Source organism: Periplaneta americana, chromosome 6 (genome assembly GCF_040183065.1).
Source record: "Periplaneta americana isolate PAMFEO1 chromosome 6, P.americana_PAMFEO1_priV1, whole genome shotgun sequence".
In the NCBI taxonomy this organism is placed as follows: domain Eukaryota; kingdom Metazoa; phylum Arthropoda; class Insecta; order Blattodea; family Blattidae; genus Periplaneta; species Periplaneta americana.
The window spans coordinates 101,310,582-101,382,670 of NC_091122.1; the positions used below are offsets into that span (position 1 = coordinate 101,310,582).

General features: G+C 36.3%; 1 protein-coding gene across 1 annotated transcript; it reads right to left on the reverse strand.

The window, feature by feature from the left end:
• Positions 1 to 8,418: 8,418 nt before the first annotated feature.
• On the reverse strand, positions 8,419 to 56,209 carry LOC138701560 (uncharacterized). The gene is made up of 11 exons (XM_069828579.1): positions 56,015 to 56,209; positions 48,171 to 48,273; positions 47,984 to 48,089; positions 42,502 to 42,683; positions 34,460 to 34,701; positions 28,520 to 28,661; positions 18,430 to 18,633; positions 11,713 to 11,924; positions 9,713 to 9,924; positions 9,237 to 9,375; positions 8,419 to 9,018 (listed from the first exon to the last, which is right to left on the reverse strand). The coding sequence occupies exons 1-11, from the start codon at positions 56,098 to 56,100 to the stop codon at positions 8,898 to 8,900; spliced, it is 1,749 nt and encodes a 582-aa protein (XP_069684680.1). The 5' UTR covers positions 56,101 to 56,209; the 3' UTR covers positions 8,419 to 8,897.
• Positions 56,210 to 72,089: the final 15,880 nt, after the last annotated feature.

Here is a 72,089-nt window from a genome sequence, read left to right on the forward strand (position 1 = left end):
GAGCACATTCACAAGTTCACACACAGAATCTTGCAGACCGACAGCCATTCACATAACTAACATTAGTACAGGGAAATCCATCAGCTTCCGATTCACACCAAACAAATGACAACAATGCTTCATAAAATACTTATCTTCAGAATCGAGTGCATAGTCCCGTAGATACATACAAAGAAGGCCAAGATTTAAGTGATGATTTTGATACAGCGGTAGAAAACTTTGCAAAGTTTTTATCTGAATCTATCTACCTCCTACCTGGTCCGAAGCACTCCACAATCAAGTATTTTGAAGCTAGGAAAGCTAAAAGAAATGCTAAGATACAGAGATCTTACCAGGAACATTCTAATCCCCAGCAAGCATCTAAAAGGGGCAAGAAAAACGAAAAAATAAGTATAAGTACGAAGAAACTGAGTTCCTATACTACAATCAACAAAGGAAGGCTATTCATAAAGTCTTAAATGATGACTTGATAGCTTTTAAATGCTACATAGAGCACGTTGATGCACATTTCAGATCTGTCTTTTCAACTCCAAACGATTACACACATGAAACATATGAGTGTAAACTTACAGATGCCCAGCAATTAGAACTAAATGAAACATTCGAGGACCGTATAACTAAACAGGAAATCATAGATGCTGTGAAGAAAATGGACGTCAATACAGCCCCTGGTCTTGATAAAATCCTTATGAGAGCTGTTAAAGACGATTTGGCTTGACACATAATCTCTAATATTGCAACAAGAGTGCTTCGAACATCCTTAGTACCTAGTTTAGTTAAAAGGGCTCGAACAATAATTCTATATAAGAACGATGATAAAACAGACCTGTCTAATTGGCATCCCATAACGATCTGCTCCGTTTTAAGGCATGTTATTGAACGAGCACTAGACTTTAAATTGAGATCCTACATATCCTTTTCAGAGCATCAAAGAGGTTTTACCAGATCACCAGTATGTTTAATAAGTACTTCTCTTCTTAGTTCCATATTACAGACAGCCACAGTAAAAAAATAAAATGCCACAATAGTGTTCTTTGATATAAAAAAAGGCTTTCGATAACATCGGTCACGCACATTTGCGAAAATCTTTATCATCCACTGCAGCCCCAGAAAAACTAAAAGAGTTAATACTCTCCTTACAGGAAGACAACACAACTCAGATAAACTTAAACCACTCAAAAACCAGACCAATAAAAATTTCTAAAGATGTGTTACAGAGTTCATCATTATCACCAACGCTATACAATGTATCAACTGACCGTGTTCTACAAGAACTAAGTGAAACAGAGATATCAAATGCATATGGGTATAACTTTGTTAACAGATTAACTCCATTAACAGTCCTAGGGTTTGCAGATGACACCGTTATAATCGGGAAAGACTGAGATTCGGCTATCGAATTGATAAAAATGGCTCTTCAAAGATTTGAAGAAATAGGATTGGATATTAACTCAGGAAAATCCGTAGCCATTACTATTGAACATGGTAAATTGTCCGGATTTAACCTGGAAATTCTAAAAGACCTCCAAATTAAATGCATTTCAGAACAAGAACATATCAAGTACTTGGGTCTCAACTTTGCCAATATAATGATATTTGACTCTCGAAAAATGATTTAAAAATTAAAGAATAAATTGAATCTGCTTTCTTATTCACCTTGGTTACATCCAGATCAGAAATTTAAAATCCTCAACTCTTCAATCTGTCCGATATTAATGTATCACTTTTTCTCAACTCCTCTCGAAAAAATTCAAATTAGTTTCCTACAAGACGCAGATAAAATGATTAAAACAACACTGAAAGAAATACTATGTTTACCTACAGATACTCCAGATTCAATGATTTATTCTGACAGTAAATATAAAGGCCTTGGTCTATTTCGAGCTACATGGGAGACAGTCCTTCAACAAATTAACAGTTGTCAACTTTTGATGAGATCAGGTAATCAGTATATTGCCAACACAAGAGATTTAGACAGCGAACTGAAAACTAACCTCGGAAAGTTATCTCTGGATAACAGTTTGATCTCCCCAGACACAATTAAGAACAAAAGAGATCTAATTGACTCAAAGAATTTAATAAATGGTGTCAACTGCCACAAAAAGGTAAAGGGGTCAGCTTATGTAAAGACCATTCCCGTAAACAGCTGGGTCAGACATCATACATGCCTTTTTAGCTCCGAGTGGAAAGATGCGCTAAAGATGACCAGTAATATACATATATTCATATATGAGGTCTTGCCATCCTCATTGAATAATCACGACTACTATTTTATGTTAGTAATTAACATGTAGATACCTATTAATTTTGAGAAAAATTCGTTCTGGCACTGGGAATCGAACCTGGGACCTCTCAGCTCTGCGTGCTGCTCTTTCCAACTGAGCTATGCCAGGACACGATCCATGGTGCCAGCTGAACTCTCCTCACTGTATCGTCAATGGCCTACTACCTGCATTTTAGACATATAAGTCATAGAGGTATGCAGGAGCGCATATTTAAATGACTTTATGGCCATATTTAACAACAGTTTTATTGAATACTGTTAACATTGAGATATACATATATTCATATATGAGGTCTCGCCATCCTCATTGAATAATCACGACTACTATTTTATGTTAGTAGTCAACAAGTAGAATAGAATAGACTACAGTGGACTTTATGTTGTCAGCAAACAGCTGGATACATTAAGAAGATTGATCAACAAGTAGATAATTTCAAGGAAAAATTGTTCCGGGGCCGGGTATCGATCCCGGGACCCTTCGCTTAGCGCGTGAACGCTCTTCCGACTGAGCTACCCCAGGAACTATACACGACACTCACAATTTTTCCTTTGTATCCACACGACTCAAATGACCTGACAAGACGCCAGAGCTCATTTGAGTCGTGTGGATACAAAGGAAAAATTGTGACAGTGTCGTGTATAGTTCCTGGGGTAGCTCAGTCGGAAGAGCGTTCGTGCGCTAAGCGAAGGGTCCCGGGATCGATACCCGGCCCCAGAACAATTTTTCCTTGAAATTATTCAAACCTGCTTTACAGGGAGCTACTACCTGAAAGCCAGATTTGTATAATACATTCGTTACTGGAGGTACGTTAACAGAAAGCCACAATTTAAGTCACACAAGTATTTGTGTGCACTCATAGTTGAGTTCTGGCGTCTTGTCAGCTCATTTGAGTCGTGTGGATACAAAGGAAAAATTGTGAGTGTCGTGTATAGTTCCTGGGGTAGCTCAGTCGGAAGAGCGTTCGTGCGCTAAGCGAAGGGTCCCGGGATCGATACCCGGCCCCAGAACAATTTTTCCTTGAAATTATTCAAACCTGCTTTACAGGGAGCTACTACCTGAAAGCCAGATTTGTATAATACATTCGTTACTGGAGGTACGTTAACAGAAAGCCACAATTTAAGTCACACAAGTATTTGTGTGCACTCATAGTTGAGTTCTGGTGTCTTGTCAGCTCATTTGAGTCGTGTGGATACAAAGGAAAAATTGTGACGGTGTCGTGTATAGTTCCTGGGGTAGCTCAGTCGGAAGAGCGTTCACGTGCTAAGCGAAGGGTCCCGGGATCGATACCCGGCCCTGGAACAATTTTTCCTTGAAATTATTCAAACCTGCTTTACAGGGAGCTACAACCTGAAAGCCAGATTTGTATAACAAGTAGATATCTATTAATTTTGAGAAAAATTCGTTCCGGCACCGGGAATCGAACCTGGGATCTCTCAGCTCTGTGTGCTGAGTGCTCTTTCCATCTGAGCTATGCCGGTACACGATCCACGGTGCCAGCCGAACTCTCCTGAGTGTATGATCCTCTGGTCTAATAGAGGTTGAAGCACTCTTTCTATCTAAAGTGTCTGACTTTTTTTTACCTGTAATACATAAGTTCAGAAACCCAAACAAGGCGGAAAGGTTCATTTTATTATTTATTTATCAACTGATTTAAGATGTTCTTACACTCTTTAGCCTACCTGAAAGTGATTCAAAATGTCTTCTGGGGACTATCAAAAGAAACTGCCTGCCAGAACAAAATGTGCATATCCAAATGTCTCTAATAATATCTCAGATTTTCCAAAGTAGGCTAGAAATGCAAATATCTATGCTTGGAAAATTGCTGTGTATGACCATCCTCCCCCCCCCCAAAATATATTTTTACAATTGGGTCTTAGTCCATTTCAGAGGCGGCTATTTAGGTACTATAGGTGCAATATTTTTTTAAATAAACAACTACAGGAAGAAGATAATCCGAAGATATTTCATACAATTATAAAAGCTTATATATTGAGAACCCTCTGTTTGAGGTCCTGGCTGATATGTGCATCTATTATCAGGCAGTACATCTCACTTGACGATATGTGTCAGAGAAAGAACAATTATTTGTATGAATCTGAAGTCTGATTAGAGTAATATGTAGCTAGACAGTGATGTATGCAATGGAGGGGAAAAGAAACTAGCCAACCTACCCCATTATCTCCTGGCCTAGTTGCCTCACGAATGATGCCTTGTTGATGTCACTTGCGGGATCCAGACCACAAATGAATAAATCTCACCCTCGTCTCTCTTCACTGTGCATGCACCGTCTTTTACAAGGTATGTGACAAGGTTAGTGGGTTAGTTGAGGGGATATCTAAGTGACGTGAGGCCGAAGATCTTAAATCATTGAAATCTTTTCACATATTCCTCGACCTCACGTCACTTAGATATTCCCTCAACTAACCCACAAACCTTATCACATATCTTGTAAGAGACCGCACATGCGCAGTGAAAAGAGCCAAGGGTGAGATTTATCCACTCGTGTCCAGACCTGTCTTCGGACAGTTGACTAAACAACAATATATTGAGATACTTATCAATATTCTAATGAAATGAGTAAGCGATTTCAAGACTGTTACTAATTGCAATTCCTCTGCCTCATGAACTCTTCAACATTTTAAAACCACTTCACCCATTTCCCTTCCAATCCTCTACAACAGTTAAAACACTGTTATAATCAAAATATTTAGTAAGCCATAGCACCTTAAAATGAACTGTGCCTCCTCTATGCAAATGACATAAATGACAAAGATTTTACATAGGAAGAAGATCTGTATTCTTTCTAAGAAAACCTATGTGACCACACTAACAAAAATTGCGGAAAGTATGCGAACTAACACAGGCAACGAGAGGGAGGGTAAGAGGGCACTCCGCTTATGTTCAGTTGATGCTCTCTTGATCCCAGATAAGCTAGTAGGTAAACATACAGTCTGTGCAGTGAGTGTAGTGTGCTATTTACAGCTCATGCATTTTTTCAGACTCTTGCGATGTGCAGTACGGGAACAACGTTTCTGTGTAGGGGATAGGAGTAGAAGGGAAAGTCGGGCATGTGTATAACCCATTCCCCTATAATTCGTAAGTAGACTCATCCGATCTCGTGCGCAGCTTTATAGGAAGAGTGGGGGAATGTCTTGACAAAATGCATGAGCTGTACGTGATTGTGTAAGCTATAACTATTGTGCAATGTCTTCGAAAGTGAAACTGACTATTCACAGAGAGAGCCGTGAGATCATTAGAAAAGTGATAGAGTAGTGCAGAAAAGTCTTCCAGAACACTTAAAATTCCCATCGAAAATGCGACTAAACATGCTGCTGCTCTTACTGGGAAATCCGAATCCACAATATGTAAAATCAGAAAAGAATCGAAATTAGCAGATATTGCTGGTCACAAACTACAATCTCCAGGTAAGAAACGAAAATGCAGTTCCAAGAAAATAGACCTCGATGACTTCGATTTATGTGGACTTTGAGAAACAATTCACAATTATTATGCGATAAAGGAGGAGGAGGTTCCAACTTTAAAAAATGTGTTACCCATTCTAAAAAGTGAACGTAACTTCCTTGTAGGACGAGAATTCTTGCGCAAATTGCTTCGAGATATTCGATTTAAATTTAAGAAATGCAAGAATAGAACATTATTTCTAATGGAGGGGATTGATACTGTTGAATGCAAAGCAAAATATCTTAGAAGAATAAAGAACAATGACAATGTGGGTGAGAACAAGAAAACAGTGATATTTCTGGATGAGACGTGGATTCACCCTACTTACACTGTGAGCAAATATTGGCAAGACAATACAACAGCTGGTGTGTTAAAGAATGACAGTGTCGGACAATGTTGGATAATTGTTCATGCTGGCAGTGAAGAAGGGTTTGTTCCTGGAGCATTTTTAATCTTCAAATAGAAGACGAGTGGCGATTACCATGACGAAATGAATTTTGAAGATTTTTCGAAATGGATCCGAGAAGTGCTCATTCCCAATCTCACGTGAAACTGTCTCATTGTTTTGGATAATGCTCCATATCACTCTGTGCAGTACGACAAACCTCCAACAATGGCGTCGAGAAAAGTAGAAATTCAAGCTTGGCTGACAGACATAATGTTGCTTACGAAGCCGACATGACGAAGGTAGAATTAGTGGACCTTGTGCGGGTTCGATATCCACCACCGAAGTACAGTGTAGACTCTCTTTTCGAAATGTATGGACATGTTGAAATAAGAAATCGCACAATACAAGCCGTGTCAAGTGTAACAGTAGACAAGTGGAAAAATGCTGTAACTCATGTAAAATGACTCGAAAGTGCTTATTGGGAACGTGAACACTTGATGGATGCGAAATTGAGCAACTTGTCATTAATCTCAGTGGGCTGGATTCTGAGAGTGATTCCGATTCTGATAGCGAATCATCTGCTTCCAGCATAAATGTACATTAGGCTTAAAAAGGTATGGAATTATTATTATTATTATTATTATTATTATTATTATTATTACTATTATTGACATTATTCATCGCTCATCAGCAGCAGATGTAGTTAGTAACTTGAAGATAACTGTTCAGTTTAGTAAATGAGTCGCGCTATTCTACAGTACTGTAAACTTGACTTTACGGTCTCCTCTCCTTCATTCCTTGCCAACTCAGGTGGCCTCCGACCACTCTGCTCATGGAGCTTTTACCTCCCCTCCCACGATTGAATGTTAACGTGGTCGCACTGAAGATGTATTCAAGAAAACTTAGAAACTATTTCTCCCTAAACTAAAGCCAGCTTAAGGTTGATCCTGATGTAAACAAAAGAAACTGTAGAATAACTTCATTCCCTGAAGAAGATGGCAGAGCTAGCCGTCGAAAGCTTGGAAGTTAATCTCCAACTCACCTGGCTGGGAACCAGAGAAGAGTTATTCTACATCAAACGCCGAGAAAGCCTCAAGTCATACAAAAGAAACTGTGTTCATATGCAGACGAAGAAGGTGATTTGTGCTTATTCGGCACTACTTGCAGCAAGTTGTCATTGAGAACTAACTCAATCACAGGATGTGTATTGTGTTGTGCAACAGACATTCCTTTGAGGTGACGTTCACTGATGATCATAACTAAATTAATTATATCTACAATACTTTCGAGGTTTTCCAATAACTATTTGCATTCAACTTCTCGTCGTATATCACTTACATATAAACAAAAATGAAATATACACTTAAAAGATTGTTTCTATTTCGAGACTATAATCCAAAGCGCATTGCTACAGAGTTGTTTCGAGGAATCAGTCTGTCAGTGATAAGCCAGTAATAACACGTGCATATGTTTACATGAGGATCAAGCTAAGGCTGGCAATAGCATAGTTGTCATGATTCTCTCTACAAGTCGATTGGTGGAAAGGAGTTTTCTTGCTTGAAGAGAATAAAAATATGAAAGGAATACATCACAGTATCGACTTGCATCTTTGACAAACATTTGCATTCTGGCTGAGCTTATTGAAAATATCTCCTCTTTTACGACAATATTATAGACAGGTTTTCTGCCTTGAAAGATAGGATGATCGATTTCATTTACAAAAAAAAAAAAAAATGAGGCAGTCATGCATGATTGATTTCAAATTTTGTAACTGTTTCTTTAAAAAAGAAAACGAATCATACCATTTTGAAATATGTGGCAAAATAATGGATACAATCTATATTTTAAATAAATATGCGATAGTAAATGGAACACCATTTAGACATTTCCAGAGCCACCAATGGAACCCACAAAGAACTTCCATAAATATGTGTTAAAAACTATTTGAAGTTTTTAAAAATTGGATTCATGTTTAATGTTCAGTTTAACAGATATAACCTCTTGAAACTCCATCATGGCTTTTCGGATACAGTATACTATAGGAGGACTTACTGTCCTTAGAGTACCTAATTTAAAATAGCGATAATACAATCTGTGGAATGCTACTTTTGGTACCTATTCTCATTATTTTGGGATCCTTCTTTGCCTCCATAGTATACTGCTATCAACTATCAAAATGAGAGAAATCTCCCATCACAATGCCTGTCCTAAAACAGGTGCAAAGGAATATTTGATTAATTGATTCTGAATATGTACAAAATCCCTCTAAAAGTTTATAAAAATTGCTGTATATGAACAAACACGTAGCAAGCCAAGAATAACTTTTTGGTATAAGTGATATTGAAAACGTACATTTCTGCGAGAATCTTAAGATCTGTTCACTTTATTGGGGGAAGGGGGCCAGCATTACAATTCTTTTCCTTTGAATTTACCATATCATAATAACAAACTAAAAAAAATCAGATGAAGTTTCTTTGACTTCTTTGAAAGTAACAATAGCCCATGACTGCACTGCACAGCATCAGCATGGAATTTAGATTGCCAATCTCAAATATAATGCTCACTATGTTCAACAAGTGAAGAAGTGGTCCAAAAATACCTCACTAAGTTTTTATTACTATATATTTATCAACAAATCATTTGTGAGAAATAATAATTACAAGACATGATTGGCCTCATTGTTAATTGTCTGATATGGCATAACAATACAATTTAAACAGTACAGAATTAAGAAAGGTACAATTGAGCGAAGTCTAGAATTGCTAGTCCTCCAGTTCGTCTATGGCTGTGAGTGCAGCATCAAACTCCTGCTTCCACTGCTGGAAGTTCTTCCCATTGTGTTGCAGGCTGCTGGGCACTGCACATTGTAATGGATGTTCAATCCTACAGAATGGAAACATTATTATATAGAAAACTGTAGACCAACTATGGACTTCAAATTAATGGCTGACCCTCTGAATCGAGAAAGAAAAGATGATGGGTGGGGAGGCAACAGAAAGACAGGCAGGTATAGATAAATAACCAGTAAAAGAGAAAAAATGAACCTTACAAGGACTCTTTGCTGCCTGTGCAATGGATATATTCTTATGATAACTGCATACCATGTTATGAGATTGTCCTTTGCTTTCTGTGCTATTATTCTGCAGCTTTCAAGGGACTTCTCCATCATTCTCATTGTCTCTGTCACTGACGTCACAAGTGGATTCTCAGTGTTCCTCACAGAAGAGATGTCAAAAGGCACTGAAATGAAACTCAATATCTCATCAGATCAGACTATCACACAAACGACATATTATAGAGATAATGTCTCTAGCATACCTTGAAACAGCACTATCTACAGTTCAAGATCTTTTTTTTTATTTATGTACCACATGGCAACCTATTTCCACAAATTGCATACCCTTGATATTAACAAAATGTTTGTAATTATAATAGCTGCTGTTGTTTTAAATTTATATGTTGTAATTGTAAGTAAATAGCTCAATACTGGAGTTAAAATTAATGAAATAACATCCTAGTGTGTACTCTGGGGAGTAAGCATACATCAGATTGTGAACCACTCGTCTAAGACACTCACCAAGAGTCGAATCCCAGTTGGTATCCAACTGCATATTTTCCAGGAAGACCAGAAAGAGATGTTTCTCTAGAAGCCGCAGTATGATGCTCTGAGGACACGTGCATGTCCCAGCTCCCAGCACAGACAACATATCTGTTAACTTATGGGTGTCACTTCCATGCCCAATGTGGTGGTGGTACTGCAGCAGTTGCTGATTGCTAGGTGAAACACGACTGCCAAGCAGAAACAAGACACTCAGCAATGACACCTTACATAATGACTTCAATCATTTATACATAAAAAATTAATAAATAATAATAATAATAATAATAATAACAGTAATAATAATAACAATAATAATAATAATAATAATAATAATAATAATAATAATAATAATAGCTTACCAATAACTTCTATTACAGTACTAATAACATCAATATTAAAAGCAATTAAGCTAGAATGGCGTGAAAGAAGTTCAGAATGTTATTAATTCAATTATCAAACACTTTTAAGAAGAAAATATTCAATGGTAGCTCATTCATACATTCACAGAAGTTTCCATTTGGTTTTTTAAAAGTCTCCCTTTGAAGAATATCTTTATCTGCAATTCCCCTCCAAGATTTCAGTTTAATTGATTTTTAAGGTGAATAAAAATTCTAAGCATAAAATGAGGGATTTACCTGTCACAGATTAAAGCACAGAAAAGATCCAAAATAGGAAGAAGACAGCTTCAGACATTTTTAATTTCTCATTATACAAAGTACATCGAGAAAGTATTGTGAAATGTAAAATATTATACAGAGTGTATACAAATGATTCATCAGGTTTTGACATCGTATAGCTTAAAATTTATAATGTCCACCCATTTGTACTCATAGCCAATAGAAAGAGCATATTCTTAAATTTGGTATCTCTCACTTCAGATTTCATTCTGGCTCTTCAGTGACTCACTTGTGGGGGTTGGTAAAATGGTGACTGATCAACAGAAAGCATTTTGTGTTTTGGAATATCAGAGTACTCAATCCATCATCACTGTGCAGCGTGAGTTCCGGAGACACTACAGAGGAGACCCACTAACCCACCAAAGCATTCTGTGTGGTATCGACAGTTGAAAAAGGGTGCTTGTGTAAAGGAAAAAGCTCAGGACGACCAGGTGTTTCAGCTGAAAAGGTGGAGAGAATCCGAGAGGCATTCGCTCGTAGCCCACAAAATCAACAGTCGAGCAAGTCGCGAACTGGACATTCCTCACGCAACTGTGTGGAAGATTCTGCGAAAGCGATTATGCCAGAAAGCGTATCACACTGGTGATCATCACGATTGCATTACACACAATAAACTGATAAATGAAATGAAGTTCGGTTGTACAGAGTGCGGCAGAAACAATGACCCATTTTAAATTGCGCACCATTGTTAGACACGGTTTCCTAGAGAGTTGATGTTGGTATCAGTGTGTAGTGCAGTTCAAAGCATTGCAAGTCAGTATAGAGCATTGGTCAAATGACCCGTATTAACGTGCAGGCTACGTGCAATGGAAATGAGAGATTCACAAGTGTTAACGTCAGGTGGCCTGGTTCTGTGTACGATTCCCATATATGGAGAAATTCTGGGAAGCTGTCTGTGCAATTAAGGAAAAAGTAGACAATTGAATATGAAATAGCGGTAGGAAGTGCGGAAGGATGTAAATAAAGCAAAAACGAAAGATGAACCAATACAGAGCAAATGCTCATGTCGCTGATCTTTTGCTCTGCGATTTGAGGATGTTTTTATTAATATCAAACTAGCGACACTATGCTCATGCTCATCAGATCTTACTCACTAGGAGTTTCTCAGTTTTATTAATATCAGCCAATATCAAGTATCCATTACTAGAAGAGAAGGGAGAATGGAAAATGAAATCTCAGACTTATCGGCAATCGATCACCAACAATAACATATTGTAAGCCAGTAAAGCAATGCATTCATGTCAAAGCATGCTATTAGGAAATAATGATATATTGGTAACACTGTTGGATAGCACTTACCAGGGCAGCACTGCTCTGTACAGCATATGCAGGGAAAGCTCCAAGAAGACCTTCAACTCTTGCTCAAATGAGTCCTTCATCACACTCAAAGGTGTAATATGCATCCCACTGATGGAAATCTCCTTTTTAAGGTTCTCGTGGATTCTAACTGTATTTGTATATGAAACCATTAGCCATCTGAAGTTGGCTTGGATGTACTCTTGTAACATTTTCTGTAAAAGAGATCACAATAAATTTAGTGCTGCTTAAAGTAATGCAGACAAGAAACACTTTCTAAGGGAAGGTACAATGAAGTTACTACACAGCAATGACCTCACTGAGAGAGCTCAAAGTAAAGTAAATGGACAATTGTTCCTTAACCTATCAAGTTCCCTGTTTTGCGAAAAAATGTCTCTGCAGACTAACAATATCTCTGTAAAACATCATGTAAGACTGTAAAAGTTTCAAACACATCATATAAGACTGCAGATCTCTGTAGAACATCATGTAAGACTGTAAATGTTTCAAACACATCATATAAGACTGCAGAAGTTTCAAACGAAAAAAGGTGGAAACTGAGTACAGAAGTGAAGCCTTCAGTGTTTAGCAAGAGTAATTACATCTTTTTTTTCTAAGGAGGGCCCGCAGGCAAGCACCACAGCCTTAGGCTTACTGTGCAACTTCCTTATTTTAGAATGAATGTTGAAGTCTATTTAGGATTACTCTTCAAGTGCATGATTCACTGCATGGTGTCATCATATTGATTCAGCCACAGCATTCAGTTCTGACTGGAGACCATTTCTCCGCCTGCTTGTGATGTTATTCTGCAGCCTTCTCAGATTGATGGCATCTGTTCGCAATTCATGTTCCTGAATTTGCTGCATCCTCAACCAGAAGTCCATGCCGCCGTCGATTCCACGACTCACCAAGATGCCATCTGTCCGAGAGAGCTACACTCCCCCAGTCACCCATACTCCACTTATTAAAGCCCCTGCAGCTTCTCTGGATATGCGCAGCTCCCGCAGACAGATGTCATCTGTAGGCAGATCCTGGAACCATGTCCGCCATGCCCTCCTTGTCAACCTGTAACTATTAAGATGATTAATGAAATGATAGTAATGAAGGTGAAATGAGTCCGAGGTCCAATGCCGAGTTACCCAGCAATTCTGCTTCGAGTGGTTGAGGAAAAACCTCGGAAAAAACCCGAACCAGGTAATTTGTCCCGACCAGGATTTGAACCTGGGCCCAATCATTTCACGGTCAGGAAGGCTAACCATTACTCCACAGCGGTGCACTTTTACATCTTAATCAGACCTATGTCATAGGTCCTGAATCTACAGAGTGAGTGAAACCTAAGTTACCAGCATTCTTACTGAGTCACGAGGTTGCTTTTGACTGCTGGAACATTCCGGATTTTCCTGAACAGTTGTTTGTCCTAAGTCCGACCCAAGACACAATGCCTGGGTTCTCTTCGTCAGTTTGCATTAAACCTTCAACACTGGAATAAAAGAAAATATTGAATACGTTTTCATCATAAGAATTAAGTTTCTACCTGTCTCCCAATAATATTTACAAAATATTTCGTTCGTATATTATGCTGTTTGGTCACTAGGGGTTGTGATCATATGATCATTCTAGGCATTAATGTTAACAAGTTTGTTACATCTGTCATGGTATTCACATGCAGCAAATATATTGTGAGCAACATTTATAAATATAAGTATTCGTAACTGTCAACGATTTCAGTCCACAAAAGACTTTATAAAGACATTCCTGTCGAAAAAATATATATACTACATTATTAGTTCTGTAATTTCGAGTTTCTTTGATCACTTCTCAAAAAATAAAATAACACGGTTTTGTCATAATTTATATTACACACAGTATGCTTCTAGTTTTGCTACAGAACAAATACTGTAATATTAATAAGAAGAATACTTATTTAGCCTACTAACATATCAATAAAAATGTAACATATACAGAATCAATTATTCCCTGAGCAGCTTTCATTTAGTGTGAAATGAAACAAAGCATAGAATGCAGAGTACATTCAATATGAGATTCTATGAGATTCCTCACTAATATTAACAGCATCAAAATGACAATAGAAGAAAAAGTACTGATCCAATATGAAAAACTTATCAGATTACCAGGAAACAATTGGCATTCATAGAGTCCTCTCTGTAGATTAAAAACTCAAAACAGTTTCATATCCATGGTTCAAGAATTAAAACAGAAAATCAACATCCTGAATTTAAAAGAAAACTTACAAATTAAATCAAACCCTTTAACTCTATTAAATATAGAGTATAATCTAAATTTAACAGAAGAAATACTGAAATCAGAAGTAAACACTGAAATAATGAAACAATTGTCTTTAGAGATAATTAATATTAGGTACCCTCCACAAAACTGGCTTCATTAATACACCGACGGATCCTTGATCTCCAGAGAACAAGGTGCAGGTGTTACGTGCTGTCTCTTCTCACTTTATAGATCTCTTGGATATGGAACAACAAGTTTTGACGGAGAAATCATTGCAATAAGTGAAAGTCTCAGGAATCTTCTATGCCACATCAATAAATTTAAAAATGCAGTTACATTGTCAGATTCCAAAGCAACTATTCTATCAATAGTCTCTAGACACACCCCTTCATCTCAAATAGCAGAAATAACTAAATTGCTTTCTAAATTAATAACACTCAATAAAATAATTGTATTCCAATGGATACCATCCCATTGTGGAATCCTGGGAAACGAGAATGCGAATGCTTTAGCAAAGAAGAGCAGCACTGCTACTTACAGATCTGTTACTAAATCTACGTATTACTCTGTGAAAAGATTTATTAAATCTACATATTTAGACTCCAAATAGAAATGATCGGGACGAAATTGAAATACAAACTGCTGAGCCATTCATACCGGAACCCACACTTTCTGAAGTCGAAATTGCGATAGAAAATCTGAAAAAGTACAAGTCTCCAGGTATTGATCAAATTCCAACAGAATTAATACAAAAGGGTGGAAGGACATTATCTAGCGAAATTTATAAACTTGTAATTGCAATTTGGGAAAAGGAAATTGTCCCAGAACAATGGAAGGAGTCCATAATCGTACCTATTTTTAAGAAGGGGGACAAGACTAACTAGTAACTTTCGAGGAATATCACTTTTGTTGAATATCTTTTTGAGAAGATTAACTCTATATGTTTAAATACTTGAAAGGTCAAAATACAACAGTGTTCATAAGTGAAGATTAAAAATAATGGAGATAATTATTTTTAATTTTAACTCTATATGTATTGTAGATGAAATTATTGGGGATCATCAGTGTGGTTTTAGGCGTAATAGATCGACTATTGATCAGGTTTTTTGTATTTGACAGATATTGGAGAAAAAATGGGAGTATAAGGGTACCGTACATCAGTTATTCATAGATTTCAAAAGGGCGTATGACTCAGTTAAGAGAGAACTTTTATATAATATTCTTATTGAATTTGGTATTCCCAAGAAACTAGTTCGATTAATTAAAATGTGTCTTAGTGAAACTTACAGCAGAGTCCGTATACGCCAGTTTCTATCTGCTGCTTTTCCAATTCACTGCGGGCTAAAGCAGGGAGATGCACTATCACCTTTACTTTTTAACTTCGCTCTAGAATATGCCATTCGGAAAGTTCAGGATAACACAGAGGGTTTGGAATTGAACGGGTTACATCAGCTTCTTGTCTATGCAGATGACGTGAATATGTTAGGAGAAAATCCACAAACGATTACGGAAAATGCGGAAATTCTAGTTGAATCAAATAAAGCGATAGGGTTGGAAGTAAATCCCGAAAAGACAAAGTATATGATTATGTCTCGTGACCAGAATATTGTACGAAATGGAACTATAAAAATTGGAGATTTATCCTTCGAAGAGGTGGAGAAATTCAAATATCTTGGAGCAACAGTAACAAATATAAATGACACTCAGGAGGAAATTAAACACAGAATAAATATGGGAAATGCCTGTTATTATTCGGTTGAGAAGCTTTTGTCATCTAGTCTTCTGTCAAAAAATCTGAAAGTTAGAATTTATAAAACAGTTATATTACCGGTTCTTCTGTATGGCTGTGAAACTTGGACTCTCACTTTGAGAGAGGAACAGAGATTAAGGGTGTTTGAGAATAAGCTTCTTAGGAAAATATTTGGGGCTAAGAGGAATGAAGTTACAGGAGAATGGAGAAAGTTACACAACGCAGAGCTGCACGCATTGTATACTTCACCTGACATAATTAGGAACATAAAATCCAGATGTTTGAGATGGGCAGGGCATGTAGCACATATGGGCGAATCCAGAAATGCATATAGTGTTTTAGTTGGGAGGCCGGAGGGAAAAAGATCTTTGGGGAGGCCTAGACGTAGATGGGAAGATAATATTAAAATGGATTTGAGGGAGGTGGGATATGATGGTAGAGACTGGATTAATCTTGCTCGGGATAGGGACCAATGGTGGGCTTATGTGAGGGCGGCAATGAACCTCCGGGTTCCTTAAAAGCTAGTAAGTAAGTAAGTACATATTTTGACTTCAAGAAACAAAATCTGATAACACAATCTCAAGGGGAAAGATGTAACTCTCTACATCATAATCCACAGTTAATTCCCGATTTACCACGCAAATCGTCTGTAGCTGCATTTAGATTGGCAATAGGCCATGACTGTTTGGCCAAACACCTGCATAGAATTGGAATATATCAATCCCCTAACTGCCCATTGTTCAATTCAAATCAAGAAATGGATTCGGAACACTGTAAAATCTGTGCTTCAGTGGCTGACCATGACAATGTCTTTGGAAAATATTGGAGTGCAAGAGGTCAAATGACTTTATTGTCAAACGCCTGGCATTAGAAATCTCAAAATAATCTGTGAGTGGTTTATTAATACATATTTAAATTTCTAAATCAACAAAGATGCAGCTGTCCTGTGCCTAATGGAACAAGGTATGTAGTGACCTCATCAACGCCTAGCATGTTCATATGATGATCACAACACATTTATCATTTAAAATCAATATACATGCATCTTAAAGAAAGACTAAATATCCTTAGCAATACAGCAGAACCTATGACTATTCTAGAGTACAGCAAACACAAAATATATTCTAATAAATATCTTCAAACAATGCAATAAAAGCAATATGTACACGAAGACTGTCATCGTATTACAGGCAATAAAGGTGTAACAATCCAAACAGCTCCTAACTGTGTTCCGTCAATGATCTTAATGCAATCACAGTGTTGCTATCTATGGAACCAATATGCACTTCCAAAATTCAAATCTATAGCGCAGTATTATATTTTCAACAGTTTAAATAAATACATGCGAGCTGTGATACTATGATTATGCACGGAGTAATGGGTTAAGCCAGCGATACAATTCTGCTGGCACTTTACACTGTCAAGCTCAATTAGTGAGTTACCTGAGCTGTTTTAGGAAAGACGTACTGTAGTTAGAAACACAGCACAACAACACACTTTCTTTGTTGAAACATATCTATTGAAGAAGTTGTAAGGGTTGTGTTTACATAAGTTTCAGTGGTATTTTCAAAAAGTCCACACAACCATCAGAATAGTACTGTTGTTAAATTATTTAACAACAGGTGCCATAAGAAGAAATGGTGTCTGGTGTCTCTAATAGAACGAATACTCGAGGATAAGCATGTGAGGATGGAGTTGAGCCCAAGAAAAAGTATCCATAACCTATCAAAATCAGGCAGCATTCTCTTCATTTCCTTAAATAAATAATTCACTAGTTAAACAAGTGATTACTTCCCAGAATTTAGTGCTGTGAAACCTACTTCACAGTAAAGACAACTCATTACCGGAGATTGACAATGTGAAGTGCCAACAGAATTGAGTTCTCGACCTAGTGCAAACTAACAAGGAACACCCAAGTGCCACCAACAAAAGTAACTTCATGCTTGGTAAGAATGCCAGTAACTAAGATTTGACTCACTCTATCTTTATAAAGTACCGTAAACTGGGGTAAAGAGGATCACATGTGGTAAAGTGGATCATATGTGTATTGCCTAGATAAGGCAGCACCACATGGATCACACATGAAAAAAAAACCTTTCTTCTATAAGTGCCACTAAAAATAGTTTTCTTTGCATGTGTGAACCATGTGGCGCTGACTTATCTAACAATACACATATGACCCACTTTACCACATGTGATCCTCTTTACCCCAGTTTACGGTACTTTCCACATATTGCAGGACCTAAAAGGGATACAACCGCTATGGATTTTGACAAAAACTGGAATTATATTGCTTGATTCCTGCTAGCAGATAAAACTAAACACAAAATGAGTCATGCTTACTGTGTGGCTTAAATTTTATGTGATGCTCGTCTCCAGATGGTATCTACACTTTCTCCCTGTGTTTAAATCACAATTTGAAAGCAATATGTAACTCAAGGAAAATGTGTGACAACAACAAAACTATCACACCAGATATTATTGACAATGATGACAATGGCACTGCCACCAATATGATAATAATAATAATAATAATAATAATAATAATAATAATAATAATAATAATAATTATTATTATTATTATTATCATTATTATTATTATTATTATTCAAACAGTAAAACTTTTGACCCCACCGTTCTTGCTGCTGCTTAAACAATTTACCGGTACTAATATCACCATGATAACATTGATAACTGTCAGTGTAACACCACCAAATACTTACAATCTGTTTTCCACGTTTCTCAGTTTCTTTGTTCCACAAACTAGGAATATCGAACTGCGGTGATTTCACAGTTGAGTTTTTAAGTTCCAATTCCAAGGCTCCTTTGAAAGCATTCAATTCTGCACATTTCATTTGCAGTTCTAACCACTGTCTTATTTCTTCACGCTCCAATGATGTATCAATAGTGCTTTTACTAACCAGCTCCTGAAAAATTATAAAACGAATATTTCGTCAGCTTACAAGCAAAACACATTAACGATGAAAGAGTAATGGAACGGAGAAAAATTCTCTCCGGCGCCGGGATTTCAACCCGGGTTTTCAGCTCTACGTGCTGATGCTTTATCCACTAAGCCACACCGGATACCCACCCTGGCATCGGATAGAATCGTCTCAGATTAAGTTCCAACTCTTGGGTTCCCTCTAGTGGCCGCCCTCTCCACTACGTCATAGATGTCTATGAACGTAGGACTGAAGTCCACACATTTGCTGAGGTGCACTCGTTATGGGTGACTAGTTGGCCGAGATCCGACGGAATAAGAGCCGTCTTAAATCACAGAGTGATTTACGCATATCATATATATTATTTTAATGTACCGAAGTACGTATGATATTTCCATGCAGATATTCTGCATCATCATACGATGAAGGAGTAATGGAATGGAGAAAAATTCTCTCCGGTGCCGGGATTTGAACCCGGGTTTTCACCTCTACGTGCTGATGCTTTATCCACTAAGCCACACCGGATACGTTCATAGACATCTATGACGTAGTGCAGAGGGTGGCCACTAGAGGGAAACCAAGAGTTGGAACTTAATCTGAGACGATTCTGTCTGACGCCGGGGTGGGTATCCGGTGTGGCTTAGTGGATAAAGCATCAGCACATAGACTGAAAACCTGGGTTCAAATCCCAGCGCCGGAGAGAATTTTTTTCCGTTCCATTACTCTTTCATCGTATGATGATGCAGAATATCTGCATGGAAATATCATATGTACTTTGGTACATTAAAATAATATATATGATATGCGTAAATCACTTCGTGATTTCAGACGGCGCTTATTCCGTCGGATCCCAGCCAACTAGTCACTCATAACGAGTGCACCTCAGCTCATGTGTGGACTTCAGTCCTACGTTCATAGACATCTATGACGTAGTGCAGAGGGTGGCCACTAGAGGGAACCCAAGAGTTGGAACTTAATCTGAGACGATTCTGTCCGATGCTGGGGTGGGTATCCGGTTTGTGTCTTAGTGGATAAAGCATCAGCATGTAGAGCTGAAAACCCGGGTTCAAATCCTGGCACCGGAGAGAATTTTTCTCCATTCCATTACTCTTTCATCGTATGATGATGCAGAATATCTGCATGGAAATATCATATGTACTTCGGTACATTAAAATAATATATATAAAACACATTAAGTCAAAAATATCATCTATGAAAAAAGGCGTTTTGAAAGCTCTTAACAAAACTGAATTTTCAAAATATTATTTTTAGTAAGTTGTTTCTCTTTATGTGTATTTAATTTTCCAATTCTAAGTTTATACACATACATTATGTACATTATATACGTCTTTTTCTCAGAAGTAATACTTTTTATTTAATGTGTTTTGCTTGTAAACCGATGATTTAACTTCTCCATGATCCCATATAAAACCTAAAAGCTAGACACAGGGTTTATGTGCAAAATTAATGTTATATCTAACATTCTGGAAGGAAACATTTCATTAAAAATTTTACAGCTACAGATCTGAAATTACTATACTGGGATGCAAGAAGGCAAATGGAAGACCGAGCGACCGACCAACTTCTGGAAGGATGATATAATTGACAAAAATCATCTGGGTTATCACTGAAGACTAATTCATCAATAAAGACAACCTAGAAATATGTCAGCTCACAAGAAATCAAATGGCATCTTTGACAACAACTGAGCATTAGCAGTGGTGGTAACAAAGACTATGACAACTTCATTTGGTTTGAGCTTTCAAGGACTGAACCCAGAATGAATCAATACACTTAGGCTTGTTTTGACGCACTGTACCTTATAATATGCCTATGTGATGATTGTCCAAATGCGATAGATGGCCCAGGTGGCATTTGTGAATCTGATGCTGTCAGGTAGGCCATCCTGTCTCACACCTGACAGAGCCAGGTCCCATTCCCAGGCAAATACCTGAGTACCCCGAGAAAAAAAAAACCCTCTACAAGTGTGCTTTTTTCACCACAAATTTCATCATGACATGGTTGAGAATCAAACCCGACCCACCTTGATGGAAAACTAGTATGCTAGCGCTTACTCACAGATGCAGCTGATACAACAATGATGACAATGACAACGGTGATGATATGTAATAGAAGAAAAATTGATATTTTTTTTTAATTATGTCTCAGTTTAAAATCTTATGTTAGTTTGATTATGCATATACGATTTTATAAACATATTTTGAATTCATGTTTTCCCATGTATTATAAGAAAATACATACTTTTACTTATATTTGCGCACTTGGAAGTTCAGAACTATTATTTGACATTTTGTTTTACAATAATTGCTACCTGGAAGAAAGGACGTAATCATTTTACTACTCGATGCTTCATAAATTTGGTAATCTTCTTTTCTATTTCTGCAATTATGTGTAGTGGTAATACCTTCAATTTCCGTGTGTGATATTTTTCAGTGACATATTAGTTTCACCAAAAAGATCTCAGCACGATTTCATTACATACTGCAGTAGCAGAGAACACGTAAATTCATTGTTATGATTTATATTAATTGTTATTGTATTTGTACAATGTTTAATTTAGTAATCTTTTTTTTTTTTTTTTTTTTTTGCATTTTTCTACAGTATATTTTTTTTGTATACATATTGTGACTCCTCTGATAAAGTCTTCATGTAAATATTACATACACAAATTACCTAGAACATGTGCGTACATGCATCTCTGACTGTCCAACAAAATTCTACACTCTATATATCATTATTGGTAAGCTATATGCATACTAATTTTATTTGTATATTACAGCATCTAACACTGCACAGTGGTAAAGTACATTTTACTTGCTTCCAAAGTTACTGAATGTCCATTTAATCTTGAAAAAGTACTTCATTATTCAGTCTGCCTTAATGAAAGATTTTAAATAATCTATCTCTATAAAAATTATTGATTATTCAATCTATCTTAAATAAGATGCACTTGGATGCAATTAAAACTATAGTGCTTTCAGAATAAGTAGGTATATGGCCTACGCCAATCGAGTATTAGCAACAGTACGACTTTGTCACACGGTGTACAGTGCACGAGACGTGGAAGACAGAGATAACAGATAAGGACAGAAACTATCAGTCGCTCCTGGCTGCAGCGAGCGGCGGGTCGAGACCAGTTCCTTCTTTGTGTGTAATGTTTAAATATAATTACTCTTACTGAAGTAATTTTCATTCCAATCTTTATTACTTCTTCGCTTCACAGATCAGTAGATTTTGGAGTCACTAACTTTCGAAATAAAGTGACAGATATGTAGAAATTTACTATGCTAATGTCAGACAGAGAATGTCTTAATTTTAAAAAAAGAATGCTGCATATTGTATTGCACTATCTGAATGTGGAAATACCTTCCTGAAAAAATTGAGGGTGACAAAATTTATCCAAATGTTCAGACTTCCTTGTACAGCAATGTTGAATTTATTATTGTTTATTTCTCCAGAGGAAAGATGAGATAAAGTTTGTTTGTAGGGGCAGCCTACGAATCTAGCGATAGATACGTAATTTAGTATTGAGATTGAAGTTGAGAAGTATTCTATTTTTCTTCTGCTGAATGAAGCCTATAAAATTTAATTTAATTCTCAAGCTTATACCTACCTAGGGGTCCAGGGTTCTATATTCTTGTTACGAATCTGGTTATAATGCAACGTAAGCATAATATGTGATCATACATAATTCAGTATTCATATTGAAACTGTAGATTATTTTATTTTTCTCTGTTAAACTAAGTCTATCTAATTTAATTTTATTCTCTAACTTTTACGTATCTAGAGGTCCAGGATTCTATAGTCTGGCTAAGAATCCGGCTATAAGAATATAAGCATATCTGTAGGCCTAATTCAGTACTCATATTGAAATTGAAGATTACTTTCTTTTACTTTGTTAAATCAAGCCTATCTAATTTCATTTAATCCTCAAGCTTATACCTACCTAGAGGTCCAGGATTCTATGTTCTATCACTCTGGCCTGGGTAGTATAAGCCTACGAGTGAAAGTAGTTATATATAAGTGAATATGAAAACCGTAACCCAATAATATAGTTAATATATTGAAGGTAAATTTGTATATTAGAAAAAGGTATATAAAGTAACATATTATATATAACCGCAGAACTTGTCTACAAAAAAGAAGATCCCCCTACTTTCATACATTATTCTCATTCTGGTACAAATCCAGACTTATTACTAGTAACATCAGATACCCATTACGAAACCAAGAAAAAAATAATTGAAGACCCTGGACCTGGCCATAGAGTCATCATTGCTTCTATCCATCTCCACCAAAACCGAAGAAAAGAACCCTACAATAATAAAACAACATTGAACTTTAAGAAAGCGGATTGAAAACTATTTACTACAGAACTAGATGAACACCTCAAGCTCAACACACTACTAATGGAAAATACAAACTCAGATAGATTGAACAAATATTTCTGTGAATCTACTCTTAAAATTGCAAAAAAAGCACATTCCACGAGGCAAACCAAAAAAATACACCCCATTCTGGACAGAAAACCTGAATTTATTGAAACAAGATAGAGATAAAGCAAGAACCAAAGCAGAACATAGCAAAACACCAGAAGATACTCAAGATTGGAGGAAGAAGACTGCCATTCTTAAAAAAGCAATCATAACAGCAAAGAAGAACAGTTTTAATAAATTTATTGAAAATATTAATTACAGAACCAATAGCGCTGAAACATATACATTTCTGAAGAATATTTCCAATACACAGGAAAATACTAGCCAACCTATTATTCATAATAACAAAACACTAACAGATAGTAGAGATATAGCAAACACATTTAATAAACACTACTCAAACTCTCACAGATTACATCCCAATATCAAAAAAACTGACAAATTTATCAAAAGAGAATTACATAAAAATAATAAAAACAATATTACTAGCAATATCACAAAACCTGAAATATTTCATCAAAATTTTACTCCCAAAGAATTAACTACAGCTATACAAAATTTAAAAACCAAGAAATCTCCTGGCCCCGACAATATTCATTCCGAATTTTTTAAACATCTGGGGGGAAAAGCCAAGTCTGTACTTTTATCTATTTTCAATTTATCATGGAACACCTCAATTCCTGCTGCCTGGAAAAAAGCAATCATTGTACCAATTCACAAAAAAGGGAAACCTGCTCATGATGTTAATAGTTATCGACCAATAGCACTATTAAGCATGATAGCAAAAACCATAGAGTCCATGATCTCCAACAGATTAACGTGGTATTTAGAATCCCAAAATCTTTTATCACCAAGACAAGCCGGCTTTCAACAACTACACTCTACCAATGAACAAGTCATACGCCTCGGCCAAGAAATAAAAGATAGTTTTAACAAGAAAGAAGATACCTTGGCAATATTTATTGACTTTCAGTTAGCATATGACTCTGTTTGAAGAAATAAATTATTACTAAAACTCCAGAAATTAGGTATCTCCAGCAATATGTTTAAATGAATATCAGAATTCCTTAGTCAAAGATTCATTGCCACTAAATTCAATAACTCACTTTCTAGTTACAGACAAACATATTGAGGTCTACCTCAGGGCGCTGTCCTCAGCACAACTTTATTCAATATTTATATACATGACTTACCCTACCTATTAGAGGAATCAAACATGAAAACAGCACTATTTACAGATGATATAGTTTTGTGGACTTCCGGATCTTACAGACATAGAGACAAAATTCAAAATTCTGCTCTTAAAGCTCTAACTCAACTACATGAATGGAATACATCAAATTTGATGACACTCAATTTAAGCAAAAGTAACTACCAAATATTTTCACTTGGTAAAAAAGAAAGAGAATTCAATATCCAATACACTGGCCAACACCTTCCTAGGACTTATGAATCCAAATATCTTGGAGTTATTTTCGATATTAAGTTAACATGGAACAACCATTTGAAATACATTTCTGAAAAAGCTCGTAAAAGATTCTCCCTTCTAAAAAGACTACCAGGAAAGAAATGGGGATGCTCTAGGAAAACTTTGAACACTACATACAAAATGTTTATACAGCCAGTGCTGACATACTGCGGAGAAATTTTAATTACTTCACCTTTCATAAACGAAACAGAATATGTTCAAAACCAAGCTCTCAGGCTCATTACTGGTGGAATCAAAACAACTCCAATAGATTCTATGAGATTCCTCACTAATACTAACAGCATCAAAATGACAATAGAAGAAAAAGCACTGATTCAATAAGAAAAACTTATCAGATTACCAGGAAACAATTGGCATTCATACAGTCCTCTCTATAGATTGAAAACTCAAAAAAGTTTCATATCCATTGTTCAAGAATTAAAACAGAAAATCAATATCCCGAATTTAAAAGAAAACTTACAAGTTAAACCAAACCCTTTAACTCTATTAAATATAGAATATAATCTAAATTTAACAGAAGAAATACTGAAATCAGAAGTAAGCATTGAAATAATGAAATAATTGTCTTTAGAGACAATTAATAGGTACCCTCCACAAAACTGGCTTCATTTATACACAGACGGATCCTTGATCTCCAGCTGGTGCAGGTGTTATGTGCTGTCTCTTCTCACTTTATAGATCTCTTGGATATGGAACAACAAGTTTTGATGGAGAAATCGTTGCAATAAGTGAAAGTCTCAGGAATCTTCTATTTCACATCAATAAATTTAAGAATGCAGTTATATTGTCAGACTCCAAAACAGCTATTCTATCAATAGTCTCTAAACACACACCTTCATCTCAAACAGCAGAAATAACTAAAATGCTCTCTCAATTAATATCACTCAATAAAAGAATTGTATTCCAATGGATACCATCCCATTGTGGAATCCTGGGAAACGAGAATGTGGATGCACTAGCAAAGAAGGGCAGCACTGCTACTTACAGACCTGTTACTAAATCTACATATTACTCTGTGAAAAAATTTATTAAAATTAGGCTTCAAGAAACAAAATTTGATAACACAATCTCAAGGGAAAAAATGGAACTCTCTGCATCATAATCCACAGTTAATTCCCAATTTACCACGCAAATCGTCTGTAGCTGCATTTAGATTGGCAACAGGCCATGATTGTTTGGCCATACACCTGCATAGAATTGGAATATATCAGTCCCCTAACTGCAACTGAAACCAAGAAATGGATTCGGAACACCTCAAACTCTGTGCTTCAGTGGCTGACCATGATAATATCTTTGAAAAATATTGGAGTGCAAGAGGTCAAATGTCTTTATTGTCAAACGCCTGGCATTAGAAAACAACAACATATATAATGCAAGGTTTTTAAAATAGAAACTGAGTTTTGGAATTATAAAATCTCCTCGTTTCTAGCATTCCTATATTTATTTATATTTTTAGTAGGTTATTTTACGATGCTTTATCAACATCTTAGGTTATTTAGCATCTGAATGAGATGAAGGTGATAATGTTGGTGAAATGAGTCCGGGATTCAGCACCGAAAGTTACCCAGCATTTGCTCATATTGGGTTGAGCAAACCCCGGAAAAACCTCAACCAGGTAACTTGCCCTGACCAGAAATCGAACCCGCCTAGTTTCGCGGCCAGACACGCTAACCGTTACTCCACAGGTGTGGACCATATTTATTTTAAAAGTGAAATTTAATTAAATTGCTTCATCTTATAAAGTTTTTAATGCTCTTAAGGAAGAATGTTGTTAATACTCTTCGTATAATTCATCGAAAACGAGGCAGGAGTGTTTATGTTTACAATATCAACCAAATATCTCAAACGTTTCAGTAGTATTTCGTCTTATACCATGTATAATATTCCAATGAAAAGTGAAAATAGTATCCGTGGTTATTCTCAGCTTTCTTCTTGCTTTCCATGTTCTATAATGTCACTGCTAACACATACTACTAATATAGTCTATTTAAAATATTGTACGATGAAGTAATACACGATTCCAAAAATTGTCAAATAATTAACAAGTTTTGCGCCATTTTCCAGGAGAGGTAAATACAGGTACAGTATACCACCTATTTGAATTATCTCTTTGCCATGTCCAAGAATACGAGATAACGTATGTACTTCTAAACCACACGCCTCTGCAGTCAGATTCTTTGTTTCTAAAAAACTGACACGCACTGCATCATAAGCTAGTCCTTCAGAAAAATTATAATACAGAAAATATAATACTCCTCGCCTGTGAGTGTAGAACTATCCTTTTGCATATAACAGATGAAATACCAGAGCCATTTGCAATCCCTTCAAGAGACATTGTTACGATAAGTTACACATCACACAAGAGAAAACAGTCCACGTCTGAATTTGAAAATAAACAGAATCTATCTTCGTTTACAGAAAGGGACTTCAGAGCAAAATATATTGTATGCTGTAAGTTTGATATCTCTGTTTAGTCTTAAAGCGATAACACACGAGCCAGTTGACATATAATTGCCATTCTTGTACAGTTGGATTCAGAATTCGGAGCTCTATCGAATGGCACAGCTTAAAATTCATTACTAGCCATAAATATTGTGCGTGCAAGAAAGAAACTAATACGCGACGCTTCAGCGAGACTTTGCGACGATTGAACTAGGCAACACCGCTTCACTGTTACTGGCTAGTCAAGCTAGACCGCCCTGAACTAGCTCCGCCTTATATGCCGTCTTATTCTGAAAGCACTTTAGCTGTTGTGAATCATCTCTAAGCATCATGCTTGGTATGCTTTAAACTTTACACTTTTGTACATTCGTTGGCTCTCAATCTTTCTTTCTCATTCTTATTGTCAGCAACCTGATTGACATTGTATCAGTTCCCCACGTGGAAGAAATCATCCTCAACGACACTTCCAGTTTTTTCTAGAATAATTCTCTCTCTCTCTCTCTCTCTTCCCCCACCCTCCCTCCCCCATCATTCCCCTCTCCCTAGTCTTTTAAGTCGGATGGCGTTTCGCCTCTCAAAGGAGAACATCTCTGCATATGACCAAGCTTCTGATCAGTTGTCACTCTTACTTCCAGGAGAAGACCAGTTCGTACATCCTTTCAAACCTAAGTAACCCTACTTCTAACTTCTCAGGTATTCGTTCGAAACCCCATACTATGCATATCAATTCCTCAGAAATACATCTCTGCCTCTCCTCCTCACTTTCTTAGACTAACCTAGTTTGTCTGAATCCTTGCATCGACTCTCATGTTACTCCTTCTGTGGTAAGCCATTGCAAGTTGTCAAACTCTGACTTGGGGTTAACAGCAGACTTCTACTCCATCCTTTGGTCGGCCATTACAAATTATTCAGTTCCAACTGAGGTCTATATCAGTTCTGTCTTCTTCTGTTTGGCCAGTCATGGCGAATTATTATTATATTCTGACTGAGAGTCGATAGTAGAAACATCCCTTTTTGTGGTAGCCATTGAAAATTATTAAATTCCGACTGAGGATAGATAGCAGAAGTGCCCCTGCACTTTTCATCCATCTTTTGATAGCTCTCCTGTCCTCCACCATATGAAATCATCAAGGCAAACTTCTAAGCATATCCACACTTGCACACAAACACTTCTGTTTCTTCTATCACAGAAACCAATGATCATACTCTTCCAATAAATCATGTTAAATTAACACACTTATTTTTAATTCCCACCTCATCATTAAGCCCATCCATCTTATTCAAGCTATGATAATTCCAGTTTTCCCTCACCTCCTCTAATACTCCACAAGTACTGGTATGTGTGGCACAGTGACGAAAAATTAAACATAATGAATCAAACAAAAAAATTAATAACTCGACTTTAAATCTACACCTGAATTAATAAAATAAATGAATTGATTTAACTTTTTAAAGAAATAAAACAGATGAATCCTATATGTACCTGCAGTTTTTCTATTTCCTGTGAGAGAATGACGTCATCATGTTTCTTCTTTTGTTGAAGTCCATGATTAGAAAAGCACAATCCAAGTTGTGAGTGTAACCTAAATGTCTGAATCTCTGTAGAAAGGTGATTCTTCAAAAACCTGGAGGGGAAAAAAAAAGTATGTTAACAAAACTACTACAGTAATGTATTAAATCAGCGGTCATCAGCACAGAGCACCCTGGGGCTAGTGTCTCTTACCCGCTGAGAAGACACTGTACTATGGTGCATTCATAGGCTAGCTGTTGGCGAATATGCTCTCTACCTCTTCCTGCAGCACGACGGGGCACAACACGTCCCTCCGCTTACCCTTTACCTATTTCAGCGAGTGCTGACGACCACTGTATTACATTATAGTGCCAACACTTACAATTGTGAATGTGCTACAACTGTGGTATAGTACTCACTAGAAATTAGAGGAGAGCCAAAAGTGGGGAATAGTAATTTGTCGAGAGCCACAATGCATTTCCCAGTACTGAAGCTTAATACAATGCGGGGATTTTTAATTATTAAATTATTTGGTCTATTATTATTATTAAAATAGCAGAACTAACACTTATATATTACTTGCAATTTTGAAATTGAAGGGTGAACTCTGCTATTATTCTGCAAAATAATATAAATATGAGCAGGTTGAGTTGTTGTTTTATTTCAACTGTTATATGTTTTTAATTAGAAAATTTAGAAAATAAAGTATCATGTACAGCTAGAAGGCACTCCTTAACAATCTAACCTTCATTCTTTCAACATTTTAATCCAGTAATAAAACCCTTCTATTTATTCCTATATTACTTCTTTGCAAACACAAACCCCTAATTACACTGATCGACAAAGTTTTCGTAACATGGATAAAAATGGGCATTTTAAGTCAATTCCCATGTGCTATTAGCGAATATGAGTGTGAAAATATTTGATGACCCTTCATTTTTTTAAATTATGACATTGTTTCAGAATATGTATTATATGACTTTCTCGTGTTAAATTCTATCGTACCTGGTTTACATGTTTCGACCTATTATTGGTCTTCTTCAGAGTTGTGAGTTCTGAAGAAGACCAATAATAGGTCGAAACATGTAAACCAGGTACGATAGAATTTAACACGAGAAAGTCATATAATACATATTCCGAAGTGATATAGTGTTAAAAGTTGTGTAATCAAGATGTATGAAATTGTGTTAAATAGAGGGGAAATTGGCGAAAAAATGTGGGTTGCTACATATTGGAGTTCTTAAAGAGTCTACTGAAATATTTTTGCACACAGTTTTACTTACTTTTCATTCTTGAAGACTTAGAAGGAGAGCTCTGACTCAGCTTTACGCCATATTTGTGAGTTTGTTAAAAGGTGGGATGTTTGTCTCTTTTACTGCTTTATGAATCTAAGTAACAGACTGACAGGAAATTACTGAGAGAGTTGCATTTCAGAAAGAATTGATATTTTAGTTTCAGTTTAGATTTGATTTTGCCTGTGATGAATGGTTCGAAGTAAGTGTGGAGTTCTTTTTTCTTGTAATGGAGAATCCTGCCGCACATGTGAATTTCAACAGTTTCTGTTATACTTGTATATGTGGGCAGTTTACAGTGAAAATTCAGTGTCGATCATTAACAGAAAAAGTATAAGTTTATTATAAGTATTTCGAATGCCAAGCAGGTGAAGGCAAACCGTGGGCACCTTATATATGCTAGGTAACGTGTTATTCTACTCTTATTCAGTGAATGAATGGTGACAAAACTAGAACTATGGCTTGTGTGGTACCGATAGTCTGGCATGAACCAACAGCCATGCTGAAGACTGTTATTTCTGTCTAACAAAAATTGGGATCAATCAAAAAGAACAAAATCTAATGTTCCATATCCTAATGTTTTATCTGCTACTAAATGTGTAGGCTTACCACAAGGGCCTGAGCTCCCCATCCCTAGTCCTTCTTCAAAATTAGAAGAATTCTCTCCACAAAAAGAACAAGTGGATGAACCACTTGAACCAGGTAGCCTACATCCTTTGATCCGAAATAGTCTCCAAACCTAAGAAAAAACCTATCTTAATTCAGCTGACCAGACGTCCCCAATTTCTGGGGACAATCCCTGGTTTTGAGTTGCTGTCCCCTGGGAGCAAATGTCCCCATTTTGTCCCCAGAAGCTTTGATTCTGTTTCAATAACATTTTACTGTAACTGCTGCGATTCATGCATATTTTTGAACAGTTCTCAATATCGGACAGAAGAACCAGTGAGCACAGTACGAGATATTCTGCACTCTTTGAGAAGAACATAGCATCTTTGTCTTTGGTCATCTTAGCATTTGCGTTGCACGGAAGCATTAGAACTGCTGCAGTATCCATTTTTAACTAGTTCAAAAAAACGATAAATTTTGTGACAAACCAACAGGTGAAAAGTGGTATGTTCTTTTTCAAAATTCCAAAAAAATTCTATTATAATTGAAAATATTCTCAAAATAGTATCATTAATCACGTGTCTTCCAGACAGTAATTCATCAGTTGAAAGACTTTTCTCCACAATGAATTCAATCTTGACTGATCAAAAGTCAAGAATGAAAGTTGAAACAGTTAAAGCTTTGTTACAAGTGAAAACAAATTGTCATTTCTCATATGAAGAACTTAGTGTGAAGCTGTATGGGAATGAACATATCCTTAAAAAGATACATTCTTCAGACAAGTATTTGTAAAATGTGTATTAGAGTTCAGTGTGTACAATATTATGTGAAAGACTTCCATGCATGTCTCAGTGTTGAAATTGAATTCTTAGTGGCTAAGATTTTGTATAGGAGTTACATGTGTTTATGCATTTAATTAAAAAAATTAAGATACTCCTACAAATTAAGTGTGCAAAGTTCTATAATTGTATCTACTGTTACATGTATTTTCTGCAACATTTCAATGGAGAGCGACTAGTAAGCGTTTGTGGTCTTTTTTTTTTTTTTAAATTGCCAATGTCCCCTGCTGGACCATGAAAAATGTGGTCAGTCTAATCTTAATTAATCAGTCCAGACTTATGACTTAGTCATAGAACTCAATCTCTGTAAACAGCAAGCTCAGTTACTCGAATCTAGGCTGCAAGAATGGAACCTACTAGCACCAGGCACTAGAATTTCACTGTTCAGAAAGAGACACGAAAAATTTTCAGAATATTTTGTTATGCAAAATTCTTTTTTGTGCCTGCATAGATGGTTTAATAGATTCCCTAGGTTTTCATCATATCCCTGAGAAATGGAGACTCTTTACTGACTTTTCTAAAAAAAAAAATTTGAAAGCAGTGTTGTTGCACAATGAAAATAGTACACAATCAATACCAGTGGCACATTCTGTAAAAATGAAAGAAACATGTGAAAATCTGTCTCTGTTATTGGATGCTATTCTGTACAATAAATACTTCTAGCAAATTTGCGGAAACATAAAAGTTGTCGCCATATTATTAACCCTGCAGGGAGGATACACAAAGTAGGCCTATTGCTGTTTTCTTTGCTTATAGAACAGTAGAGCTACAGTGAAAGACTAATCACCCATAGAGACTTACATTCCAGGAAAACATAATGTTAAGTATGTCCTATTGGTAAATCCAAACAAAGTGCGCCTTCCTTCTCTGCACATAAAATTAGATCTTATGAAGAACTTCATTAAGGGTATGGATAAAAGTGGAGAGGGTTTTACTTATCTCAGAAGGCAATTTCCAAAGCTAAGTGATGCGAAAGTGAAAGAGGGAATATTTATCGGCCCTCAAATTAGAAAACTTCTGTTAGATAAATGAGAAAAAATTAGGTGCTAAGGAACTAGCAGCTTGGACGACCTTTTGTACAGTGGGTAATGATTTTCTTCACAATAATAAAGCTTAAAATTATCAACAAATAGTGCAAGAACTGTTAGATATCAACAACTAGACTGTTGAATGTCGCTAAAAAGTATATTTCATCCACTCTCATCTCGATTTTTGTTCCCAAAACTTGGGAGCTATGAGTGACGAGCAAGGGGAGAGATTACATCAGGATATTAAAAAAATGGAGCAGAGGTATGAAGGAAAATGGAATCCCGACATGATGGGCGACTACTGCTGGTTTCTAGTTAGAGAAAGTGACAAGGTCCACAAGAGGAAAAAATAGTATTTAATTCATTGACTGTAAATGTTCCAATTTATACAAGATGAAAAATGTTATATGATGCATACTTCAGTTTCCTGACAAACAGGCTTATAAGGGCGTTTCCATAGAAGATACTCTTCCTTTTAGTCATAATTTAAAATAATTGATAGAATTAAATTACGGTTTAATAAGTTATTAAAACTACATAAAGTGGGAATTTATGGCCACTCTTTTAATATCAGCATAAATTTAGAGCTGTTATTTTTACTGTAAAATTTATATATTATTATAATTATATTGCTTAGTAAAACAATTACATTAATGCTAATATCAGTATTTTTGTTTTTAGTAGGTTATTTTACAATACTTTATCAACATCTTAGGTTATTTAGAGTCTCATGAGATGCGATAATGCTGGTGAAATGAGTCCGGAGTCCAGCACCGATAATTACCCAGCATTTGCTCATATTGGGTTGAGGGAAAACCCCGGAAGAAACCTCAACCAGGTAACTTTCCCTGACCGGGATTCGACCATCTGGTTTCATGGCCAGACATGCTAACCATTACTCCACAGGTGTGGACAATATCAGTATTACATGTAAAATTAAACAGAATTTTGTGTTTTTTGGGTGAAATCTTCTGCACATCTGTAACACAAAAACGTTACATCTCACGACATTTTTACTATCAGTTTCATGTTCAGGAGAGTCGATTTAGTGAAAGTGGCCTGATTTTGTTCATTTTATAGACAAATAGTTCAAATTTGTTTGACTAGTGTAGTGTCATCTTCTAATATAACACGTCTTATAATAACTTCATTCCCTCCTTATGTCTTTGTAAACAACACAAGTACAATGCTATTATACTCTTTTCTTACCATTTTTCACACTGCATCTGCCCACCACACATTATTTTGGCCCATCTGAATTTTGTGAAGCTATAGTAGATCAGTAGAATAAACCATTAGTCTATTATGGTAAATATAAACTTAAAAGACAATTAGAATTTCAAATATTCTAAATAATGGATTACTTTTTTAAGTCTTGATCCTAAACTAATTCCGAACCTAAGAATCTGAAGTACAGTATACTACAGTAGAATCCCTCCTATCCAACACGAAAGGGACCAGACTAGTTCCGGATACGAAATTTTGCTGAATAATTGAATAAATACCGGTATATACTGTAGAAAAAATATTATTTCATGAAACTGCAGCCATGTGAAGCTTATTTCTCTATTACCTTGCACATAACTGAATAAACATAAAAACTGTGTGGATATTCCTTATTAAATAAAACACATCACAAAACACAAATACTACACTAATTTTAGGTTCGAATATTCACTGACAATTAAAGTTTGTACGAACTTCCTAATGTGGCAACACTGACGGCCCAAGCATAATTAAATAAACATAAAAGCTATGCGGATTTTCTTTATTAAAACACATCACACAATACAAATAATACACTAATTTTAAGTTCCAATATTTACTGAAAAGAAAGTTTGTACGAACTTTCTAATGCAGCAACAATGACAGCCCGAAATAATTAAATAAACATAAAAACTGTGTGAATTTTCTTTATTAAAACACATCACACAACACAAATAATAGCCTACGCTAATTTTAGCTTCGAATATTCACTGAAAATGAAAATTCTTGCGAACTTCCTAATGTGGCAAATTGACGTCCCAGACTGACAATGGGAGTCCAATGATTAATTTTTCTTACGTTCTGAAAGCTAATCTTTCACTTGCTAACAATGCTAACACTCCTTTAAATTTATGGTGATTTTAGTATTAAAGTTTGACTTACTGTAAGTTTTCAGGCTTCCATTTTATACATTTCAGGGCCACAACTCGTGTATCTGCATTCAGCTTATCCATGCGGGTCAGCATTGCATGCCAGATATCAGTAGAATGAAGATTGAGCAACTTATGACGAACGAATGACTCTACAGATTCCCGTTTGCTGTACAATATTTGCTTGTCCATATCCTCTGACCTATACAATTGGTGAAACTTCTCTAACTGTTCTTCACACTCAAGAATCAAATTCTGAAAGAAGACAATAATTTTTAAACAAAGTCCTTCTTTATATAAGAACTGAAGTAGACTTTAGTGACAAGTCGTCTTTTTATCTGACACTTTACAGACAATGAGAAATGTATTTATAAATCTTGATCACGATAATAAAGACAAAACAGTAAGACTGTATCATATTCTATTTAGAATTTTACACACAAAGGTAACTTACTTACATACCTCACCATGATTCCCTGATTAAAAATGTTTAATAGGTATTGGCTGGAAGCATTTGAAATGTGGATATGGAGAAGAATGGAGCATGTGAAATGGACAGACAAAATAGGAAATGAAGCTGTGTTGAAAAGAGTGGGTGAAGAAAGAATAATGCTGAGACTGATCAGGAAGAAAAAAAGAAATTGGCTGAGTCAATGGCTAAACAGAAACTACCTATTGAAAGATGCACTGGAAGGAATGCTGAACTGTAAAAAAGTTCGTGGCAGATGAAAACATCACATGATAGACAATAATAAGATATATGGATTGCACGTGGATGTAAAAAAAGAAAACAGAAAAGAAAGAAGATTGGAGAATGCTGGGTTTGCAGTGAATGACCTGTTTTTGGGCAGAAAATTATGAATGAATGGATAATTTTTTTCGTTATTTTGGGCTATTAGCTGTTTTCTTTTTAAAATAACGACATAATGGAGAACATACTACCACAATCTAGTATATACAGTCGCGAAGCTTGAGTTGTGAGGGTGCTAGGAACAATAGACTCTGCCGGTACTATTTCGCATTGTCTGTAATGAGGCAATATTAGCGATCCTAGTGGTTAGCAACTATCTATGGATCCATATCTACTACATATTGAGCTTCGTGACTGTATATATTAGACTGTGATACTACTCTATTATCTTACAGTGTTATGCAATAATACAACAATTATTTTATACAAATACGTACTTAAGCAGTACTAAAAGCTCACATTTTGAAAACATAACAAGTGTCTTTAAATATTAACAAGCTACTACTACAGAGTTTAAAATAAGGCTAGCATGCTTACAACAGAAACTGTATTTTCTCGAATACCCCGAGTCCTCGAATAAGCCATGCACTTCATTTTTGAAAGGAAAAAAAACCAACAAATGTATTCACTACGAATTAAAAACAATTAAACACAAATAGAGTTCAGTTAACAATAAATAAATAAATTTTAGGTGAAATTTCAGTATCTCTCCACACTACACACTCCCTCAGCCTCATATCGCTTAAATAATCCCCTCAACTAATCCACTAACCTCGTCACATATCTTGGCTTAATGTCACTTAGATCACCTTATTTAATCTATCTAACCCATAAAGAAACTTAAATTAGACATCAGTCCCATGTGTGATGTGGGGTGATATCGAAGACTGACCAAATTTTATCCTAGAACAGGATGCATTTCAAATCCAACCTAATGTGCGTGCACTGCACATATGTCAGTTGTCTTGCTTAATCAGCCCTTTACACGATATCCTGCAACATTAATAGTATGCGTCACAATTTCCATGTTTCTCTGCTTCTCTGAAAATTTTAAGTTTTTCGCTGCAAGTAAAGGATTGCAATCTTATACCATTAGTGTTACTCATTTCCAGAACTGAAAACATAAGACGCACAAACTATACACTTACCAAACTTGAACTTGACTCTGACACATATACTGCTAATCCAATACCATTTAATAATAACAACTGAAATGCCTATGCAGGAAGATAATATTATGTGCTACTATCTTAGAGTTCCACAAGAGGAAAATTGGGCAGTGTTGCCAATCTCATTTCGAATAAGCTGTGCACCCGTATTTTTAACTTGTATATTTCGAGAAAAAAAAGTGCGCAGGGTTTTCGAGAAAATCCTATTTTTGTTTTCTGCAATCTGCAGAACAGTGCTGGAAGTTCAATGTGTTCAAAGCTCTACTAAATTCATGAAATGCTACCAAAGATACAAAAAGTGACATCTACAGAAAAATATGCTGAATGAATACATTTTAAAGTCGACCTACTTTCATTATATATTTTAAGTAATTTCTAACAACCACTTTAAGGTGATTTTAAGCCAGTATTTTAGATTAAAATTTCGGCTCTGATAGTGATCCTTTTGAAAATGCACTATTTGAATTGTTACTTTAATTTTGATTTAATAAATATTTTAAACAAGAAAGTCTATTCTGGAAATGATATGGCGAAAGTGAAATAAGGGAAAGGAATCTTCCATCTGATACAAAAGTGCCTTAAAGCTGCTTTGCTCATTACAGGGCGAGTTAAATCTGAAGAATTAGCACTATTGCTATCTCTCGACAGTACATCCTGGCAAGCAAATCACCATGAATAACATTCCCGCAGTCTCATGGCACTATATTCTGGCAAGCGATCTTTAGCATAACTAGTGAATTACTTAAGGAAATGGAGAAAACCTTACCTGAAATGCAGAGAAGTTGATTACGTTCATACATCCATACACATGATGCAGCGTATATGAAGTTCTGAGACACACATTGGGGCTCATTCTCACTAATATTATGTATAAGCTATGTACAATGTTTCTTCTTATCGAGAATGAAATCTGTTTCTGCCACTTATTAAATACTTTAACACCACAATGTTTTCATAACTGTATAGTGTCTGGAAAGTTCTGCCAAAACTTGCGTCATCATAACTCATATTACTTCTCTTGCAGTGTAGGCTTTCACGGCCGGAGTCTATAGATGTAGATTCATTTTCCGGGCTGAGAGGCCGTGGTCTATTAGTTGGTTTTATACCAGACGTTTCGTCTGCAACTGCGCCAGACATCTTCAGTGGAGTGGTATCCGAGGTCGCAAGACTCTTCTCGGCGTACCTGAGGCAACTGATCCTGTGTCTGGTTGTGCGGGCGTATTTATAGTCCGGCTCGCGGGCCGAGGCCTGTTGTCGCTGCGGTCCGCGCCGCTTTGTTCGCTGCTCCCGTTCTGGGTTCCGTCCTTTTGTTGTAGTGGCTTCTTATCTGTTCTGTTTAGGACCAGGAGCAGCGAACAAAGCGGCGCGGACCGCAGCGACAACAGGCCTCGGCCCGCGAGCCGCACTATAAATACGCCTGCACAACCAGACACAGGATCAGTTGCCTCAGGTACGCCGAGAAGAGTCTTGCGACCTCGGATACCACTCCACTAAAGATGTCTGCCGCAGTTGCAGACGAAACGTCTGGTATAAAACCAACTAATAGACCACGGCCTCTCAGCCCGGAAAATGAATCTACATCCATATTACTTCTTTTTCTAGGTAGGTTTCAATGAGGAAAATGCATTGCTGTACTTTGTATCTAACCATCATCAAAAATACTTATTTCTCAATAGAGTTAAGACAGCTAAGTGTCGCTATTTTAAACTTAAGTTACCAACATTCTTATCGAGCTGCGAGATTGCTGTGTGACAATTAGGTCACTGAGCTTCCCCGACCTCATGTGCAGTGTTTTCCAGACCTTCATACATCACTGCAACATATGTGTTGAACGTAATGGACAACATTTTAAGCATATGATCTGAAATTCTAGCAAGATTCTATTTCGTACATAAATAATCTACTAGTAACGCAGCTCACTTGTCAGACTGTAATGACGTGAGATGACAAAAACATTATCCACAAGACAGAGAAGTGCCAGCCCCTTAGGTTTGACTCTCTTGTAGAATTCGCAGGTGATGAGAGGAACTGAAGCCTCTATTATTAATTTATATGGGCGGGTTGGCTGCCAAGTGTTTTTTTTTCCGTTGGTTATTTAACGACGCTGTATCAACTACGAGGTTATTTAGCGTCGATGAGATTGGTGATAGCGAGATGATATTTGGCGAGATGAGGCCGAGGATTCGCCATAGATTACCTGGAATTCACCTTACAGTTGGGGAAAACCTCGGAAAAAACCCAACCAGGTAATCAGCCCAAGTGGGGATCGAACCCGCGCCCGAGCGCAACTTCAGACCGGCAGACAAGCGCCTTAACCGACTGCCAAGTGGTGTAAGTCACAAAAATTGAAAAATGGACTAACACCACTTATAGTTGCTAGACATCCAGTTCTTTGTATCCTACAAGTAGTATACGTTCAAGTTCAATAGTTCGTTCACAAATTGCACAGAATGTTATTACACTGAACGAAACTGCTGAATGCCTTGGCAGTCAAGTGGTGTATGTCCAAGTGCTGCTGCCAGTGTTATCAGCACACAGATTCTGTGCTGTCGCTGCCTGTGAACATTGTTTACTCTGTTGTGTTCCAAACATCCTTATGTAAGTGTTGTTAAAGAATAAAATAACGTAGCCTGTGTATGAATCATTCATATTAAGTGCAAGTTGCTCACGATTGTAAATAACGTAGTTCGTATGTGAAACATTCATAATGTTAGGTCATGTTCCAAACTGTGAAATAAACGTGACCTGTGTGTTCAAAACTGTACACATATGGATGGGACTGTTGCAGTTCCATGGTCTAAGAAAATTAGAAATGATAAAGGAGATCAACGTTAGATCGCAAAAAGTTTGCAAAACGCTGGTGAATCATACAAGGATTGTTCAGGTAGAACCATACAACCTAAGATATTTCGTAATGTAGACTGCACGTGCTGTAAAGGGTGTTTTCAGAAGCTTACAGAAGATGAACAAAAACAATTGCTCAAAATATTTTGGAAAATGGGAGACTTTGGTAAACAAAATGCTTATCTGTGTGGGATCATTCACGCTGCATCTGTTGCAAGGCATCGTGCTCGTGATGGTAGTTGTCCGCCTAATACTATTGTCAACAAATTTTTTCTGGATATTGGCTCTAGGAATGTTGAAACGTGCAAAAAATATTTTCTTCACACATTTTCAGTGAGTAATAGGAGATTGTCGCGAGCTTTGAAAAACTATAGAGAAGGCAAACCTCCTGGTGAGGACTTGAAAGAGCACAAGTCTAATCCACATAAGATAGACCCAGATAAAATAGCTTTCATTGAACAGCATATAAACAGTTTTCCTGTTAGTGAATCGCACTACACCCGAAATGATAATGTAAACAGGAAGTACTTGAGTCTTCTTCTTAACATTCGAAAGATGTATGATTTGTACAAAGAAGCATGCCTTAATGGCAATAGGGAGTTCGTGAAAGAAAGATATTATCGTCACATTTTTAATACACAATTCAACTTACACTTCCAAAACTGAGAAAGTATACTTGTAAAGATTGTGACTCTTACAAAATCAAGAAAATGGAACAAATCTCACAGTGGAAGAAAAAGCAACATTGGAGACAACCCATCAAGAACCAATGAACTACATTTAAGGAAAGCTGAGAGAGCCCGTGAATGTATGAAGAGTGATTCTTCCAATCCTAATCCTGAAATGTACGTGATATCCATGGATATACAGAAGACCCTTCCATTCTCAATAGTGACAGTCAGTGATGCTTACTACAAAAGAAACCTATACGTCTATAATTTTGGCATTAATGACGTGAAAAGTAAAACGGGATATTTCTATTGTTGAGATGAAGCTAATGCAGCTCGGGGCTCCCTGGAGATTGTCTCATCCTGGCTTATTCACTTCAAGAAAGTGTTGTCTTCTAAACCAGCTACAAAGCATATTGTGATTTAGTGCGATTCTTGTACTGGACAGAATCGAAATTTGAATGTAGCCCTCACACTCCTGCATTATGTTCTGTCCAATGACAATGACATCGAAACCTTTGAACAAATGTGTTTGTTTTCGAGACATTCATACCTTTCCAACGATGGTGATTTTGGGTGTGTTGAAACTGCCAGTAGAAATAGAACAATTTATGTACCAAAAGATTGGTACAACGTGATGGAGAAAACCTGAAGAACCAATAAGTTTGTGGTTCATGAGATGCAACATCCAGATTTTCTGACATCAAAGGTCTTCAACAGTATCACAAAGAGAAAACAAAATCTGCTGGAAATGAAAGCAACTAGCTGAAAATGCTTCATATCGACTACAGTAAGGCGCATGGAACCTCTATCCTTTATAAAGAAAATCTAAACGAAATGGTTGAGTTCGAAGAGCTTGACTTAAGAAAAGGTCGTGGTAGAACTGGGTGCCCTTCAATGTGCCTGACTCGGCATCAACTTCAAACGGCTTACCCTGGTGGAAGATTGTCACAAAAGCAAAGAAAAAAGATACAGGGGGACCCCCTTGTCATCATTCTTTTTTTCTTGGCTTAAATTCTGATCTTTGAACTGTTTCCAATGACGATGAATAAGTTGATGAAATCATGCTATCAGATGACATCGTATGAATTTCCATTTTGTTCTTTTCAATGTTCATTTTTGTTTGTTATTCTTAACAATAAACAACAGTTCTGCTTTTGAGTACCGGTACTGTTTCAACTTTTACCCAATCTCATTTCCTTTCCCAATTTATTTATGTTGTTTTTGTTTTATAATTTTAATTTGTACTCACTAGCTAGCTAGTAATATAAATTAAATAAATAAAATTAGGGGAACGATATCTTTTCCAAGATCATGACATTGAAAAGTTTAATTTTGAGGTAGTTAAAACAATTGCAAGATAGATATATAACTTCTAATTGAAAGTGTGTATGTTCCACTTATTGCCAAGCCATTATTTACTCAAAACAAATACAATTCTGAATTTACAGTGAACTGCAAACTTTAAATTTGGTCTCCTGAAAACATAGAAGTTTGGGTGTACACCACTTGGCAGCCAACCCGCCAATATGGGGTATGGACAAACTGAACGAATTGTTAATCGAATGGTTTTTTTAGCTGGCTTAGTGTACTCTGCACTATGGTCGACTCATTCATCTATGGATTCTGCATTTTGCTCCTCTTTGTTGAGTTCTACTCCCATTATGTCTATTGGTTTGAACATTATCATTTTCGCTTAATTTCTTCACATCAGTTGGGGGAAAGGAGAAAGGGATACAGTAGTTTCAGTGTTACCACAACCCTCTTCCCACTTGTTTCCTTCTTTTGTTCCCAACATTTCGCTACTTGTCCTTACCTTAATATAAGAGGTTCTCGTTTTCATCTTCTCTAGCCCTTTCTTCTCCTTACCTCTCAATCTTGTTACTGTCTTGGGTTATGCTCGAAGAGCTGTTGTCCTCGAGAAGACTTTCACTTGACTTGAGAACTCGTACAGGCTGCACTGTTTAACCCAGGTTTCGTCTACTTTTATATGGAACAGGTGAGTTTTGTCCAGATCTTTTTCGGAATCCTTTGGTAATCATATCTGATTCTAGAAAGGGCATATGCTCACCTGATTCTGTGGAATATGTACATCCATTTTAATTTATGGGTCATTCTTAACTCGTATTGTTGTCATAATGAAAGAAGTAGTTATGTTGATATAATATTGACAAAACAGTTAATGTAAATGAAGGAGTATAAAAGGAGATCAATTATTACTGAATGTAGTTGAAAATAAATAACTATTTGTTCAATATTACATCATTATAACGTCTTTCACTTCATTGAACAGTTTATAACATCACTTACATTTCTAAGATTGGAAGAGTTGATGCTACATTCCTTGCTTTCTTTCTTCCATATAACCACGTAACTTGGTTAATGGAGATGAATGTGCCCGCTATATAACCAACCAAACAGATAAAACAAACCAGCTACACGAACAAACCAAATCAACCAACCAAAACAAATCAAACTAATTATAATACGAAAACACTGTACTTGTTTATACCTTATTTTGATTTTTGACAACATTATAATCAGCATTTTCATGCATACGAATTAGCTAGAGATTTCTGCTCTATAATTTCTTCATTATTCCATATCACCATCTGATTCTTACCTCTTGTACCACTGTACTGACAATACTGTCGCATACTATGGAATGGTCAGGCTCATATCCGAGTTGGCACAGTTCCTCATACAACTGAGCTTTCTTGGTGAGGTCCTGTTCTTTGCAGTGTAACAGCAGAGTCTTCGTGCACAACTCATCTGTCCGTTGTTTGGTAACCTGTTGTTTGCAGTCTGCAACATAAAATTACCGAAACTCCCATTCATTATGCAGTTAATATTTTTAGTAAAAATTCTGAATTTTCATGTCTATATTTTCTAAACAAATTAAAGCATATGCTTTAAACATAAATAAATTCTGGCTATTATTTTAGCTGAAAAAGTTGTAAATATACTGAATGATGCATGAACAGACAGTGTATGAAGAATCACATTTTTTTGTGTTAAGAATGTGAAAGCATGTATTTCTGCTAAAATGTCGAAATACATTATGTACTTTCAGCAGAATCACAACACTTCCTGTAAATTTTGTGTATTAAAGTAAAAATACTACACATGCTTTAATATCATAATAAAAGAAAGAGAAATTCAAGATAGAATGAATGAAAGAAAGCAAGCAATAAAAAGCAGTGAAGAAAGACTGGATGAAAGAAAAAATAAACAAGTTTAATAAAGAGATACCAAAAAAATTGAGAAACGAAAGAAAGTTGGCAAAATGAAAGAGTGCACATATAGAGAAAATAAAAATATTTCAGTATATGATGGCAAAAGAGAGACATTGGTTACTTTCCTTAAAACGAAAAGATATATTGAGGAGTCAATGAAAAGTACATCCACTGATTTAATGAAGAAAATTCTTAATTAGTTTTAAGTGAAAGTGAAATCTTTGAGCCGGTGTAACCTTCATTTAGTGTTGTGAGTGGTGAGTCAATGAATAAAATAGCAATAGCAGCAGTAGCAGTAGTAGTGGATGCCTAAATATTTCTGAAAATCGGTGCCTATGACTGGACGCAAAATCAAATAGTACAAAAAATGATGGGAAATTAGATATTGATGGCCCAGTGCATAAGAGAAACAACTCGAAATTTAAAGTTTTGAGAAACCTGCATTTTAAAGCTTTGTGTTGCTGTGAAAAATCAAAGAATCATTGAAATTACTCCAAATCCTGTTAATTAAATTTTATATACACTATAAGTTTCAAATCAGAGTATGTTAACTGGATTTTTCAAGGCACCATGAAGCTTTAAAATTCAGTTTTCTCGAAACTTTAAATTTTGAGTTGTTTCTCTTTTGAATTGACCCATCGATATGATCTGTTGTATTTCGATCATACTTGGGGTGGTGCATTTTGTAAACTGTGTGAAATGCATTTAACCTCGAAGTTCTTCAAAAAACAGGTGAGGTAAATTATTCATATCAATGCCCTTTAAAATTTTAGAAAAGCTATCGGAAGATGCATTTGTCTAATGAGTACTGAGTAATTATTACTTGTAAGTCTACTAAATTTATGCAGTTTATGTTCAAAGGATACTTAACACTGCCTTTGTGGGATAATTTAACACAGAAGGATACTTCACATTCGCCATGTTTTACATAACAATATTAACATTTTAAAGTCAATCCTATACTAACATTTAGTAGTATTTAAAACAAATCTGAATGAATGAAAGCTCTATTTCTTTAATTGATCCCATTTTTCTATATTTCCTATATTGCCTCCATTGTTGTTAGATAATATAAAATTCCTTCTTTTGCTGTCGATTTCACTTCCTCCTCCTCCCCATGGAATAAAACCCCCACTCCTCGGAAGAAAAGATTGAATTCAATACTATGTACCTATTTATATGTTCCCAATCATCTCAATGTAAATCTCAGACATTGCATCTGAATAGTATTATGCTACAAAGCTATTCAAGTTATCTGTCAACAAATTTCTGGACATAGCACTACATCACAGCCAAATATATGCAAAAGAGTTCATCATCTGTACATCAGATTTACATGCATTAGAAATTAAGGATGAGTGAACTATAATAGTGGAAGTATGTCAGTTGGGAGTTTTCAAGCCTGGTTCACGAGACTCTGAAATCTAACAACAGAGAACTTAGTCACATGAACTGGGGAATGCATTAAATAAACTGTGTATTGACGTAATTAGGGCAATTAACCGTTTTATGAATTAATTCAGTAGTACATAAGGTTTTCTCCACCAGTATATATCAGGTCCAATGTTGTTGTTGTTGTTTTCTAATGCCAGGCGTTTGACAATAAAGTCATTTGACCTCTTGCACTCCAATATTTTTCAAAGATATTATCATGACCAGCCAATGAAGCACAGATTTTGAGGTGTTCCGAATCCATTTCTTGGTTTGAGTTGCACAATGAGCAGTTAGGGGACTGATATATTCCAATTCTATGCAGGGGTTTAGCCAAACAAACATGGCCTGTTGCCAATCTAAATGCAGCTATAGACGATTTTCGTGGTAAATCGGGAATTAACTGTAGATTTTGACGCAGAGAGTTCCATTTTTTCCCTTGGGATTGTGTTATCAAATTTTGTTTGTTGAAGTCTAAGTATGTAGATTTAATAAATCTCTTCACAGAGTAATATGTAGATTTAGTAACAGGTCTGTAAGTAGCAGTGCTGCCCTTCTTTGCTAAAGCATCCGCATTCTCGTTTCCCAGGATTCCACTGTAGGATGGTATCCATTGGAATACAATTCTTTTATTGAGTGATATTAATTGAGAGAGCATTTTAGTTATTTCTGCTGTTTGAGATGAAGGTGTGTGTTTAGAGACGATTGATAGAATAGCTGCTTTGGAGTCTGACAATATAACTGCATTCCTAAATTTATTGATGTGGCATAGAAGATTCCTGAGACATTCACTTATTGCAATGATTTCACCATCAAAACTTGTTGTTCCATATCCAAGTGATCTATAAAGTGAGAAGAGACAGCATGTAACACCTGCACCGGCACCTTGTTCTCTGGAGATCAAGGATCCGTCGGTCAAGAGGAGTATTTCTACTCCTCTTGCCGTCGGTGTATAAATGAAGCCAGTTTTGTGGAGGGTACCTAATATTAATTGTCTCTAAAGACAATTGTTTCAGTATTTCAGTGTTTACTTCTGATTTCAGTATTTCTTCTGTTAAATTTAGATTATATTCTATATTTAATAGAGTTAAAGGGTTTGGTTTAATTTGTAAGTTTTCTTTTAAATTCAGGATATTGATTTTCTGTTTTAATTCTTGAACAATGGATATGAAACTTTTTTGAGTTTTCAATCTACAGAGAGGACTGTATGAATGCCAATTGTTTCCTGGTAATCTGATAAGTTTTTCATATTGAATCAGTGCTTTTTCTTCTATTGTCATTTTGATACTGTTAATATTAGTGAGGAATCTCATAGAATCTATTGGAGTTGTTTTGATTCCACCAGTAATGAGTCTGAGAGCTTGGTTTTGAACATATTCTATGTCGTTTATGAAAGGTGAAGTAATTAAAATTTCTCCGCAGTATGTCAGCACTGGCTGTATAAACATTTTGTATGTAGTGTTCAAAGTATTCCTAGAGCATCCCCATTTCTTTCCTGCTAGTCTTTTTAGAAGGGAGAATCTTTTACGAGCTTTTTCAGAAATGTATTTCAAATGGTTGTTCCATGTTAACTTACTATCGAAAATAACTCCAAGATATTTGGATTCATAAGTCCTAGGAAGGTGTTGGCCATTGTATTGGATATTGAATTCTCTTTCTTTTTTACTGAGTGAAAATATTTGGTAGTTACTTTTGCTTAAATTGAGTGTCATCAAATTTGATGTATTCCATTCATGTAGTTAATTTAGAGCTTTAAGAGCAGAATTTTGAATTTTGTCAGGTCCAATGTACAGCACTGTGTATTCTGTGAGAATTCTCCTGCACTCACTATTACATCTTGTAATCCGCGTTTTCCGACATGGATTCAGGTTTGTAGTTTTAACATGGGACATAATCTTCCAAAGATTCATATCTGATGTCAATTTGTTATGCATGATATTTGCTGTTTAGTTGTGATGTTTCATGTAACCAGATTGTGTTAGTATGGTACAATAAGCTGTAGTATATTCTATTTTGTCTCCTTTGTGAGGAACTTAGCTGCAGAGATTCAAGATGATTTCACAGACTGAGTGGAGTAGTGAGTTTTCTGTCAGCCAATTGCTATTTGAGAACTTTTAGAAAGAACTATTTTAAATTCGAAACTTGTTCACAGAGGATACTACACAAGTCAGTTAAACCAAATAGAGGCACTCATGGATGATACTTCCTATTTTCTGTGAGAATCTTTGTGGTTCTCCTTTCTGTCTTCGTTATTGGTCCAACTTCCGCCGCTGCCGCCACCACCACAACCACATCCACTATTATTATTCATATTCTCAGATTTACATCAATCTAAGCATTGTATATAGTACATAAACTCAAGCGAAGGCAGGAATCTGTATATTATCGAATCTGTTTATTATAATTAGCTAATGAATATATGGTTTATGCCTCTTTCATTGATTGAAGGAATTCTCGACTACTCTGGCTGTATTGAGGAGACAGTATTTTATAAGAATAAGTCCAATTCCTTTAAATTTCGATGAAGAGTAGAAGGTATGGATAACTATTTCTTCTGAAATTATGATAGGAATTGTAATCATATCCTTTCAAATCCAAAGTTGGCTATTAACTCCATTTGCCAACATTTTATATTTTTCTACTTCTTCTCTGTAATTTTTGTCAATGTTACCTGCAGATAAAACTGAAGAAATGAATAGGAATGTTGTCTTCTGTGTCTTATTTATAAGTATGAGTATTATATCCTGCCTATTTCGTAATATTGCGTTATGTTATATTAATTTTTTTCCCAATATAATTCGTATTTGCTATTTTCAAGTATGATTACCCCGAATGCAATCTAAATTCTGTAATTATATTTTTTTTCAAAGCTAATTTCTGGTCAATTACATGACATATTTGGTTAATCAGAACAATCCCTTGTAGGACTAACTCATCTTACACATCGAACTTTTATCCCTTTCCGCCTCCTTCAATGCAACATAGAAGATGAATCTATGTCACATCAGTATGACAATGATTATGATTAATGGTGCAATTGGTGAAATGTCCTTAGAGGAAATGGAAGTGTCCTGCAACAACCTACTCAAACACCGTTTTTATCCATCACAAATTTCCATTGGGACTCACTTGTCTTTGAACCTGGATTTATGGCACGAAAAACTAATATTCTAACCATTCTGCTTGCAAGTTATTCCAATTTACCACCACCACCATTGCTACCATCATCAGTAGACAAACCAAAGATGCCCAAATGTTTCCATCTAACATCTGCCTCTTTAACATTAATTCTTGATCTGTTGCTTCGTGGCGGTGGCGGCGGGGGCCAAGGGGAGGGGATGGTGGTGGTAATTGTCATTAACTTATTGTAGAATCATTTTACGTGAAATTCTCAACAGTGATCATGCTCGAGACAAATCCACAACATGCAGTACTTACTTAGCACACTTAAATTCTTGTGCACCTCTTCGAACTCGTAATCCTTCATGATCATTTCCTTCTCTTTTGATGCCAGAGTTCTCCTCAGTTGTAGTTTTTCTTCCGCCTTCGAACATATTAAACCTGATTAATTTGTGAAACTTCAACATGACACATCATTAAAAGTAAAGCCATGTAAGTTACTTACCCTTTTCAAAGCTAAATTCTTTCGTACATGTTCCACCTCAATTGCAGGATGCACATGCTTCAGAATACGTTCCCAGACAATCCTCTTTCCACCATCACTGAGCCTGCACAGAAAATCACACTTTCATTTAGCTTTGATTACAAAAGCAACTAAAATTATATAATATATGAATACAAGAATATGTTTGTATAAAACCTTAGCTACACCTGTAATATGTTACGAATGTGAAGCATGGACAATGGGAAGTACTGATATCAGCAGAATAATAGCCTGGAGAAATGAAATTTATGAGAGCAACACTAGAGTATACTTGCATGGATCACAAAAGAAATGAAGATATCATGCAAGAACTCCAATAATTACAACTAGTCTCACATTTTATAAACAAGTACCAGCTGCAGTGGAAAAACCATGACCAATGAATGAATCTTAATAGACTTCCAAAAGCCATGCTCAATATCGTCCCCAAGGAAGAGATCTTTGGGCAGTCCAAAAAAGGTGAACAGAGAATGACTCACTGAGACCGTAACCAGACCATGGGCCTTACACTTCTTTGGATGATGATGATGATGAATGATATATGAATTCCAGAGTGATCAATAGATCGGGGATCTTTAGGAAAAAACCTATTTTTCTATTGATGATGTATAACTATGGGACTTAGTATTTACACATTTCATTAACATTTATGCTTAAAAATGCTATTTGACAGTGCCTAAAACAATCTAAGTTATTTTTGCCTATTTCAAGCTAAATAGCGAAATTTTATCCCCCCCTCCCCATTTGTGAAGAGTTAAAAATCTTCAAGTTCTATGTTATAAGAACTATAACAATGACTTTTTCTATTTTTCTCCTTCTATCCCCCCTTCCTCTCTCTCTCTCTCTCTCTCTCTGTGAGTGGAGGAGCTCTTCTATTACTGACTGAATCTTGCTAACTTTACTGACAACAATGGGCGCAACTATCAGTTTGGTAGTTTAAATAAGTTTAAGAATTTCGAAATTCAGTAGGCTATCCAACTATATGCAACAGTCTTTTCTTTAGTTGAGTTCTGTTTTCATGTCAGTGCAGTGGTGACAATGCCAAAAGTAGCAAGATACAAAGCAAGCTGTATACGGCAGTGATTTCAAGAATTTCCGAACTTTTCGACAGATGGAAAAATTATATTCTACCAAGCATATAACAAAGAGGTTAGTTGTTATGTTTTATTTTTTCGTAGTTATTTCCTGACTTTATTTAAGAGTTACGATTTTCTTTTCATGATATTATTAGACAACTGCATTAGGCCTAATATTAAAGTAAGCAAATTTCAAGCATATGATATTAATTTCAAATTATCTGAATTAATTATCAAATTGTTTGTTATCTGCACTCCATATAGAATCTTCTTTCTTTTTAGGTTTTGAGTGATATAAAGTTCCATTTAATTCAGCATTCATAAGAAGTATTATATAAGACAATTGCCAAACACAAATCTAAACTTAAGCAAACTATTTTGACACAATCACGTGAAGAATCCAGCAAAAATCAAATTTTACAGTGACTTATGTCATATCATTGTGGCAGCTAACATTCTATTCTGGAACTAGAAAATCCAACATTCAAAGCATTTCTTGAAAAATACTGCCACCACTCAGTCTCTTCTGAGTCAACAGTGTGCAAAAATTACTTAGATTCGACCTACAATGACGCAATGAACAGAATTCGACAAGACATTGGAGACTCACATACCTGGATATCAGATGACCAAATGACTGACAATCTTGAGTGATACATTGCGAATTTAGTTATCGAGAAATTGAATTCAGATGAACTATCCCGAACTTACCTGATATGCACAAAGCAACTTCCTAAGACAAACCAAGAAACAATCGCACAATTTGTCAACAATGAACTGAAAGTACTATATTCAATAATGTTGACGAAAACAGTGCTGCTCACCTACAGAGATGCCGCGGCATAATTTAAGTTGACTACACTTTGTGTAGTTTAATTTTGAAGATTTTAAAGTTAGTACAACAGATAGATTGGCAAAAAGGGACACTATCGAGCTTCGTGCTTTCATTACATAATTATTTCGTAAAAAAGGGAATGAGTCCAACAGAAATGGATGCTACACTGGGGCAATCTGCTCCAACATTTTCGACTGTGAAAAAATTGGCAGCAATCTAAACGTGGTCGAGAGTATGTGAAAAATGACCCTCGCAATGGACGTCCAGTAACAGCAACAAGTGAAGAAAAAGTAGAAAACATTCACAATATAGTGCTGAATGACTGTCGGCTGAAATAAACCAGAATAAAAGCACGTCCAATTTCAAATTTCGCGGGATTGTCTGGCTCGATTCGAGAAAAATACGCCCCATTTTTTCGGCAGTTTGTGACCGCTGATGAAACCTGGATCGACTACTACATACCAGAGATGAAGCAACAGTCGAAACAATGGAAGCGCAGTGATTCTCTGCCTCCAAAGAAACAAAAGCTCTTCAACCGGCTAGGAAAGCCATGGCATCTGTGTTCTAGACATCTAAGAGGATATCTAGCAAAGGACAGAACAATAACCGGAAAACACACCCCGATCAAATTCTCAACACACAGATCAATTTCAGTACACACACACTATTTGACTCCACTCTTCAACACCTTTCAACAATCAAACACACCCACATAACAGGCAGAGAAGTTCGAGATGACGCCGTGATTTAGTAGGCTCTGAGAATGGTGCGTGAAGCACTGAAACAGCTGTAAGCCGGACAAATCTTACATAATTAACACTAGTTAAGTCCACTAGTTAATCAATTAATTAGAGATATTCGAGATTAATCGTATAAAAGTCATAAAGAAAGGGAAAGAGAGAAGAACAAAAGACAGCAGGAAAAAATGAGAAGAAAAAGTAAAGGAATCGAGCAGTGCATTAAAAGGAAACAGATGTGAAGGAGCTGAAAAGAAATTAAAATACTGGCAAAAGATGAAGAATAATATTGAAAACAAATAAAAACAAGTCCGTTGTTGTCCAAATTAGGACCATATAGGACTCCCAAGGCACTAATAGAGTTGATATAGTTCTTTCTCTTCTGAGGAAAAAAAAATTCTGTTGTAAAGATGTTTATATTGGAATGTAATCTAATGCCAGCAAAAAAGAGGGCCAAGAAAATATATTCGCTCATTATATGATATAGTTACTAAAGTTCAGGAGATTATGCTCAAGATCATATCAATTGGCAAGCTCCTGATATCAAAGATGTCTGTGAACATTCTAAAACTGGCAAGAGGATAGTTTAATTTACTACAGAATCGTCACATGATTGTTACTGTCAAAGAAGCATACAATGTGTTGAAAACAGAACACCCATCAGCAACCTAAAAGCAGTATTCTCTTTCGATTTTTGTTTTCTAAATCCAAACTGTTCTAAAACTAATATCCTATCGTTGGACTCCAGGTAATGGTATAATCTAGTATACATAACTTTCTCAAACACTTTTGAGAATGTTGTTTATAATGGTAAGGGTCTATAATTCTGAGGGAAAATCGCAATAAGCAGGACGTAGAAACTCCGCCCACCACCCCTTCCACTTTTCCCCTACTAGATCACAAGACACTCTAAAGGTTGACGCTCACTGGCACGAACCGACCGGAACGGAAATCTACAGCAGTCCGTCTTCCGCGGAAGCTCTGACACTCACTGCTCGGAATATTCCGGCACCAGTCGACAGGCAGTCTGGTTTAAACATGGAGTGGGATAGTAGTTCCGAAGATTATTTTATTTTACTGAGTCTTTAGCTGATGAGGAAGAAAAAGAGAAAAAAGAAAATATGGGTCCATAACTAGAGCCCGGATTTTATGTAATGTGAAAATGAGAACTATGTAGACTACATAAATATGAAGCTAAAAATGACGAAGTATGTAGATAAATATGTAATAAATAAAAAAAACGTTGGTAATTTAAAATCTAAGCTTTATTAGATTATTTTTGCACACTAATAAAAAATTACAGGTGCACATGTGATTGAACCTCATTTAATTATTGTTTGGAGGCGCAATTAATAATTAAATATTTTTCCATATTTTCTGCGGTCATTGATCGTCTCGTCAATGGCAACCCATACGTAGGAATCATCAAGTCCATCTCTAATCGTTTCCATTGTGTCAATGTAGCTGGTGTTGAAATATTTTTTCCGGAGTGTTGATTCATGCGAAATATTGAAGTTGCAGTATTTGCATAGGAATGCTTGGAACTTTGGAACACCAAGTTTATACCACTGTATGTTTGCAGCAACCATTGCCATGCATAAATTTTTATTAAATTCACTTGTAGAAAACGAATGTTTCAGCACCACTTGTGTAAGAAGAACTTGTTTCTTTTCGACGGAGCAAGTTTTTTATTTCTCACATGTAGTCCAATTTTTAAATGCTATTCTAATTGTGACTTCATGGAGCACCCAATGCGTGTCACACACTTTGGACTGCACGATTTTACCATTTTAGTAAAGGAATCGGCAATTGAAATCCAGTCTTTTAACTTGGATGTGAATGGCAGTAGGCTTGCTACTTGTATTACCTGATGTTGAAATAAATTTCTTAAAAAAAAAAAAAAAACAGAAAAACTATTGTTTTCTTTTAGAGCAACTGATTGGGGGTGTTTGTGCGAAACGGTCATACCCACAGGGAATTTTCATTCTTTCCTTCACTACGTTAGCAGTACAAAGACCCACCATTCGCATTGGTATTTGTACCTACTTTACCATTACTTCTCTAGGGATATAGCCTACAAACTATTAGCATTGCAAAGAGATGTCCATTTTTTGACAAAATACGTTATTATTTTCAATTATTAAATTATATTTATGCACTAGAGACGAAGGGATAAGCTTTATAAACAATTTTAAAAAATAACTTAATTACGTAGAGAGAAAATTGGTGAAAAAATGTATATATTCTTTCAAAATATGCAATATCCTTCAAAATATGTAAAAATATATAATACACTCAGGGACAAAAAAAACCGAACACTTCTATATTTGCTTGTATTTTGTTGCCAATTATTTCAAAATGAAACAAAACCCATTTAAACAAAATAATGTTTCATTTAGCACCTTATACGACAACATTTGAAAAAAAAAATCTCTGATGAGAAAATTTACAAAAAATTACAAAGGGCGTATAACTATGGCATCGTTTGGTCTAACTGTTTTTTCATTTTATGGTGCCTTAAACATTAAAAACTCTTTTTAGTAACGGGTATTACCCCCTCTGGCTTGAAGAACTGCATCCATACGTCTTGGCATGCTCTCAATTTGGTTAGCAATGTCTTCTTGAGGAATAAGTTCCCATTCTTCGCCAAGTGCTCGCCTCAACTCTTGTAACGATTCTGGTCTCAGTTGTCTATTCTTAACACGCCGTCCCAGCATGTCTCACACGTGTTCAATTGGGTTCATGTCTGGACTCCTTGCTGGCCATGGAAGAACATGGATTCCCACTTCTTGGAGATAATCTCCGACCGCATGGGCAATATGCGGCCGTGCATTATCATGCATTAAAACAAAATTATCGCCTACAAATTGGCCAAATGGCACAACATGATCAGCCAAACATTCATTTATATACCTATCAGCTGTTAGTCTTCCATTTTCAACAAAAACCAACTCTGTACGAGCATCCATACACACTCCTGCCCAAACCATCACTCCACCACCTCCATACGGCACATTTTCGGAAATGCAACACTGTGAAAATCGTTCTCCCCTCCTTCTCCAAACTCTTTCACATCCATCAGGTAAGCACAGATTGAAACGGGACTCATCGGTGAACAGAACACAGCTCCACTGTCCATTTCTCCAATCCTTGTGATCATTTGCAAAACGCAGTCGTTCAACTCAATGCATCCTGAGAAGTCTGGGACCAGTTGCAGGTCTACTTGATATCAGTCCACTTGCTTTCAACCTCCTTCTAACCGTTTTGGCCGAAATTGGGCGTCCATGCATGTTAACAAATTGCTGGGCTACACTAGTAGCTGGCAGGTTGCGCTCCCTAAGAACTCTCAACACCATATATCTGTCTTCATTTGGATTTGTAGCTCTTGGACGACCCGAACCTGGTCTTCTGGTATATTCTAAGGTCTCTCTCTATACCGTTTTATGGCATCATGGGTTATGCTTCTAGCCACATTCATAACATTTGCAATGTAACGTACACTGTGTCCATCATCATAAAGGGCTACAGCTCGAGCCACATCTTCAGGTCGCATCTTGTTTTAAGACAAATGTTACAACCCCACTTAAACTCAGAAAATGTAAAAATAAAGAAATAACGAATGATAACGATAATGAAGCACAAAATGGTTGAGACAAAATTGTTATAGCTGAGACTCCGAAAGCAAAATTGGAATATTTGGTTGTAATGGCTTGTTTATAAAACAAAAAACAATCAACAATATATACACGCCTCCATAACAATAGATGGCTACCATAATATTGTATGAGAAGATAATGTTTTGCAAAATACCAGCAAATATTAAAGTGTCCGGGTTTTTTTGTCCCTGAGTGTATATGCCAAAATATTTATTATGCACCAAAATATGTAAAAACATTTAAAACTTCGGAATAATGATCCCTTTAATATGATTCGGGGACTTTTAGCTTTCCTTATAGCTACATAATATGTAGGAACGGAATATGTAATTACATACAATCCGGGCTCTAGTCATAACATTATAAAAAAGTGTTTTGATTAATTTAACCATCTTTTCCCAGATTTGTGTAAAGATCGAGTAATGGTTTTTTTTTAGTAATTTCTTATGAGCGAAGAAAAATGTTTAAAACTTCATCTGTTATTAGCACCTGAAATAATAAAGGGAAACATCACATTTCGAAGGCCAATCAGCACAGAAGCGCGATTAGTACTGTTAAAATTAACTTTTCATCACCCATTTTAAGAATAATCTGTCTGGACAAAGCACCAGCACACGTTGAGTGGGAAAGTACTGAGAACAGCCAACACATTTTTCTCCGAAGACCAGCGAAGACATACGAATGCTGACGATCGCCATCAGCCGTCTCGGAAATTCCGCTAGGGTCGTGTCGCGAGAACCCTGTCCGTCAGGACCAGCAGCCGGTTGCTTCCGTTTAAAATACATGCATACGTCTCTCGCAGAATATTTCTGGTTCGTTCCGTTCCGGTCGGTTCGTGCCAGTGAGCATCAACCTTAAGTCAGCGGTCGTCAGCACAGAGGACCCTGGGGCTAGCATCTCTTACCCGCGGAGAACACAGTGCACCATGGTGCACTCGTAGCTGCTAGCAGGTATGCTCTCTACCTCTTCCTGCTGCACGATGGGGCACATGGGACGGCTCCACTTACCCTTTGCACATTTCAGCGAATGCTGACGACCACTGCTCTACGTGATACGTGAGTGTTGAATCGAATGCACATTTCATGTGGGTGGGGATAACTTCCCCTCCTAGCGTTCTCTTTATTGCGATTTATCCAAGAATACTGTGGTGTGTTCTGTAGGCCTATTAGGCTATAACTTACAGAACTGTTACCTGTTAAGTAGGATATATTTTTTGCAGTGATCACATCGTATCTCCAGAATGGTGTATTATAATTTTGTGATCATTTTCAATTAGGCCTATAAGTATTTTTTTTCTCCCGTGTGTGATGTGCGAGGATATCGAAGTTTCACCAAGTCAGGAGAATAAATAAGCTTTACCATTGCATATGACTACAGAAATTCTTGCATGTTTGTGTTGTTCGTAATAGCAGGAAAAAAAGCTATCTGTGACTGCCGATAAATCGGAAAGAAGCTTATTTTTGTAAATGTGGAATGTGACATCCTAACTAGGGTTACTTACTTCTTGAACAGTAGTTCTGATCTTGTCTCATGTGGCGTAGTGTACAGTTGTCTACTCCAATTGTGTACGTCGACTTTAAACTCCATATTGCATACACAAAAACGAAAATCAACGAATTACTCCTTCATATACGACATACGTATACAATAAATAAAAAACCTTATTCGGCTGAATATTCGCAATACGCGGCGTACTCATTGCAGTGATGAAAGAAGGGCAGTGCTGCCAACATACACTGTTGAAATGTCGCTACGGTCAACGAGCTAGAAAGAAATATAGCTCCGTTGGCTACGGCAGTGATGCAGCAGTGATGTCAAGTTCAGCCACTGCACAGTGGGCCAGAATCGACTCAAAATGGGACAAAATTATTTTATGTCTCTATTGTTTCCTTGGATGCATAAAATCAATAGATATTCAATATTTTTCACTTTTTCTTTAAGTTAAAAGCACTTTCATAACATAATAGTTTTTTTTTTATTCAATATCTGATTCCTTATCCTTACATTTTCATTACTGACATTTTCTTCATGAATGGCACTTTCTTCTTCTTCCTCACTAGAGTCTTTCAGTAGCTGTAATGCTTCCTTCCACAAAGGAATTTTGTATTTTTATGTGACTTTATGATATTTGAAATGAGAGGATCGGAAGATATGAGAAGGTTGTTGACTAAATCTGTCATTGTGTTTTTACGAGAACTTTTCCTTGTGTGGGACTCTCGATATATTTTAATATCTTTATTATGAGCCTCCTCAGATAACTGTGCAATTGGAAGCAGAGCTGAGTTAATAATCTGAGACCCATGGATGAGAATTTTGTGTACGCTAGCTGGGAGGTTAAACTAGGGATACTTCTGAATGAACAATTTTGCATTTTCTAGCGCATATTGATTGAAAGACTCAACTTTAATGTCTCTTCCATTAGAAATTACTCGAAGAACAACTGCAAAACGTATAATTAAGTCTTTGTCTATCCCGGTTATGGATGATGTTAATTCCAAGTCCCTACAGTCTCGGCTGCGCGAAACGAGGAAACCGGGGCAAATTGAACGCTGCGCTTGCCGCCATATTGTTGGAGAGCAGACAAATAATAGCAGTGCGTAAATCACGCAATTTAACGCTGTGATGATGTAAAATTGACATAGTATGGCCATTTTCGACGTTTAACGTAAAATTAGGACGAAATAAACATATTCAAAGTTTCATTGATATGTGTTAGAACATTAAAGAAAAGAAAATACGTATGCAGCAATTTATAGAAAACATACTGATACATCCATAAATAGGCCTACACAATACACATTATAGATTGTATAATTTTACGATAATCAGCAAATTGTTAGGTTTGAGAGAATCTAAAATTATATTAACATCTTAACTCTTAGATCACAAGACATAAATATATGCACCTTGATTACACAAGTTCTTGTTATAATCAAATTCCTAAGTGAAATAAATATGCGATAATCAGTATAGACTTGTTGTTAAGTTTTAGAGAATCAAAAATAAATTATATTACCGGTACTTTTAGACCACAGGACATAGATAATCTGGCAAAATATAATATGCGAAGGTAGCCAAATTACATTGAATTCATTCTTCAATTAATAAAGGGAATGCTATCAATTATAAAAAGTATCGGTACCTAATACATTGCAAACAATAGGTAACGTGAAGACCTAAAAACTAAACAATCACTTTATGCAAGATAAAAAAAAAACACATACTTTTTATGTGTGGATTTTTTACATATTGTATTTTTATTTTAAATAAATAAAATGGATATATTATCATTGCTTGCGGAGTGATGGTACATAATTTTTATGCACATATGCAATATCAATAAGATGCCATTCCTTGCTTTTGTTAATAAAATATATCCGGCAAAATGTAAAAGAGTTATTTATAGGTGAACATATATAGGTGATCATAAATTCACAAAGGAGGCTTAGCTATTATAACTATTTATTTATTTATTATCTGTTTATTTATTTATCCATATATGGATCTCGAATGAAAGTTTATTATCTTGCAGATAAATTCATTTACATAATAAAAACAAAAAGTTATCTTTCCACTAATGTTTTAACATCTGATGTGTAAGTTTAAATAATTCACTCAGTGGGATTTCTCTACAGTCTGATATACCTGTACTAACAATTAAGTATTCTTTATTGTCGTAAACTACTGATTGGTTTTTAATGATATTGATATTGTAACAACAGAGATAATATTACATCGTACCTTTTGCAAATGACTTGGAAAATTAAACAGGGATGGTATTATCGCCGCGCTCTCATGGTTAACATTCGGCAGGTCTTTGAGCGGCCTCATGCGTTCGGCAGGTCTTTGAAATTTAATTGCATTATTGTTTTCAATTTCTTGTGTCGCCGCTCCAATCACTTGCCTCAATTTCAATAATGCAACCAATAAGCTGCTTCAATTATTATTAAATGACACTTACTTGTCTAATCCACGTAGACTAAACCCGAGGTTGCAATGTCTTGTGCTGAGGACGAACATTAAGGTATGTGATTAAAAATTATTATTAAAGAGTTATTATTAAGAGTTAAGAAAGCCAACGTACTCGTATATGAAATAATAATAATAATAATAATAATAATAATAATAATAATAATAATAATAATAATAATAATAATAATAATAATAATAGCCATTTAACAATATAACAAACTAGTGCTTATTCTTATCGAGAAAGTAGACGTGACAACGTGACGCTTAGAGTGAAACCTACAGAGCAACAATCGGTCGGCAAAATTATTTTTTTAAACCACACCGCACGTTATTGTATGATGCCGACATGTTAACCATGAGTCCGCGGCGATAATATATCATCTTTCAAAATTATATTGCCATTACTTTCACACTATTCACTAAAAACACCCAAGACAAAACAAAGGACAAGTATGACAATCGTGTTTACCGCTCTATTTCTACCAGTAGCATGGCGGCGTAAACATGCACAGACTGGTTTCAATTTTGGACAGCACACCAGCGCTCTGTGTGAGTCTAGTATATTATTATAACGTCTTTGGTTAATTCAGGATTTGAGAAGAATCTTCTAGCATTATTCCCGTCGTTTGAGGTTACACTCCCCCTGGTTTAGGTTTGTCCAGAATAAGTCCCATCTCATTTCGAAACTGACTCTGAATTTCTTCCTTTCTACTTTTCATAAATTCGTCTGGCTGTCAGGGGCTGTTATTCAGGTGAAGTAGGTGAAGTACCATTTCACCTATTTACGTGTAAAACACAATTTTATCTCGTATTAATAATTAATTCTATTTACTACCATTTCCATATTTCTAAAATAAAAAAAAAATATTTTCAGTCGTTATTAACAGTGTTTAGTTATATAAATAGTACCTGTAACCATCCGCTGAATAGGATAATGTCAACTGTTACGAGCGCCGAGCGGTGTCAATTGAAACCTATAGACCTAATATTGTAGATGTGAAAATATTTGGGCTCCCATTCTCATACAGCACTTGGTTTCCATGGTAACGTGACGTCACGCACTAAAGGAAGATTTCAGTTACAGGGAACTGTCAGACTTGTTGTAGGTGGAGTAATCAGTTTGCAGACCTAACGTTACAGAAGGGTTGAAGCTGGTCTCCAAGGCCGGGGGCTATTGTTGAAGGGCTGTGAAATTTTACAGTATATACTACCTGACTCGAGGAAAGTATCCTCATTCCTTGTGTCTAAGCAGCCAGCCCTGCAGCGGTAAATAAGTTGGCTATATGTGATTTTATCAGGAATGCACGCCACATACATTTGTAGAGTGTAAAAGTTGTTTTCCGTCGCGTGTATTATTTCTTCTCATGAGTTTGCCAGTTTTGTTCCAGCTCTTGTAGGCCTACTTGAAAGTTTAACGCGCGCGTAAATGTACACATGTAGTTTAGTACTTATTAACTTATTATTTAATGTATTTAGAGTATATTAGTGATACGTGTATATAGTGTATTAATCCTACATCGTAGTGTATATTGTATGTTTAATCACTACAGTGCTATTATGCACCAGGTACCAGTACATAGAAAATATTAATAAATGAGTGCGAAATGTGTATCCCGGAAATGGCACGGTTTGTAATATATTGGAAATGCCGTTTTGCAGACATAAATATGAGGATGGAAAAGATGTTTTAATTCTGGACGTCCTACAGTTCCATTTGTCCTTTGTTTTAAAAAGTGCTAAAAATAGAGAAGTTGTATAAAATAACTTAAATTATTCCGATGAAAGAAGCTTATCTCTTTGAAAAGATTGAAAATTTCATTTGGAATGCCACATAACAGGAGAGACTTTTATCATTAGCCCCATAGCTTTGCATAGAGATATACTGTCCACCTCCAGTTGAACTGAGACATTTCATGAAGACATTCTGACAGGTTTGCTGCTTTAAAAGACAGGAGGATTGACTTTGTATGCAAGAAATTGGGTGAGTCCTGAAATAAATTAATTTTCCTCTTTTCATGTGTTCCAGAACTAGTAAAATTGTACGTAGTTTAACGAATGGTAGGCCTTCTCATTATATTAGCAAAACTGTTCATGCATTTGTATATGTGAACAGCACTTCACCTATTTTCTTTATGACGAGCCGCTACTGCTGGCTGTATGATCTATGGCGAAGTGCATCAACATTGATTAAAAACGCAGTAATCATAGATTACGAAACAATGGTTAAACAGTAGCCGTGGTTAAAATGTAATTTATGTGCACCATTCATAATCACCGATTACTAAAACATGGCTAGCTGACACCTCATTTAACCAGAGTAAAGTCTATGATGGTACATTGTTTCTACAAAATGACTAAAGGAAAGCATCCATACCGCTGCAAAGATAATAGTCAACGTCTAAAAACGACTGCGCTCACTATGTTCTACATCGAAATGAACGTATCCTACATTTTCGCGTTGCATTTGTTTGCCTTTGGGCGCTGTAATATTTGTGAGTTCCATTTCTTTGTTTTTCAGTACTTTTAGGTTAAAATCGTACAAAATGGAAAATTGAATCCAAAAATGATTATATCCCAATGTTAGGTTGAAGTATCGATAGACTTAATTACTAGATTTAAATGTAGGCCTATTATATAAAAAAGATGGAATATCCATAAAGGAAAAGGATGCAGAAAATTGATAGGAATGTGTGTACGATCTTGGACTACACAAGGGAATTGTGCATTATCCTAAGATCCATCCATAACCTCTCTTTGTTCAGCCAGTGACATAGAGAAAGAGATACTGGTATTCGAGTATTCCCTCTTAAAATACAGAAAATAATAGTTACATAGAATCGTAATATAAGCAGCCGATCCGTAGGAGAAATATGATTGTTCTTGTGTTATTTCAATTGATCCATTTGTAGATTTTGATAAACGAAATCCCTCCTGAAATTTTCTGTCACCTAATTGCTCGCAAGAATTCTCTCTTTCCACTAAAGAACCTTCACGCTCATGCTCTATCCAAGTAATTCAAGTACTGCACAATAATAATTGTCTTCGAAATAATCACCTGTGGTTATGGCCGCCATTTTGCTTTACTTGCTCTACTAATCGCTGGTTATCTCCTTTAACCGCTCATATTTGGCAGGTTAGAGATTACTGTGGTTAACTTCCTATTTAAGTCGTAACCGAGGTCGATCCACCGTAAAAATGCTTAATCGGGGATTAGGTCACAATTTTAACCGATGGTTACACTAACCGAAGTTGATGCACGTGGGCACTAATAGACTCTGTAACTTCACTTCTGCACTTATTTCTGTCACAGTAATATCACATGGATAGCAATGCAGCTTTGCTTCACGAACTTCTTTGTAAGTTGGATATAAATCTACATTTATAGGTTTTGCTTGCAGTCTCAATAAAGTGTATTAGATAATTTTTCATCCATTATCAGGGCTAAAACGTCATCACCACTATATTTTGCAACATTTTTGCAGGAACCAATATGCTCGTTATATGCAGTTGGAATTTTTGCTGTACGGGTTGGTTTACTTAGAGCATTTTCCATTACTTTAGCTGGTTCTTTTTACCAGAAGCCTTCAGACTTATCTGAGTAGCAAGAGCAAGCGCAGCAGGATCAGCAGCTTCTCTGAGATGTTCAGTTTTCCTCCTCTTGGTCTTCTTAGATGATTCAGAGAACAATTTTCTTGGATGACCAGAATGACTATACAACTATGAACATCCAGCCACATCTTCAATGTGAAATTTATTACATGGGGGTAGCTTAAACTCTTCATCCAATGAACTACCATATTTTTCTTCCTATTTATTTTTCATTCTGTAGCAATTCTGCTATCTTTTATTAAACTTACTGCAGAATGAACTATTCAATTTCTTTAGTTCTGAAGAAAAATCTTGTTGACAATTTTCACGTAATCCTAATTATGAAATAACAAACTCATGAACAGCTGTCTTATCATTATTATTTTGTAGCAGGGCTTCCATTATTTGACAGTGTAAAAAACAGCGGTCATCTGGAATAGTAATGAATAATACGTAAGTATCTGAATTTTCGCACATTAAACAAAAAAAGTACAAGTAGCTGCAGCTGAATACGACTTTTCTGCAATCTATAGGATCTGTTTAAACCAGCGACACAAAAGGTTTCGTAACATCGAGTGACACGCACTTTATAACCCTGTTTAAATATTGGAAACTAAAATATATTAGCTTAAATTGCATCCCTCCAAGTTATCGCAAATATTTACACTCTGTTTAAACCAATTCAAAATTGCATGTATTCCTAATAAAACCTACCCTTTGTTCTAACATTCTCAGCCATTGTTATTTCTTTATTCATGAATGTGACCAAGTAACACACACCACTGTCTCAAGCGCACGGCCTAGGACTGACTGGTGCGCTACCGCCTGGTTACAATAGCTCTCTTTCAAGGCTGTAGCCACAGTTGTTAAAACATGTTATCGATGATGCATCATGAGTTTAGTGCTCACCAACATCCCTACTATGAATATACACTGTCAAAAATATTGTAAAAAAAAAAGTTTATTTTTTCAATTTTGTCCCATTTTTTACTCAGTCTGGCCCACTGTGCACTGGTGGCCATGAGCTCGGACCCAGGGCATCTTGTGGCTCGAGCCGTTAGCCACAGTGCTTTAGCCACTGCCTCGCCATGGATAGATACTGGATGTTCATTTCAAAGTGTGTCATGACGTCACCATGGATGAATATATAATATATTTTATATTTATCCATGACGTCACTGTTGTGAGTCAGCGATTTGAAGCGAGTTTCGGCTTTTATGTCAAAGAAGTTGCCTATTAATCAAGGCGTTCAATCTGAACTTGAGAACGTGTAGGGTATAACTTGAACGTCGTAGCAACAGATGGTGACTGTATGGTCTGTGTGCTACCATAACCTTTTTCGAACCGGAACTGTGTTTTGCACGGACAAGTCGTACGCAGGGTATTTGTTACCATCGGTTGCGTACGGCAATATGAATTTGTCAGCAGAAAGTGTTTAGGCTCCCCTTTCGCGAATGCAAAGACAAACGTTATCTGTGCGGAATGAATGGAAGTTGGTAGGGTTATGCCAGAAAGATTAACAAGTTGGATTTTATTTTCCGCTTTTTACGTCTGACATTGCGAAGCACGTTATTTGGTCTACATTTTATGATTAATGGGAACCACGCTGTCTAATAAGAGAAAAGGTGTGACAATACGTGTACGTAAAGCACAACTCAACTCGGAAATCAATTATTGAAATAAAGATACTTACATCAAGTTGAACCATCGAACTTAATATATTTCTACAAGGAGAAAAACGAATACAAAAACAACATTCGTGAGATTTTAAAATATGTTAAGACTCCTGTCAGGGAAATAAAATAGTCTCACATTGGTTCCACATGTGTACCATTCACCTCTAAACATTTCCTCGCCCGGTTCCATTTCAGAAATCCACAATATACTAAAATCCCATAGAAATCATTCTGCCCCAGGACCCGACAACATCACATACAGCAGCCTAGAGGTTTTCCCGGAGCATGTAATACACCACATGGCACATCTCTTTTCGCAATTACTAGTCCAGCCGAGCATACCGGAAAGTTGGAAAGACTTCAATGTACTTCCAATCCAAAAACCTAACACGGTAGGGGATCGGGTAACACATTATACACCCATAGCTTTGGGTAATGTTATCAGAAAAATCTTCGAGAAAATTCTGGCAACAAGATTATCCTTTTACCTGGAAAGATATGGGCTATGGCCGTCCAACCAATACGGATTCCGAAAAGGATACAGTACAATTTGGAATGTCATCACGATTAATACAGAAGCAAAAATAGCCCAACTTTTAAAGAAAACAATGTCGGTCGTCTTCCTCGACTTATCTAGGGCATACGACTCGGTCAACATCGCAATGTTAATACATATGCTACAGACCATACAACTCCCACCAATGTTTATTAAATTAATAAATTTATTAATGACTGACAGAAAGATAAGACTGCAACCAGTGTTCTCGGTTACAGAAATAAGGACATCCTCCACAGGCTTACCTCAGGGATCAGCCCTAAGTCCAATCCTTTTCACTTTATACATAGCATCTCTGAGCACACTACCGCTTCAAACTACAAAAATGATATTATACGCTGATGACATAGCCTTATATTACACCTATCATAAAAATGAATTTCAGGAAAAAACAAGTCGACACCAAAGTGATATAAATATGGTAATCTCAGAATTAGAAAGATTAGGATTGGATGTTAACCCTAGGAAATGCCAACATCTACACATGACACCGGCTAAGACCCGACAAGAAGAATGTCATTACATCAAAATGGGGGACCATACTTTGCAAACAGTACTAAAATGTAAATTCTTAGGGGTGATCCTGAATGCTAGTCAGACAGGATCCGACCACTATAACTTTGTTATCCAAAAAATTAATAATAGGAAGAGGATTTTCCAACATATTACGGATCGGAGATGGGGCAATCACCCCTAAACACTGAAATTACTGTACAATAATATGATACAATCGGTCTTGGAATATGGCATAGGGGCACTTCCTCACCTAAATAAGTCACTCCAGAGCAAATTATCGACAATGATCTATGGAATAGCCAAACAAATACTGGGAGTGAGAGGGAAACCCAAAAAATAAAAATCTTTCAGGAATTACAATTGGCAAAATTCTACACTCAACAAATAAGAGCCTGTCATCAGATTATGAAAACAGTATTCTCCAACACTGAGTCTTATCTATATAAAAAGCTCAAATGGCTGTTCCTATTGCTAGTACGAAGAGGGGGAGAGAACAGGATAGGTACTAGCCCGCAATACATCAAGATCTTTGGGAAATATTATACGTCCTCTGCAATATATACATCTCCCCGCTTCCCGATTTACTGTACTAGCTACCAAGTTATCATAAATAATATACCAGAAGAGATGATACAGTTCACAAATCGATATACTAGTAGGGCAGAATTTCTAGAATATTCTCAACAATTGAAAAGGAATCACCCGAATATACAGGAAATTTACACGGACTGATCGAAAATGAATGAAGGTACGGGAGCTGCATTTTATAATAAAACCAATGGAGAACAAAAAATTATTGGATTACATAAAAATTCCTCTATTTTCATGGCAGAAATTAGGGCTGTGGAAGAAGCGCTGATCTCCATACGTAGCAGTCAAGAAGCATGTATACGGATACTCATCGATTCGAGGAGTGCACTACAAGCCATTAAAAATACAACAGTAAACACTACAAGATCTATGGCCGAAATACACTGCAAACAGCTGATATCAGAATTACAAATAGCGAACAATGACATCAAATTGGTCTGGATCCCAAGTCACACTGGAATACAAGGAAATGAATATGTTGACACGTTGGCAAAATCCGCTACACACATTTCCTTAACCACCAATGAACGGATAACGACGCAGGACTTTCAACTACAACATATCCAGTCAATACAAAGAAGGGAAGGAAAAAAACCGAAACCGATATATCTGTCAAAAGCATTAACCAGATATGAGATAACAACCATAATGAACATCAAGCACAAGGTAGCACTGACCCCAGCATACCAATATAGGATACGAAGGGCGGATTCAGCAAGATGTGTGTGTGGACAGTGGGGGATATTAATCATGTTTTACTAGGATGCAACCGTATCTCCTCTCAAGCACAGAAATTTATATCTGAAGTTGGTTCAATACAGGGGAATGGTCCATTTTCAATACCAAACCTAATAGATACTACTAAGATCCCAATATTGAAAGCACTTCTACGACATATACGTAGATGCAAAATGAAGCTCTAAGGCAAAAAGTATAAATAACTCGATAAGATAATATTTCAGATAAGGACCTAATGTTGGTCCATAAGGACGTTGAAATTGCCTTCCAGGAGAAAAGGCAGTAGGACGTCCATAAAGAAATCAAAACAACAACATAATCATGCTGCGGTAGGTCGCATCCAGCATTGCGGGTGTCATAGTTGTCATTGCCTCAAGTATGAATTGTCTCAGTTCAATAATGTCCTCGGGGCGTCTAGCAAAGTAGCGATCTTTGAGATATCACAGAGAAAAAAATCTGGGAGTGTTAAGTCTGGCAACCTTGGAGGCCACACAGGATTACTGATGACTCTGTAAGAGACAATTGTTGATATTATATTATTATTATTATTATTATTATTATTATTATTATTATTATTAATTTCTTACCTGCCTGGGAACAGTCTCTCAAGAAATGTTATTGTACTGTAGGCGGTGTGGGCAGGAGCACCATCTTGCTGGAACCGTGCATTCTGTTTATCAACGTCATCTAATTGATCAATGAAATCGTTCAAAATTTCATTTTCGTAACGACGAGCAGCCAACGTCCAATTGAAAAACACTGGACCAATTACTCTTTGCCGGGATAGGGCAGCCCACACCCCAATTTTTTAGGGTAAAGACCAACTTCTATAAATTCGTTAGGTGGCTGAACCCATATCCGAGAATTTTGGGTGTTGACATGGCCATTAAGCTGGAACCAGCATTCCTCCGATGTAAATAGCATATCCAGCTCCTCGTCAGCCTCAAAATTTTGTAACAAAAATGTACACAAATTTACAAGGAGAGGTATTATCACGTTCTTCAAGTTTCTGATGTGCTGTGATCTTGTATCGGAATAGTTTCTCACAGTTGTGTGAAAAGAGCCGAGGGATAAATTCGTTACAGTAGTCAGCTGATGTTCATGCGTGGTGTCGCATTGCATCTTGAATCCTGCTTAAGGTTCCTGCAGATAATTGTCTTAGACACGCCCCTCCCCCCCCCGTTTCTTTCGGCAAACTGAGCCGGTTTCTTGAAATCGGGCTATGCATCTATCATACAATAAATAAACACTTCAATAACCGAATACCGTACATAAACACTACAAAGAAAAAGTAACAAAATACATCGTATTTTATTTAAAATGGTTACCTTTTAACATTTTGTACAATGTTTTTTTCTAGGAACTTCCTGGAGTTCTGCATACTTCCAACGAAAATTGTATACGCAGGCTGCGACATTGTATTGATATTGTCCTTGCACCAGAACTCAATTTCGTGTTGTGTTGAAAGTACGTTGTGAGTTGGTTGAAATGTATGGAGAAATTCGGGTTTTACTTTTTTATTTTTTTATTTTATTTAGTCTTTATTTTTTTATTTAGATCCAATTTTTGTTTCAGAATTTATTTAATGAGTTTTATTCTTGCTTATTTATTTGCTTTTAAATTATTTTATATGTAAGTTTGTGTGTGATTCAATTATTTTTGTCTTAATGATTGTTTAATTTATTGTTTAAGTAGCATTCCACAATACAAATTAAATGCTCCGTGACCATGTTGACCGTCGAAGTTAATGTCAACAAATACGAAAGTAATCGTCTTAACCCTCTCACCTCAGTACGTGTTTCCAAACAGTTCACATTCCTGCCGCTACCGACGTTACCGTGCGTATCAATAAGTATTCTTTAGAATGAACGCTGTACTTGCCAGGCAACTTCTCTAGCACATAGGTAATACGCCTCTGCGAAAATGTAGGAAGATCGAATTCTCTAGGCTCATCGGCTAGCCACATGACGACATACAGCGAGCCATGACACACTTTGAACTGAACACGCAGTATATATGTATATATATATATATATATATATATATCCATGGCCTCGCCCTCGCTGTGGAATGCGGAGACGTAAGAACTCGGGAAGTCCAAGAAAAGGCTGCGTCTAAACACGGTCTATAAACCCATAGACATGATCCGCGCTGAATCCCCTACTTTTCGTAGATTTTTTAATATGCCTAGAATGGAAGAAAATGTTCTTATGTATGGTTGTAGCAAATCATATACAATGCTTAGTATGCAAAGAGTATTTCTTTATAAGAGAGTACAATATAAAACAACATTACGAGTTGAAACACCAGACGGACTATGAAGGATTTGATGTAGAAGAACGAATTGTTCTAGTAAAATGTCTAAAAGTGGATAAAGTCGTACGTACCAGATAATGTTAAGTCGTACGTACCGGGACCTGCATTTCGATGACCCAAGGAAGTTTAAAATTGATCATTAAATTTATACTAGATGTAAGCTCAGCTCATTACCTTCATTGGCTGTTTTATATGCAGAACTCCACGCTTTGTCAGTTGAGGCCAAGAGGACTAATAATATAACTATTTATAATATACTCCTTTTGGTTGAGGCTTCCAGCACTGCTGGGTTGCTAATGACGAGCGTCGGCCATTACTGCCACAATGGTGCAGCCAGAATTTGGTTGTGGTGGGTATTTGACTTTTTTTAACTGACAGTAATAAAACTTTAATGAATTATTACTTATAATTACAGCCTGAATAAAACAGAACTTCTCATTGGGATAGGCGGAGAGAGAACTGTTTCCTTGGTGGGGAGGGGCCAAGCAAAACCATACAATCCCGATATAACGAGATTACGGGGGACATCATTTATCTCCTCCTCCGGCTATAGCTAGACCTTGGTACAGTATATCGGAATATGATCATATTTAATAAAGTTATTGTAAAACAAAGAAAAAATTGTAAAAAAAATTACATACAATTTTACTTTTGTTTCCTCTTGTAAGGAGGAGGGACCCGAAGGCTTTCACTGCACCCTGAGGCTTATTGTGCTTACCACTCCTATTCTGTGAATGATTGGGTAACCGAACGGCCGCGCTCTTGTACAAGTACAGCACGCCGCACCGTGAATTTAACCCGGGCTATTGTATGGATGATATGTGAATATGGCGAAATGAGTCCAAGGTCCAACACCGAAAATTACTTAGCAAATCTGCTTCAATTGGTTGAGGAAAAACCCAACCAAGTAACTTGTCCCAATCAGGATTTGAACCTGGGCTCGCTCGTTTCATGGACAGACGTGCTAACCATTACTCCACAGTGGTGAACCAATTTTACATTTACTTTATCTGTTTATTTAAAAAAGCAAGATATCATATGAAATGTAAATTCTAATTATTTTATTTAATCTCATCTTTAAGTTTACACATTATACCGGAATCACTTTTCTTTTTCTGCATTGTTGTACAGTATGTTATTCATATTTCTCTAAGTGGCTGCTTGAACATCTTCAGAGTTCTAACACATCAGTACAGGCTGCTACAAAAAAAACAGTACAGTGCTTCCATTCCTCAAATGAGGTATAGAAATTCTTATATATTCAGAAATTTAAAATAAATATTATAGTCTAGACACATGGTCTGAAGACATTAATTCGTCAATTTAAGCACAGAAACTTGATCATATACAAAAGCAAGAGAAATCTTTTGAATTCAATATTTTTTAACGTTAATAGAAAAAAAATTAGTTCGGCCAAATTTGGGAGGGCAGTGCCCCCCATGCCGCCCCATAACTGCGCCTATGATTGAGCCACTAAGCCAGGGATGTAGAACTGGGGAAGAGAGGAGTGGAAGCATGGGGAAATAGTTTGCTCCCGGTCCACAATCCCCCGGCCTTGAATTACGTATCTGTGATGTCCGCAAGCACACTAAATACATATTTCCTCTCCCCCTATCATATCCAATGACGTGAAAGGAAGGGATGAGTCACATGTTCCGTCTTGTGACGTGTGCAACAATTGTAACGCTGTTTTACATCCCTGCACTATGTATATGAAGCGTTCCGTAAGAGAAGGGCGAACCCGCCAAATGTACCTGTAGAGATAATCGATGTTCAAAGTATTTTACATGTAAACGAGATAAGGGCGAAGCCACCAAGGACACGTCTGTAAATAATAATGATAATTACTTTGTACACTGAAAAACGAATAACTTTATTGAAAATTTCAATTAAATGTCCAATTTAATATTCCAACTTAATAGTGATCATAGATGACATTATGAATTCATCAATATTATGGGAATAATTTGAAAACAGTAACTTATATTAGAAAAAGCAAAGGGCGTAGAATGAACTCAAAAGTGGCAGACATTAATAACAATATAATAATAATAATAATAATAATAATAATAATAATAATAATAATAATAAATAAATAAATAAATAAAAACAATCGCACTGTGATGTGACATTTACAAAGTGTCTGAAATTATTAATAAACAAAAATAAGTAGATGCCTGTCATGTTATTACCCTTGCTATCAAAAGTGGTCTCACTTGTTCTGGGAACAGAGGTGCTAATAATCCATTACATCATCTTCATGAAGATGTTCCTCTGAGTCGGTCACTGCTAGTTGCACGTTTTGTTTGCTGATCACGTCATCCAGAAACGTTCTGTGCCACATGGATAAGGAGAGCTTTCATATCCTATACTTTATCAGAAGTGAGCTTTATTGGCGTGACATAACTCTTTGGCAAAACCAGCTGAGAGAGATCGGCCTGTTCTTAATGCGACATCTGTTCACATCAACACTGGTTATGAGCTTAGAAATAGTCATTCTGGACGTCATAATCACCCAACTCCCAGAAATTACGAAATACAGGTCGAGATGTTTTTGTACTAATGTACGATTCACCTTTGTTCCTTTTAATCTTTGCTTGTACGTTTATCCATTTTTCGACATACCTCTGACGTTTTCTACAATACCCAGATATGCCTGGTTGATTACCACTGTCACTATTACTCATACTAAGCTATTACAATGTCCATAAATACACGTAATTCCTCACTACGGTTATACTCGTCTGTGTGGTTACAACAACACTGAGACAATAAATGGCGCAAGCCTTCAGGCAGAGTGGCGTATTCGCCCTTCTCGTACGGAGTAATATGAATATTATGAACCTCTCACAGACTACGCAGTTTCTCCAACCTTACAAACAATGATAATTTCGATGTAGTAAGGGAGAGCCGCCAACATCTGCAAAGTTTAAGTTGCAGATATGTGTCAAATATTCGGAGTTCTCTTATGGAACGCCTTATATAAGCAACACTTCTCGGAGGCACTGCTAAGTGACTGCGAAATGGACTTCATCCCTGAAGAGTATAGTGTCTTTAGCAAAGGTTACTATGCTATAGCTGCTGAAATCCAACCTTGTTTACTGTAACAGATCAACAACCTATTTCGGTGTAGCCTGTTTATTTTGTGCCGTTTGGAAGACCTTCTTTTTATTACCTGCCACCTCTTGTGGGTTGTGATAACTGATCACGTAGACTTCAACAACCTTTTAACAGATTTATAATAAATGTCCAGATCTTATCGTTAATATTTGTCTTTTTTTAAATGGTAAATCTATCGGGTATTATATTAACCTGAATCCTTCCATATCCCGGCTTGACCGAATTGTATTAACCCAGCATCATGAGTAACTTTAAACATCCATGACTAATTTAGGTTGTGCTATAGAAGATTCAAGATCTCACAAAGTTGTATGACTAGCAAAACGTATTAAAATAATACGTGGTTTCAGTGATACCACTTATAAAATAGAGGCTGGATACGGTTCAGACATGAAATCAATTTCAAATTATCTATCGTAGATTCTATTATCACGCACAAAATATCCTATCAGTAAGATAAGTTCCAGAAGTTGTAGAAACATTCGAGGAATACTTCTAATAAC

Coding starts and splice junctions, on each gene's coding strand:
- LOC138701560 (XM_069828579.1), bottom strand. CDS start 56,100: ATGGAGTTTAAAGTCGACGTACACAATTGGAGTAGACAACTGTACACT. Junction 9,925..11,712: donor TACAGAGCAGTGCTGCCCTG/GTAAGTGCTATC, acceptor TCTGCTTGGCAG/TCGTGTTTCACCTAGCAATC. Junction 9,019..9,236: donor AAGGACAATCTCATAACATG/GTATGCAGTTAT, acceptor TCCATTCTGTAG/GATTGAACATCCATTACAAT.